Raw genomic sequence first — 71,751 nt, forward strand, 5'->3', positions numbered from 1 at the left:
TCAACAGACGGATCATACGGCAGAAGCTTCTATTGTCGCGTCAAGGATATGCATGTCCTGTTAAGGTATGATATCAGAAGTCCTTTCCTGATAAGGCCCTTTCATGGGACATATGAAAAAATGTGTCCATACCTTGAGAAGCGCGTATGCTGACCACCAGGATTCTATATAAAAGAGAGTCCTTCATCGGTATATGTACGCGTTATTCTTGAGTTCTATTGCACATAGTACTACTATTTCTCTGCTTCTCTAAGTTTTCAATGACTAACTTGAGCGTCGGAGAGCCAACACCAGGGATCTCTTTCCTAGCCTGACACTGATATTAATTGTTTTACAAAATGGAGAGCGAAGTCTACAGCTGATCAACAAAACCACCACCTCTTAAGCTTTCCAATTTCACGTTTTTAGACAGGATCAATGATAAACTTGAACCTTTCAATTATTTCAACATAGCTGTTACAGAACAACTACTAGTTCAAAGGTATCCGTATCACTTCTACAGTTAGTTACAGCGACTAATATCATGTCCCTAGAACTAAGGGATGTAGAGCATCGGTTTGTTCAGTACAAAGAAAAACAGTTCCCGACCTCCATTCTTTTGGTTACAATTGCAGCTCTGCAGCAAGCCCGCGCATGAAATCATCACTACACCTGTTGAGGGATGGCCAGCAAGATCAAGCTACAAACTTCAAACACCGAGTGTCATTATGTATCACTTGGCAACGGCAAGAGCAAAATCGGACTCCGCATCTGACACAGGTGTAGCTGGCAGCATCGCCGCAAACAGTGCAAAAATGCCGACGGGACCTTATGCTTGGAGGACCAACTGCAGCTCGCAAATAGGTAGGGACATGTGGAGGCAAGGACTCTATGTTCGACTGTTGCAAACGAACATAAATTTGTGGAAAAAAAAATAGATGTAGGAGCATAATATAACAAACGGATGCACATGTCCTTACTTCCTGTAAGAGCTCCATAAATGTCCTTGGTGCTTTCTTTGCATTTTCAATTGCTTTTGCTTGTCTAGTCTTGCGCTTATTCTTAGAATGTTTCTTTTGAAAATAAGCTGAACAGACAGGAAGAATTTGTTAAACACCATAACAAGACAGAACAGGCTTAGGAACTAAGATTAAAAAGGTTTCAAATACTTTCCTTCACCAAGGCTTATGCTGAGGCCTTTAAAAATAGTAGAAAGTCGCACTTAGCAGTAACTAAACATGTAATCCTGTAATTCACTCATAAAGAAAAACAAGCAGGGAGTTTGACTAACTAATAAAAAATCATTCCATTTCCGAATGATATCGTTTCATTTCTTTGCTTAATTGAGCAACTTGTTACTCTTACAACAATGATATCCTTGAGCATCTTTAGGTTTCTAAAATCAAAACTTCCTCACCCAAACAATGTTTACCCTTCAAGCATCATAAACCAGATTTGGTATTTGATTTCAGTTGGCACTGATCAGAACTAAGATGAGAAACATCAGGCTAAGCTGGGTAGAAACCATCAATGTTTCTAGGCCTCTCTCGGGTGTAAATGAACACAGCCAAGTCTCTTCATCTAGACAAAATAAAACTGCAAAGTGCATGCCAATAGCATATCATATACAATAAATTGTAGAATCCACTAACCAACCAATCTGCTCTATACGATTTTGCGCTTGAGCCATCCAAATCATAGTTGTTAAGATTGTGATGCATACCTTAACATTTTAAAATCCCAAGGACCAAAATATCAACCAAGAGCATACGAAAAATAGAAAGATAATTCCATTAGATACAATCAGATAATAAGCATCTTCTAGGTCTAAAGTGTCATATGAAAGAAAACTACCCAATCTTATTCCCTTTGGATCAGTTGAAACTTAAGAATTTAGGCATGGCATCTATAGGCCAACCTCTCTTAGCTTTAGTGTCCTTTCTAGTTTTGACTTTCCATGTTAAACATAGTGCATATAACCCTTAAGCTCCTATCGGTCGCCCTATATCAAGGAATGTAGTCACAAAATAATGCAGCTCAAGCTGGCATTTGTACATCATCGTTTAAAAAAAAAGAAGGAACATATAAGTTGTTTGGTAGAAGACTGCAATTAGACAACAGTGAAAGATGCATAAAGGAATGAAACTTGCGAATTTTAAAAAAAAATGTATTTTTTTTTATCTACTATGAGTAGCGAGCAAGTAGTAGACCGACCTTGATCGTCATCATCCAAAGAAGCATCATCATCATCATTAAATTCCATGACCTCCGGCACCGCATTATCATTTTCTAAAGATTCAAGGCGAGCAATCGCTGCCTTCAACAATAGAACGCCAAACAAAACAGTTATTAGCAGATGAACAGAGAGTGTTTATGCAAGAACAAAGCACCGAGTGAATGGACACAGAGCCGATACGTTATCCATTGTGTTTTCAAGAACTCCATAACAGGAAGAAGGGGAAAAAAAAGTCGAAGAGAATCCGACATTTAAAACAACAGACAAAATGTATTCACATCTTTGGCAGAGGGAATTAGGCCATCAGAAAAGGTCAATACTAGTAGAAAATTAGATATCGCAGAAGGCGAGGCGAAGAAACCCACCTGCATCCGGTTATCGGTGCTGGCGAGAGCGGCAGCCATCTTGGCGGCTATCTTCTTGGTCCGGCTTGAAGTCCGGCGAAAAGGCCCCGTGTTCTCTTCTTCCATCGCGGTGGGAGTCCTCCAGTCCAGTGCGCGGATCGTCGGAACTAGGGTTTGGGTTTCGTGACAATCGGAAGCGGGGAACGAGAGTCCGCGGACACCGTGGAGGCGTGGAGAAATGACGGGAAATTTTATTCTTGCCCTTTTTCCAAAAATATAAACAGACAGAAAAAGGTCAAGAGATTAGACAAAACTAATACGAAGGGTTTTTATTTCGTGTAAATGATAATTACTATTTTAAGCTCATAGAAAAAAATTAAACAATATCAAATTCCGATAAAAACGATAAAAAAGGCCAGAAATTCCAGGCGTTCAAGTGTCGACATCGAGAACAGCGAAACCGATCACGCAGTCGGCGACGCCTGGAAGGAGCACGAATCGGACTACGCCGCTGCCCTGCCCCTCCCAAGTATGAGAGCGTCACCCTCGTCATCGGCGCTAGTACCGGCATCGTCGGCTCCTCCCTCCTCGACATTTTTCCCCTCCCCGACACTCCCGGCGGCCCTTGGAAGGTCTACGGCATCTCCCGCCGCCCTCCTAATCCATCCTCCTTCTCCTACGCCGACGATGCCGACTCTCTCCCTGTCCGTTGCATTCAGTGCGATGTCCTCGACCCTGTCGACGCCACCGCCAAGCTCTCTCTCCTCACCGACGTCACTCACGTCTTCTACGTCGCTGCCCGCGATCCGCCCTTCCGTGAGGATCTCCCCCGGCTCGACGACCCTAATTTCTATTACGACCAGGAAGACGTCCTGGTCAATACACCGCCCAACTGCCATCTTCGGCTTCTCGCCCAACTGCCTGATGAATTTGGTCGGCACGCTCTGCGTCTACGCGGCCATCTGCCGGAAAGAAGGAACCCCTCTGCGATGATTCGGCAGCCGGACGAAGTGGGAAGGGTTCAGCTACGCGTCCGAGTCATCCGACGCCGACCTCATCTCCGAGCAGCAGATTTGGGAAGCCGTCGATCCTTATTAGTAAAAAAAATTTTAAAAACTTTTTTTTTAAATTAAAAAAATTTGAAAATTCCATTCATATCAATAGTAATTTTGTTAATAATTAATAAAATTTAAGGCCAGACCAATTGAATTCAACGGAGGAAAGAAAAATCGTATCGAATAATATTAAATAATAGAGGTATACAGGCAACGTAACGATTTCGGCCCTTTATTTATTTTTAATTTTAACCTATGTATTATTAACCTCCCCAGAACGGAAGCCATTGTCTTTTTTTTCCTTTCCTTTCTTCTTCCTTGCCATCAGTTCAATTGCTTGCTGCTAGAGCGCGATTAATGCGCCAGCCATTTGCCTCTCGCTTCGCGGTTGCGCTCTCTCTCTCTCTCTCTGCCCCTCGCACCGTACGACTCTAATACTCCGTCTTCGGCCGCGGTTGGATCTCCCCGGCAGCGGTTTTTTTTTTTCTTTCTTCTTTTCGCTATCGAGATCCAGATTTGTTCCTTAGGGTTTGGAGGAGATGGGCTCCGGGGAGGCGATGGCGTCTCCATTTACGGAGGATTTGCATCCGTCGATTAAAGGTGAGATTTTTTTTCTTGTTCTTTTGATACTTTTGTCGTCGTCAGGTTAACAAAACTCCTCCTTTTTTATTCATTTGGCCTCGGGTTGCTCGGGGAGCGTTAGTTTAGTTTATGGATTCTTTTTGTTTGGCTTATTTATCAAAAATGTATCTTAATGTTCCCCTGCCGTGAATAGGGATTTCATGCCAAGGGTGTGGAAGCATAATTCGTTGAGCTCTGGCATGGTAAAAATAATCCATTGAACCTGCATTATGAATTTCAGGGAACTGTCGTGAGAGTTGGAAAGGTGGATAGAGAGGATCCATTATTCTAGTATCCCTAGTCCTCACAAATCTGTCGCCATTCTTTACCAATTTCCTAGCCAAATTGTCTTCTTTCTTTTCTTATAACACTGTTTGGAGTTCCAAATCTAATTTACTATTTCAAGATTTAAATATGAACCATTTTGGATATTTCATTAGAAAACCTGAAGACATTTTTTATTTACGCTTGTATCCTTTTTAACAACGGGTGGAAAGAAGGCTTTCTAAGTCTAACTAAAAGACTATTTAAATTATCTTCATTCATTTTTCTGGTTAGACTATTGAGACTGATATAGCATGCTGAACTGTGTATATATTTTTTATGCAATTATTCAACTACTGAACTACCTAGAGTAAATATTTATTCCTCTTTGAAAATGCACCAGATGCTTTTGCAAATTAAGGGCAAAGACAATCGTTTTCAAAAAAAAAAAAAATCATATGATACAAAAGGTGATAACGCTCACCCCAGACACTCCTCCATTGCCCACAGGCCTTATGGAAGGGAGGTAAATCACGGTTCCTAGGTGGGAGGAACTTATTCCCTATGAGAATGAATCCAAGGGATTCAAATCTTACTCCTATGATGCAAATCTGCCATCCTAGTACTGACTTAACCGTGGAGGCATTTTAAAAAAAAAATCATGAACATTAAGGAAGAGGGTATGCTAGCTTCATGCATTTGTGAAAGTGATCAATTTTGGAATTAAGGAAGAAATTCTTAGATTTTAGCATCTTGTCAATTTTGAATTGTCTTCTAGATGGAGCACTGAGTACAAACACTTAATAGATTGAGTAGTGTTACATTCTTAGTATGAAGTCTCAGTGCGGGAACTAGTTTCTGTTCAGTTTCAGAACTGTTCTAGTCTGGTGCATGGACAAGTTATAAGCATATTTATATTTGAGGTTGAGACAAATAGGTACCTACAGAATGGATTTGAGACTAATTTTATCTTTGGAGTTCGGTATTGAAGTAATGTATATTGCAAACAAGAACGCGGAGTGTAGTTTCTTGTTTTATTAATCTTTTTATTTATTATTTATTCGTCTTTCCCTAAAATTATTTAAATTTTTTGAAATTAATTCACAAACTACTTGAGCAGCTAATAAGTACAACTATTTTGTGGTCAGCTACATGGATCTTATCCTTTGAAATTTACAGCAATCAACAATCAAACTACTGAAATGTTACCTCCTAATTTAACAACAATAGTTTTTTGTTCCTAAAGTATATTAGTATTCTGTTAGATTTTAGTTTTTATCTATCTCAGACATGATTTTCTTGTGCAGAACTGAAGGAGAAACATCAAAAGGATTTGCAGAACTTGACTTTGGCAACTCAACCTTTCAAGACGTTCTATTTGTTTTTGTTTGCTACACTACAACATTTAAGGCAATCACTTATATACATTTTAAGGAAGAGCGGCTGGATCATGCCTTTAACTATTCCTTTTGCTGCTCTGGGTTTCTTTCTTGTTAGTGATTATGGCTCCTATGAGAAGGTATCTTACTATTGAATTGATCAGTCACTCATTTGTAAACACCAGACCTAAGATGTCAAACAATTCCGATTTTATTGTAGTTGGGAAATTGATAAGCTAAGTTTATCACTGCTGAAGTAGATTGTAACTCTTAGGTTTTATAATTATTATAACCACTTGGTGTTTTGTTCCTTCAATTTCACCTAGCTATCATCTCTAATTTTCTTTTTTCTTGAAACTTGATCCTTTACTCTATTTTTGTTTAACGGCGTTCGTGTTATTGGTTACAGCATCTTCTGGAATTGCTTCACTACACAAACTATGTTGTATGGTGGGTGACACTTGGTGTGGCATCATCAATCGGGCTAGGTAGGTGAATATTGCATTCGAGTACCATCTAAACTCAGTTTGGTACCTGTTCTGTTACATCGGTTGAAAATAATCTGCTAGGAACTTTCTTATAAAAGCATGTTATGGTCATATCATTTCACTATAACTTCTTTAACTGTCATTCTATATAGGGCTGTAAATGAACCAAACGTTCATGAACAAGCTTAGTGTTCGGCTTGGTAAGATCTTGTTTATGTTCGTTCAATTTACACAAGATCAATTCAATAAACAAGCTTGAACAACTCGTTAAACTAAACAAACAAACTTGAACACATATATGTGCAACTCGTTAATGTTCGTGAACAACGTTTGTGAATAATGTTCATAAACAATATTCACGAACCATGTTCATTAATAAAACTCTTAGCAATATGCTAAATAAACAAAAAACATAAAATAAAATAAACAAATAAGTTTGAATTATCAAATTCAATAACTAAGCAAACAAGTAAAAGTTTCAAACAATCAAACAAGCTTGTATTGAGAGCTCGATAACATCTAAATGAACTAAGTTTGAACCAAGTTCAAGCCAAGCTTGAATTGAGAGTTCGATAACATCTAAACGAACCAAGCTTGAACCAATCTTAAGCCAAATTTGAATTGAGAGTTCGATAACATCTAAACGAACTAAGCTCAAGCTCATAAAAAATAAACTAAGCCAAACTTGAACAATCATTTCGAAGGCTTGATTTATTTTAAGCTCGGCTTAGCTTGACTCGGTTATCTTATCAAACAAACTTGAACACCTGAAAGCTTGGCTCGGCTTGTTTACATCCCTAATTCCATATACATCATGTTGAGAATAACTTTATCTATGTATATGTTGAGGAAAGTTTTATGTGTAATATGCAGCTACTAGGTCAATACTAAATTTTGATATGATTTAGGAATTCCAAATGACTCAAATTACATCAACATCCATCATACAAATACTTTTTAGTTCTTTTCTTCTTCTAGAACAGATCTTGTTCTCCAATGAGCTCATTTAAGTTTTATTTTGATTTGCTAGTTCCTAAAATTTGCGCTTGCATATTTCTTCTATTTCGACGGATACATTTCATAGGTTGCTAACAACATTGGGTTTTTGCAGGATCTGGTTTGCACACATTTGTGCTGTATTTGGGCCCCCATATTGCCTTTTTCACTATCAAGGCGATCAAGTGTGGTCGAGTGGATCTCAAAACTGCTCCATATGATACCATACAGTTAAAAAGAAGACCTTTATGGCTTGAAAAGAAGTGTTCAGAGTTTGGACCACCCATATACCATTCATCACCTGAAAGTTTAGTTAAGGTTCCACTCCGCAGTATTCTCCCTCAGGTTCAGCTGGAGGCTATTCTTTGGGGATTGGGTACTGCCTTTGGTGAGCTTCCTCCTTATTTCATCTCAAGAGCAGGTAAATTTTCATATTCTTGACCATAAATCAAGATTCAGGTTCTTGTCACATAGCATCATTATGGCTGCATATTGAGTCATGATTTATTGAGCTGAAATATTAACATTTAGTTTAACTGGTTTTTGACATTTTAGCCTAGTGCTTCCTTGACTTCCTGGTTTTTTTTTTTTTTTTTTTGTATTCTGTACATACTTTCCTTTACATCCATGTATTTCTTTATATCATCCTTGGAGGTCTTTCATTTAATTATTAAACTATTTTTTGGATTATACTCTAATGATTCGGATGGTATTGATAGAGGAAACTTTATTTAGTTTATTCATTAGTTTGCTATATTGTCATGATTGTAAATGCTATAGCAATTTATGTTACTCTGCCTTACGAAACAAATTGATGTTGTTACCAGTTTTATTGTATTAGTGCTTGCTGTGAATGCAATTTCAATCACATTAGTTCGTAGTAGTTTTCTTTTGGTTTAAAGAATCAAGCGTGGAAGTCTGCAAGTTCTTTGTCTAATTGGCATTTGTAAAACTTCTAAACATGTGAATGAAGCAAAGATCTGTTGGGACCTTGACATCACCTAGAAAGTAGGTGAATAGCGTCTTACCCAAATCGTTCGCTTCCTATAATGTTAGTGCACAGCGGAATACAAAACAAACTAACAAATAGAAAGCTAAACTAAAACAAGAAGAATGAAGACAAGCAAACCACAAAGACACGTTCATTTACGTGGTTCGGAGATAAAACTCCTACTCCATAGATGTCCGTAAGGTGGACGATCCTGATCTGTCAGTGGATGATTCCCCGGAGAACTTCTGGGTAGCTCGCGTAACTCCTTGTGGGTGGAGAAACCTCACCACAACTTGTGTAAGACCACACTATATCACTTGAGAACTTGGAGACTCTAATTAGGGTTAACCACCACTAATGTCGTCAACTTGCTTAAGCATCCCAAGCTCTATTAAATAGATCTCGGGAGGAAAACACCAAGTTGTTTCCTCGTCACCAGTCGACTGGTACAACCACCAGTTGACTGTTCCTAAGTGAAATTTGACCGTTATAAGCCAACGGTCGGCTATTAGTCTACTAATGAAAACACCAGTTGACTACTACAGTAACACTATAGTACCGTTACAGTAACATGAAATTTTAACCTGAGTACAGTTTCTCATGCACTCGTCCTTGCCCGCACAACCTAGACCTAGCCTTTTAGCCTCCTCCATCAGCCTCGCGTCCCTCGGTTGCCTCCCCATCCTTCACGCCTTGCCTTCTGGAGCTTCCATTGGCCTTGTCATTGTTGTCGGGTCTTCCTTTGCCAAGAGGCCACGCCTTCGGGATTTCATCAATTGTCAAGTCACACTTGTACTTATGTTGCCAAGACTACATGCTTGGACTTACAATGCTAAAACTCACCCTTGGACTTACACCACCAAGACTCATCCTTGGATTTTTCTCCTTTGCTAAGATCACACTTGGACTCTCCTTGTTGTACTTGTATCCTGTATACTCACAATGCATATCAAATACAACAATAAACCTAATTTAAACCTTTGCCCAAACATCAAAACCTAGGGCATCTAGATTGCTCCAACAATCTCCCCCTTTTTGATGTTTGACAATCCGTTTAAGTTAGGGAAACATAAATGTAATAACAATACAAATAAACATGCATATCTACTCATGCATAAGTCATAGAACCTAACCCTAGGCTCCCCCTTCACCTAAGCTCCCTTTTGAGCTAGGATTTCGTACAAAGTTAAACTTCTCCCCCTTTGCCAACAAGTGAGCAATTGCTCCCCTTTCACCTAAGCTCCCCCTTCACCTAAGCTCCCCCTTGAGCTAGGTTTTCTTGCAAGGGTGTGTAGGTTTCCCACTTAAACCCAACACTTCTCCCCCTTTGTCATACATCAAAAAGAGCTCCAACAATATCCCAATTATTAGACTCTTTAATCTCTAATGACCATAAATATCATGTATTAATCTCTCATAAGATTACATACATGTTCACTATCCTTTTGGTCATTTCCTAATGCTAAAACACATTTTTAGACTGTATCAGTGGACTGCCATTAACTCCAATCAACTGCCCTCTTCAAAACGAGCTTACAGAGACATTATGTGCTTACCAGTTGACTGGTAACTGTATCAGTCGGCTGGTACGCTATTTCAGCCAAAAATAACATTTTTGACCCAACTTCAGAAATGCATTAGAAATTTCAGACCTCCAAAAATTTTCAAATTTTGTGGAGATGTCTATTTTACCAATGTCTACTTAGGAAAAATATATTTATCACAGATCCTAAGATTGACACAAAATTCAAAACTAGATAAATGATTCAATTGAACCTTGACCTAAAGTCCTTGTTTTGGCTTCCTCTTGATGTATCTGCCCACACTAAACCATAATGCATCCCTAACATTAGTTTATATGACATCTATACATCAAAAACTAATTTTCATGCACTATGACCCCAATGTCATATTTTCATGCATGATATCATCCCAATTGTGTCAACCCACTAGGTTAGAGACTTAAATCCGTCTCCTAACTACTTGGCACATTTGATAGCCCATCTACCATGGGTCCCAGAGGCTCTTCTTAATTTTAGGAATCTTAATCTTAATCACCTCCCTAGGTGACTCATCTACCATGACTACACCCACATGGTGTACCTTATTAGACTTCTTATTCTTAACTTTGGGCACCTCATCCTTTCCATAATCATATGCGACCCTTGCATATTTCTTATCATGGACCTTGGATGATTCTCCCTTGCCTTTAGTCACTCCTTCCTTGCCATTGTCATGTGTCATCCTAGCACTTGACCTCCTCTTGGCCTTGGAGGGACCCAATTTGACATTTTTGGGTCTTTGGCCACCCAAACACATGTCAAGTTCTTTAGGTCCAATAATGAACCTATCTAGGATTTTTTCCATTTCCTCAAGCCTTAACTTTAAGGCTTGATTTTCCAACTCTAGGGTTCTAACCCTAGAGTCAACTTGTCCACCTTGAGCATTCCTAGATCTACCCACCATCCTAGGCATATGTCTCTCTTTTTTGCGATTAATGCCTAGGTTTTCAACCACCTTCCTCTCCTTAGGCAAGATTGGTTGTTTCTTGTTAGGTCTAACCTTACATAATTTCCTAGAGTTATCAACAGTGTTAACCCTATTCCTATCATTGTACCTAATCCATAATTATGCATGAGTATATAATTTTCAATATTCCTAACAAGCATGAAGAAATTTGAACTTGGATTAAACTTCAAAATAGGGATTATCATCCCTTTTACCTTTAAAGCTCCTACTTGATTTGAGCTCCTCTTCTTTCCCATTTCTTCAAATGCGCCAATTTTTTGAGCTCTCCTCTCCTTAGGCACTTCATGTGGTAGCGTCTCCACTCACCACATGTGAAACATCTAATGTTCTTCTTCTCCTTGACTCCATCCCTACAATCCACGTTAGTTCTTAAAGCAAGTTTACTGGGTTTAGGGATTACCTCCTTTACCTTTTTGAGAGAAGGATGCCTACTCTTATAGTGCCCTATCTTACCACACTCAAAGCATTTGATGTGGTCCTTTGTGCTCTTCTTGGTAGTTGAGGTGGAGGGTTGAGTTTCCAAGATCTCCTCTTCCTTGGATTGCTCTTCTTCCTCTTCACTTGAAGATGTTGTCGGTTCTACTTCTTCCTCCCTTGAAGATGTGTATTCTCGTCCTTGGATGTTAGTGTACATCGGAATACCAAGAACAAACTATAAGAAGAATGTGTATTATCTTCCTCTTGTTGTATTCTCGTCCTTGAAGATGTGTATTATCGTCCTTGAATAGCGTATCACCCAAATCGTTCGCTTCCTATAATGTTAGTGTACATCGGAATACAAAACAAACTAACAATAGAAAGCTAAATTAAAACAAGAAGAATGAAGACAAGCAAACCATAAAGACACGCTCGTTTACGTGATTCGGAGATAAAACTCCTACTCCACGAATATCCGTAAGATGAACGATCCCGATCTATCGGTGGATGATACCCCGGAGAACTTCTGGCTAGCTCGTGTAACTTCTTGTGGGTGGAGAAACCTCACCACAACTCGCACAAGACCACACTAGATCACTTTAGCACTTGGAGACTCTAATTAGGGTTAACCACTATTAATTTTGTCAACTTGCTCAAGCATCCCGAGCTCTATTAAGTAGAGCTCAGGAGGAAAACACCAAGCTATTTTCCCGTCACCAGTCGATTGATACAACCATCAATCGACTGGTCCTAAGTGAAATTTGACCGTTATAAGCCAACGGTTGGCTACAAGTCGACTGCTACAATAACGCTACAAAGTAATGTTACAGTACCTAGAATTTAAGCCTGAGTACAGTCTCTCATGTACTCATTCTTGCCCGCACAACCTAGACCTAGCCTTTTAGCCTCCTCCATCAGCTTCGCGTCCCTCGAATACCTCCCCATCCTTTACGCCTTGCCTTCTGGAGCTTCCATCGGCTTTGTCATTCTCGTCAGATCTTCCTTTGCCAAGAGGCCGCGCCTCCGGGACTTCATCTATTTCCAAGTCGCACTTGGACTTACGTTGTCAAGACTACATGCTTGAACTTACACCGCCAAGACTCACCTTGGACTTTCTTTTTCTGCCAAGATCACACTTGGACTCGCTTTGTTGTACCTGTATCCTGCACACTCACAATGCATATCAAATAAAACAATAAACCTAACTTAAACATTTGCCCAATTATCAAAACCTAGGGCACCTAGATTGCTCCAACAAGAACCATGTCTATGAATGAGACAACATAAACAAAGAGACATGATACTTCATTCAAATTGTTTGCAAGAGGGAGACTGTTGTGTGAGAGAAAGGAGTTAACTATATACCTTTTGTAATCATGATTGAAAACGGTTGACAGGGTCTAAAAGATGGATTTGCGAATCTGGATTGAAGATAACTTAAGATACAGATACCTTATTAATTACAATTTTATGGTAACTATGTGTTACTTTGATAATCTCTTAGGATAATTTCCAAGTAACTAATCTGCACCTGCTGTTTTCTAATTACAGCATTGCTTTTCTGAATTTCCTTTTTCAAAATAATGAGTTATATACTGATGATCTTCCTTTCTCGATGTTAGATTAATTAGTTTGATTTTTTCCTTGACAAAATACAAATGCAATGCAGCAAGGTCCTCTGGAAACAAAATGGAGTTGGAGGAACTGGATGCGGTGTCAACAAAAGAAGATGGCTTCATAACTGCTTCTGTGAAGAAAATTAAATGCTGGTTCTACACTCACTCCCAGCATCTTAACTTCCTAACAATTTTAATGCTTGCTTCAGTAAGTTGTCTATATTCCTTGTACCTATAGTCAGTCAGATGCAACATATTCACTGGTGATGGCAGAATAATCTTAGTTTCTTTTAGATCTTGAGTGCATAATTAGTTTCTAGCCACTGCTTGTTCATGTCTTAATTGTGCTAGGAAAAGTTCATTTGGCAGAACTTTTTTTATTCTAACATTCTTACGTCAAGCTGCTAGATTTACATAGAGGATTTGTACTTGGAATTTGTCCAATGAGTTTGTGATTGATCATGCAATTTAGGTACCAAACCCACTTTTTGATCTTGCTGGTATTATGTGTGGGCAACTTGGGATCCCATTTTGGAAGTTCTTCCTGGCAACCTTGATTGGAAAGGCACTGATAAAGACGCATATTCAGGTAAGTAGTAGAAATTTCCTTCGAATGTTTAGGATTTTTTAATCTTTTTTTGTGGTAATATTATATCCTCCGATAAAATAAATAGGAATGCTAATGTTATGTTGCATTCTTTATTTATCATATTAATATGCAAAATAGCTATAAAAAAATAGAGGAATTGCATTCTTTTAGAAGTTCTAAAGGAGTACTTCTTCGATCAAATTATTTTGTAACTTTACGAGATTGAAATACGCCCAAAGGAAAACTATGCTTAGGTCTGTAGCATGGCTCTACACAGTATCTGTGGGAAGAGAGAAGAGACTTTGGTTGGGTAAGGCAGTCGTAGAAAGGAGACAAGAAGAGGTGTAGTATAGTTAATGATTGGGCCACGTTAGAGCATACGATAGAAGAACAATGAAGATGAATAGCTGTGTTTTCTCTCTGATATCAAGGCACATGGTTTTGGAAATATGGACAATGCGACCTTTGAGTATTGTTAAATGGGAATAAAAGAGAAATCACAGGACTGTTTTATGGAAAATTATAGATTATCCAACTGGTCCCCCAGGTGAAAGGATCAATCCCTCCCCATGTAGCTCTAAAAAAAATATTATCCAACTGATTTTTAATTGCTGAAACACGCAGTGTATGAAACTATGAATATTTGTGTTTATAGTGGATGCACTACTGCATTATATCTTAGTTTTTCTAGTTATATATCAGTTATTTGCTCTTAATACGCGCAAATTGTTGATGATTTTATAGGTAAAGTCTAGATTCATTTAGTGTTTTCCTAAACTTTAATGTTCTTTTACAGACAGTTTTCATTATTTCTGTGTGTAATAATCAACTCTTGGAGTGGCTGGAGAATGAGTTAATATGGGTGCTTCGTCTCATCCCTGGTCTCTCGTCTGCACTGCCTAACATGATTGCTAAATTACGAACAGTCCAGGACAAGTATTTATCTGCCCCAGTTCCAGAACCTGCCCTGCCAGAGAGAACGGTTGGTCATTAAAAAAATGAGAATTTTCACTGCCACTGGTTTAGGTAGGCTAGAAATTTCTCAGGGCAGTGTTTTGATCTCTGTGTTTCTGGTTCTGCAGGCTCAGCAGTGGAACCTATCTATTACTATGATATGGAACGCTGTGCTATGGTTCGTGCTTATGAACTTCTTTGTGAAAATAGTGACAGCTACAGCCAAAGGATACCTCAAGGAGCAGCAAGAATTGGAGTTGACGAATCAGGAAACGAAGTTGAAGTCCTCTTGAGCATGGAGTTATCTCCCTAATATTCGCCCGTCAAATCTACATTCGATTCATTCAGAAGGCTCCCTCCCTTTTCTGCAATCTGTGAAAGCACACTTTTCCACAGCGAAATCATACTCTTGTACAGGTCAGTATTTGATGGCAGGCCCTATTTGTTCACCTGCTCCGAAGGGACCAAGTTATGCATTCGATTCTACAGTCATTTGTTGTTCATACAATAGATCGACCAAAGAATGTTTTAACAAGTTATCGGATAACTTGTGCATGTTCTTGCATACAAATCGAAAAATGGTATGCCAAATCACTTGATAACGCACTACTACGATTGGGTTGAGATGGCACATATATATAATTCTTGCTGAAAGATCTTATTCAACTGCACCATACGGCAATCAATACATAGAATGAACGACTTCTGATCGAAGTCTTACCACATCAATCGTATCGTTCGGATGCAAATTTCAGCTTATTGATCAGAGAAATACAACGCTTTATTCCAATCCTGTTTGTCAACTCACTTCTTGACCCACACAGAGTAGTCCTTCCCCGACGTAACGACCTGAAAGTTGGTAGGAACCAGATTGCCAACGTCGAATCGAGGGCCAATCTTGGTGATCAGTTTTCCATCGATCATGGCGACGTAGCAATCTGCATCCGAAGCCAGAATGGCGAGCGTGCTTCCCGGGTGAATCTCGTTTTGCAGCCTTACCGCAGCCAGCTCAGATATCTGCTCCTTCAGTCCCCAGTCGAACAAATGATCGTAGAACTGCAGGATATGTAACGAGTTAATTTTGTGTATATTTGTGGAAAGATTAGAGATGGATCGCTTATATATACGATGGAAGGGATTCCAGGGTGGGTGAGGATGTAGGCGTAGCCCTGCATGATCTTGTCGGAAGGGAACGGCCAGAGCTTCTGCGTGGATCCGGTGTCGTGGTTGTCGATGAAGGTCACCGCCTTCTCCGGCCACCACCCCATCATCCCCGGCGCCTTCCCCTGCTGGTCCTTCATCCTCCACAGCTCGCCCTGCACCGCCGCCTGCAGCACCCCTTTGGTGGTGAAGTCGAACGCCGCGGCGCTGCCGCCCACCTGCTGCACCCAGTTCACCAGCTCCTGCCGGCTCCCGTCCTGGTCGTAGTCCGGCTTCCCGTCGTTGTCGTAGGCCAACGAGCTCCAGAACTCCGCCACCGCGATGTCCGGCCGCGTCCCCTGCACGTAAACTTTCGCCACGCTCGACGAGTAGCCCTTGGCGAAGTCCAGCCGCCAGCCGTCGAATCCGAGGTCCGCCTTCAGCCAATTCAGCCAGTCCGTCAGCTCCTGCTGGACCTGCGCGTTGAGGTGGTCGATGTCGGGCGCGGCGCCGAAGTCGGCGCCGGTGTCGGGGTTCCCGGTGCCGTCGGAGTACTGGGTGTCGTCGCGGCAGATCATGTGGGGGCCCCAGTCGAGGCGGCCGTCGTCGGTGCCGCCTTCGAAGATGCACCACACTCCCCGCCCGTCCTGCCTCTCCGCGCACCGGTGGTTGATCACGATGTCCGCCACGCACTTGATGCCCTTCTCGTGGAGCGCGCCGATCAGCGACTTGAGCTCGCTCTCGGTACCGTACTTGGAAGAGTTCAGGTCGTACAATCTCCCCGGCATGTATCCTTACCGAATCAGGACCTTCGATCAGACTATACGACGACCCTTAATTTTACCATATTTGGAAGAAACTAAACTACCTTGCGGGCCGACGGATTGCGACGGCGGAGGAAGCCACACATGAGTAACTCCGGCACCGGCGATGTCGGTGATTTTGTCCTTCAAGAAGTTGTACCAACCGCCTTGCTGCCTCCACGACTCCCAGTTGAACCCCTGCAACATATTTTTTTTAATACACTAGCATACAACTTAATGATCATCATCGATTCTCAGGAATTGACAACCTATGATTTATTCCATCATATATTTATGATATATGTATATATTTAAACTTCTCTCTATATCCGTGAGACGAGCATCGATCTATTTTTTTTTTTATAATACACCGAACTCAACTGCATAAAATGCGTGTCAATTCACCTGGAAGAGGATCTGAGCCCGAGCTTTGTGCGGCGCAAGAGAAAGCTGCGACAGAAGTAGAAGGAATGCGAAGACCGCGAGATGGCTCCTCATCTCTCCCTTGCTGAAAATGGATGTGTAGGCGAGCAACGAAGAGCTAGGGATCGACGGAGAGCTGCTGCGATGAGAGAAAAAAGAGCGTCGCAGAGTGTTTATATAGGCGAGCAAGGGACGCGAGAGCATGCGGGTGAGGGTTTGTTTGACGGTGATGAGGTGTGAAATCTACAAGTTGTTTGGGAGTAGGCGAGGAAAGAGTCAATAAAGGAGGGAGTAAATATCTTCAAATATAAAAATTATATTTTTTAAATATTAAAATATTATTTAATTTGGAAGAGAAGAAATAAAATGAATGAATTAGATAATAAAAAATAGATATTACATAGGAAAAAGAAAAGAAAATTAAATAAATTGGATAATAAAATTTTTAATATAGTTAATGTAGTGTGTAGTGAACAATAATTATTTATTTTAAATTTTAAAGATATTATAGAGAAATTGATGTAATTGAACTCAAATATTTTTTATTTTAATTTAATCCCTATTTTAATAAATAAATAAATTTCTAATTTAAGTGGTGGATCTTTATTTCTCTCCTTTCAGTCTCAAATAACTACCTTAATTAACATTTTCTCCTTCCCAAATAAAAAATATAAAAATACTTTCCCACTCTGTTCGTTCCTTTCTTCCCCTTCTTTCCCCTTTCTTTAATAAATCTTATCCTCAGCCTATCCAAAACAGAGCCCTAAGGTCGATTCGTTAGTAACTGAAAGATGGGGCCAGGGCCAATTGCATGGCCTCACTTATCCTTTTCCTTTCCCTTTTGGTCAAAATTGACCAACCAATTTTTCTTTTTCTTTTTTTTTTACTGGGCAAACAAAATCTAAAAAAAAAAAAAAATCTACTATAAAAGATCCTGAACAGGGCTTCGAACTTAGCCTACTCAACTGGGCCACCAACCCAGCCTCACTCACTGACAAGCCATTTATCAACTGCAACTTCTATGGAGAGGTTTATGCTATAATAAATTGGTAATCGCATGATTTTAATTAAGGATGTAAATAAATCAAACAGTTCGTGAGTTATTCGGAGCTCGATTCAATAAAAAACTTGATCGAATTCGTTCGTTTATCTTATTGAACCGAGCTCGTGCTCGATTTCAAGCTCGACAATTTTATCGAGCTGAGCTCGAGCTTAAGGATATTCGACTTGTGAGCTCGCGAACATGTTCGTTTATAGACTCACGAGTCAAAAAAATGAATCTTAAAACGAGTCTTAAACCGAGCCAAAAAATGAGCTCTAAAATAAGCAAAAAAAAAATGAGCCTTAAAATGAACTTTAAAATGAGCCAAAAACGAGTTCTAAAATGAGTCAAAAAACGAGCTCTAAAAAAAAAAACGAATTCTAAAACGAGCCTTAAAATGAACTTTAAAATGAGCCAAAAAACGAATTCTAAAATGAACCAAAAACGAGCTCTAAACGAACTTGAAAACGAGTCCGAGCTCGCTTAACGAGTTAGGAGCCGAGCTCGAACTGTTCGCGAGCTTGATAATTCTAAAACGAGCCAAGCTCAAGCCTTGTGATAAAAACTCGATTCAAACTCGAGCCAAGCTCGAGTCCGAATATAACTTAAACGAGTCGAGCTCGAGCCTAATATTATTCGACTTGGTTTGACTCATTTACATCTCTACATGATATTGAGAAATTGACCTTTTTCTTAACAAAAGCAGAGAAATAAGTGGCTTATTGTATAAATTTGTGGGTAAGAGACTATTTTTATTTTATTTTTTTGTATTTTGCTTTTATTTACAGAGAGACAGTTTGAATTAGTCTTGTGCACAACTACATTAAATTGAACTTATTCATGTTTCTGACTGTGTCCAAGTAACTTGTTTTGGAGAGGACAAATCGTAACAGACGATGCAAGAGTAGTCTCCATTCTCCAGTTCCAATTAATGGTATCAGAAGCGTTCGTGTCTATGCTCCCAGCAGGCAGCAGACATTCATATAATATCTCTATCCATTGCATCAGCCCTACAGTAAAAAGGAGAGGGGAGTCGAAGAAAAAGGTGAAACTAACCGTACATATGCCCGCATCAGATTCGGCATTAAATTACACTACTGACCGCTGGCGTTGTCTCAGTGCCAGTGGCTGTGATCTGCTGCCGCTGCCGCTGGTACAGTGTCGGTGAGAGTCGCTGCTCACCAAGAGGAGATGACCTTTTGAGATTCCAAATCTCTTTAATCATCGGCTTTCGGCCGCTTGAGGTTTGGGCACCCATTTTAGGAGGAGGTCGATCCATGGATTGCAGGAAAGGGCGACGAGAATATACGTCTGCGGCAGCAATGGCAGCGCTCCTGTGCTGCTTTCTCATCGCCTTTTTCTCTGTTTCTTCTCTTTCGAGCAGTGCTCGTGCAGGTGAGCAACGTTTCACGTTCATGGCACTCTCCTTTGGCACTTCGGTTCTGTTCAATCATGCATCTCCTCTCCTTCCCATCGAACTACACTACCATTTCAGCTAACTGATGTGTGCTTGTTAAAAGTACTCGTGAACTCAGAATCAATTTGTTATTCTCTGCCACAGATCTTGGAAATCCAACTAGAATTCCTCGAGTCCAGGTTCTGTTCAGAATCCCACTCTGTTTTTTTTTCTTGGTAGCTTTTGTAGACGAAGGCGCAATTTAGCCCACATGTGCCGTGAATGCTAACATGAGCCGGACGGGTGCAGGGAGATGCGGAACGAGGTCGTGAGCTGAGTGAAATCTGCGGTAGGCCGGGATCGTACCCTCCGCTGTGCGCGGCCAAGTGCGGAGAGTGCACGCCGTGCAACCCGGTGCACGAGGCGGTGCGGCCGGGGCAGCCGGCGGTCGAGGAGTATTACCCGGAGGCATGGCGGTGCAAGTGCGGCAACAAACTTTACATGCCCTGACCGGCGCCGCCACCGCCCAATCCAATTATTCCAGAAATCCTTTTCACTATGTTAACTTGAGCAGTCGTCGGTCGGTGCGATGGCTGAGGCAGACTACGCCAAGTCAGTCGTATTGGGCGGTGGAACTAACCATGCACACTTGTCTGGATTACGGGAGACTCGCCTCGGGGTCTGTCTCCTTTCATCCCATGTCTTGTCAAAGGCGCTTCTTAGACAAAATGTTCTCCTAAACACGCAAACAGCGAATCCAATCTTGCTTGTACTGTACATGCTGAGCCCTGTTTTCTCCCAAGTTTGGCTCGATCATAAAACCGTTTGCATGGATGACGGTTGAAGGCAGCTGCTTTTGGTGACATTAAATGAGTCTCCTTTTGACCCATTGACGAATGTGACTGCATCTTCAGACAAATCTCCATTATTTGCTTTGACAAACACTTAGTTTTCTGACTCCCAACAGTATGAGGTCTTCCATTATTACAGTGCATGTTACGTGAAGAAAAGGATATCAATTACATGCTACTGCACAATCCAGCAAATACATTACATAAAATGGTCAAGAAAAATGTGCATAATCTCTTACATTCCGTTTGGTATGTATAATAAGATAATATTGAATTGATTAAGATAAGATAAATAATCGTTTTTGAAATCAAGATATTATGAATCTTACTCTTAATCATCCATAATCTTATCTTTAATCAATTTTACCAAATGCTTGATTAATTTTTTTTTAAAAAATATAATCCTATCTTAATTTTTTTAAAAAAAATATAATTCTATCTTAATCTTTAATATCTTAACAGATAACTACTGTATATGTGGCTTTTGGTGAGCTAATGATAATATCATTCTGTTGGTAGAGGTGAGCATTTGATCAAAACCGAATCGACTAAACCGAATAGATCAAAAATTGAATAAACTAAATTTCTTTTCAACCAACTGAACCGACCGAATTTTACTATGAAACCAAACCGACCGAACCGATAAAATATCGATTAATTTAATTTTTGACCGAATTAACCAAATTTTAAAATCATATTCGGTTTTACCTTTAAAAAAATTTATTTAATTAATTATATTTTAAAATAAAAATTAATTAAAATAATATTCTTATTCGATTTAACCGAATTACAAAATTCAAAACCGAAACTGAACCGAATTAATCGAAAACCGAATCAAATTTAAAAAAAAATGAAAATCAAATTAACCGAACCGAATTTCTAAATTCGATTGATTTGATTTGATTAATTCAATTTTTCCGAATTTTTGCTCACCCTTATCTGTTGGTACTTCAAGTTGATATAATTTACAAAGCACCGGACTTTAGAATAAAAAAAAAATCATTTATCAGATGATCTAATTGTAATAACAATTCGATCTAAAGATTTTAAACGGTCAGAAGCACCATGTGTGTATATATATCATATAAACAGATAAATCAACTATATTCGGACTTTTAAAAAAAAATTAATAATCCTAATTAGTCTTATTAATTATTCCTGGAATAATCAATCCGATCCCACAAAAATTTTCCACCGACCACTAGAATAAATCAAGAAGTATACGCGACGATCAATCCAAAAACCCAACATTCTTTGATTGTACCTCCTATTTAGAGAAAAAATTCCTACAAATACATCATAACTAGGGATCGAATCACGAATACCTGGATGATAATCTGAATATCCTACCGCAACACTATAATTCCGACTTTTACAATCAGACCTTTGCAGCACTTGCCCTTGGACGTTGAGCCACCAGATAATTTATCTTTACATACTACCACCTTGAAATATTCTGATGGCATTTCTTATCAGAAAATACTGCATGTAATAAGAGTTACCTACTTACCTGGATGAGACCATCTTCGCACCGAGTAAAAAAAATGACAATAATCAGATCTAAAGAAAATTACAGCGACAGAATAAAATGCTTCCTGATAAAATCTCAAATAATTGGGGCTATGAATTTTCTGTATCCAACAAACTAATATTTAGCATGCCAGTGAGCTGAGCCAGTTGTTTAGTGATTCGGTTTATAGCATTAAAGGAACAGACTTTGTAAAAAAGGTCAAGGTTAGTAAAACACTCAATCCAGCATTTTTTTATTTTTCATTTTAGCTTCTTCATGTTTTTTACAGAAACAATATAAACTGAATAATAGAGTTTAAACTTTCAAAACTCCAGTTGGTTGAGAAGTATAACTTGTTCTACATGTATTTGTAATGTCTAGTTTTGATTGAGAATAGCTTGTGCATCATGGTAGGATGCAGAAAAAGGTACAAATTATGAAATCAATAAAAAGGGATGGTCAATTGAGAATAATAGCTTGCGCATCATAGCAGGTTGCAGACAAGATACAAAATTAAGAACAATATAAAATGGGATAGCCATCTACCATATAAAGTTTAAATGTACACCAAATGACTAGTTTTGCTTGTTTAGAGGGGGTTGCAATGAGTATTATATCTAAAGAATGCGATAGCCAAACACAAGGATATTCATAGCCAAAGAAAACAATAAAAGATTTGTTCCACCTTTTTTTTAAAAAAAATTAAAGGAATTAAATTAGTTGCCTTCTGGAATGATGGATTAACCTAGCATATCAATCCTGATAAGGTTGTAAAGTCCTTCAAAATAAAAGTTGCAAAGCCAACTTTAATATTGGGATTAGCACGTCACAAAACTTAGTATAAGCCATCTAAGCTGTATCATATTAGTAAACTTGAAATCACAAAAGAAACTAGTAGAAACAATTTTTTTAAAAAAAAAGGAAAAGAGAAAATAGGAAAAACACAGCAGATGTATAATTTGGTTCAAATATATAAAACAATATAAGTGTAGGCACGGGTCTATATTGGTTTGTAGTTTAGTTTGGAAAACTACAATTGTTTTAAGAATACATTGCTAGAAATGTTCATTACATGGGTCTATAACTAAGTTCCTTTGATTGCTGCAACAAGGTATTCCCTTCCCTTCGTTTCTACTTTATATTATTCATGAAATCTGGTATTTCGGGGTTAGAGTTAATGGTCATTTTTTTATTTCATCTCTGATGGAGACTTGGACGCAGTGTTCTAAAAATCGGTCTAGGCGTTTGTCTAGACGCTAGGCGCCAGCCAACTGCACCGAAAACATGCTAGTCAGCCAACTTAGACAGCCTTGGCGCCTAGGCGGTATTAGGTGACCCTAGGCGCTGACTAATCGGTTGAATCGTCGATATTCATGATTTTTTTTAGTTTGAGGTTTTAAATTTAAACCCCAATTAAAAAAAACTGAAATTGAATTTTTTTTTTATAAGCCCTAAATTTTAGTCCATCAAGGAAATCGATTTATTGGCTTGCCCTAGCGGTTAGTATCAAACTTCATATTCATCGTACTGAGTAACCAGAGTCGGAGAAATTAGAACGAATGAAGAAGTCCGCATTTCTAAGAAAACAGAGAGTTAAAAGACTGGAGAAATCAATTTGAAAAAAAAATTATTGTCTGATCTTTCCTAGCGACTTGGACACGATTGAATTGAAGGTTGACCAAAGTCTCATCCTTTAGAAACATCATTTTATCAAATAACCCCGAAGAATCTCTAGAGTGAGAGAACTTCGTGAGGATTATATTGCATCCGAAGAAGAGGATCACAATGATACTATGGAGTTTGTGTCTGATGAAGAACAAGTTGTTGAAAATTATAGAAAAGTAGAATAAATTTATAATATTTTATTAGTTGTGTAATTTTATACTCATTTTAAATTTGATGTTATTGTGTTGGAGTTATAGAATATGATTTATTATGTAATTTATGTTGATACTATGGAATCCGACTAGTGGCGCCTAGTCCATGCCTAAGCGGTCTGGCGCCGACTAGTGTCTAGCGAATTTTAGAACCTTGTTGGACGTCAAAGTTTCCTTACATCCCCACGAATGGAAATATTCGCTAGTATAACATATTGTATACAACAACCACCAAGTCTTTTCTCACTAGGTGGGGTCGGCTGTATGAATCATTTTACGCCATTGAGCTTTATCTCCTATTATATCATGATGTATATTTAAATAAATTTTATCTTGTTTTATTGTTGCTAACCAAATCTTTTTTGATCTTCCTCTTCCTCGTTTGATATACATGTTTATCATGGTTTCACATCGCCTAACTAGAACATTTATTGGTCGTCTAAATACATGTTTGTACCATATTAAACGCGTCTTTCAGAGTTTTTCCTCAATAGATGCAACTCCGACTTTCTCTCTAATGCTCTCATTTCTTATTTTGTCCATCCTCGTATGTCCACACATCCACCTTAACATTCTCATCTCTGCAACTCTCATCTTCTACTCATGTGCTCGAGTTATAGCCCAACATTCAGCTTCATATAGCATAGCAGGTCTAACTGCAATTTTATATAACTTATCTTTAAGTTTAAGAGGTACTTTACGATCACATAAAACACTCGACGCTCCCCTCCATTTTAACTATCCTGTTTGTATTCTATGTAAGACATCTCTCTCAATCCCTCCATTGTTTTGTAAAAATGATCCTAAATATTTAAATCTCTCGGTTCCGGACAACTCGTCCTCTCCTATCTTAACAATTGTCTCATTACTTCCAATATTGTTAAACTTAAATTTCATATATTCTATCTTTAATCTACTAAGCTTAAAACATTTCCCTTCTAGTGTTTCCCGCCAAGATTCTAGTTTAGCATTTACTCCTTCACGTATTTCATCTACCAAAATAATATCATCTGTAAACAACATGCACCACGGTACTGTATTTTGAATGTGCGCAGTGAGTTCGTTCATAATTAATATAAAAAGATAGGGACTTAGAGCTGATCCTTGATGTAACCCTATCTTTACTAAAAATGCTTCAGTTACTCCGTCTGAAGTCTTTACTTTGGTCGTTACATCCTCGTACATATCCTTAATTAGTTCAATATATGTTACGCTAACATCTCTCTTTTCTAGAATTCTTCATATAATTTCTCTTAGGACGTGTTTGGTTCGGGGTTATCGCTGATAACCTTAGTTGGTTATCAATAATAACCTTGTTTGGTTTAAGTAATTGGTGATTCTTGGTAATGCAACATTCCCGCCACATCAGCAATTAGGGAATAGAACCAGGAATCAAAAAACCTTGGAAATCTTAGGTTTTCTACGATTCCTGGGTTATCAATATTTTTTTCCAAAACTATCCTTCGAAGAGGAGATGAGCAGGGATGTCATCCGAGCTTTGTACCCGTTCGTTCTTCGTGGAGATGGCGCACCAGCGGGGAAGGGTCGGCCGTAGGGAAGGATAGCGGCTGCTTGACGATGTTGTGGAGGGTCTGCAGGTTGGAGGGTCGGGCGAAGGGAGTGCGTCCCTAGAGGAGCTCGTAGAGGAGGATGCCGTAGGCCCACCAGTCGACGGCGCTGTCGTGGGGCTGGCCTACGACGACCTCTGGCGCGACGTACTCGTGGGTACCCACAAAGGAGCACGACCGAGTTCGACAGGCTTCGCGACGAAGCGCCAAGGGTCGGCCTTCGTGGCCATGTGGGGCGACGGCCGGCGAGTGAGGAAGGGGAGGCAAGAGGGATCGGCAAGGAAGCGCTCGCCGTTTTCAGCGGCAGAGTGGCCCTTGTCCGCGGCGGTGGAGGTGGCGATGGGCTCGAGGGTGGGCGAGGAGGTGGATTCCAGGGAGAGGTCGAAGTCAGAGAGCATGATGTGGCCGTCGGAGCGGATGACGATGTTCTCCGGGTTTAGGTCGCGGTAGACGATACCGAGCATGTGAAGATACTCTAGGGCGAGTAGCACCTCCGTCGCGTAGAAACTACGACATTTCAATCAACAACGTCAAAGCCAGAACAGAGCCAAAGGGAAGCATCTTTCAGTTACAGCTACAACAAGGTCAAATAGTTGGAAAGAAGGAATCTTTCAGTTATGATTGAGAAGCGTTGGCGGGGCTGGCGAAGAAAAGAGGTTCAATGGAGCACCTGGTGGCGGCGATGGAGAAGCGTTGGCGGGGTTGGCGGTGGCGGAGCGTGTGAAGGTCTACGCCGCTGCAGTATTCCATCACGATGCAAGAGTAGTGCGGCGAAGCATCGAAGTCGACGTAGAGAGTGGGGAAAAAGGTTTTCATTCAATTAAATTAATTCAAAAAGTTAAAGGATAAATTAGTAAATGTAAAACTAAGTAATTGCATAATCTTAATTGAATCAAACACCTAATAAGTTATATTGTATTCCCTATAACCTTGGTTATGTGATTACCTGGTAATCACATAACCAAGGTTATAGATGATGACTTGAACCAAACGCACCCTTAGGACTTTATCATAAGTTTTTTCTAAGTCAATAAATACCATGTGCAGATCTTGTTTTTGCTCCCGATATTTTTCAATTAATTATCTAAGAAGATGTATAGCCTCTATTGTCGACCTTCCAAACATGAACCCAAATTAATTTTCGATCACTGTGGTCTCCTTCCTTAATCTTTTTTCTATTATTTTTTTTCAAAGTTTCATAATATGACTTATTAATTTAGTACCCCTATAGTTTGCACAATTTTGTACGTCTCTCTTGTTCTTATATAAGGGAACTAGAGTACTTATTCTCCATTGATCAGACATTTTTTTTCGTTTTCAATATCATGTTAAATACTTTTGTAAGTTATTTAATACCTTGTTTTCCTAGGCATTTCCATATCTCTATCGGAATATCATCTGGTCCAATGACTTTTCCATTGTGCATCTCCTTTAAATTTGAATTCTATGAAAACAATTAAAATTTCAATGCTCATTTGACTTACTTAAATTACCTAAGTTAAGTTGGTCACCTAAATCTTCATTAAAAAGTTGATGAAAATACCTCTTCCACTGTTCTTTTATTTCTCCATCGTTTATTAATACCCTATTACATTCATTTTTACTACATTTTATTTGGCTAAGATCTCTTGTTTTCCTTTCTCTCACTTTAGCTATTCTATAAATGTCTATTTCCCCTTCTTTTATATCCAATTTTGATATAATCATTCAAAAATTTCATTTTTTGCTTTACTCTACTTTCTTAGCTTTTTTCATGGCTATTGTATATTTTTTTAAGTTTTTCTCATTCTTACAAATATATAATTCCTTATAAGTTATTCGTTTTTCCATCACTTTCTCTTGTACTTTCTCATTCTACCACCAAGATTTCTTACTTAGTGGTGCATGTCCCTTTGACTCACCGAGTGCACTCTTAGCTACCATTTTCAACTTTGATACCATCTTATCTCATGTTGTATTAGAGTCATCGTATATTTCACCTAAAACTTGTACTTCTATCTTCTTCTTAAATATATTTTGCTTCCCATCTTTTAACTTCCACCACTTAATTCTAGGAATCATATATATTTTCTTTCTATTGATATTATGTTTGAGGCATATATCCAACACTACTAACCTATGACTTTACAATCTTTACAAATCTTTCTATCCTTCTTCCTAACCATAAGAAAGTCAATTTGCGATTTATTATTCCCACTTTTGAATGTGACTAAGTGTTCTTCTCTTTTCTTAAAAAATGTATTAGCTAATATAAAGTCATATGCTATCGCAAAATCTAATATAGTTTTCCCTTTCTCATTTCACGTTCCAAACCCATAACTCCCATGTACCCTTTAATATTCCTCATTTTTCACTTCGACATGCCCATTTAGATCATCTCCTATTAAAATCATTTCATTTTGTGAAATATTTTGTAATATTTCATCTAAGTCATCCCAAAACTTTGATTTCGTAGCTTCATCTAATCCTACTTGTGGTGCATATACGCTAATTATGTTCATTGTTTCTTTCGCCACTATTATCTTAAGGACTATAATTCTATCCCCTTTTCTAATTACTCCTACAACTTCATCCTTTAACAAACTATCTACAATAATACCCACTCAATTCCTTGCTTTACTCTTTCCAGTGTACCATAACTTAAAACCCGAGTTCTCTATCATCATTGCCTTCTTGCTTACCCATTTTGTCTCTTATACCACAAAATACTAATTCTTCTCATAATCATCATATCTATAAGAGTTCCTATGTTCCATGTTCCAAATTTTAGATTATTAGTTTTCCTATCATATTTATTCTTATCCAACCTATGGTGTGAGAACTCTTGCCTATTTAATACTACACTCAAGTTCTGAGATGTAGCGGTCCTTGTTGAGACATTACAGTCGGACCTTGTAATGTGAACTCTTGCATATTTAACACTACACCTGAGTTCTGAAGATGTAGCGGTTGCCGAGACGTTACAGTCGGACTCTGCAACGCATTCCTTCGGGGAACAACATAGCATTAGCACAATAATTTAATTGATCCATTTATTGAATATTTACCATAATTTTAACGCTGGCTGACAAGGTTGCCCTCCATCTTTATCCGGACTTTGGACCGGCCATGACCGATCATCATGGGCATATTTATATGGCATATTGTATATAAAAAATAATCCACTAAGACATTCAACAATATTAAATTTGTTATATAGAAAGATGTATATACAAGATATACAAATAGAATGTTTCAATATGCATATTTATAGATTATAGATAATGTTTAATAATGTTTTTTTTATAGTAATCCTTATTTTTCTCAAATGGTGCCAAAATATTGTATTCTCAACTTTTGTTGGCGAATATTGACATTTTTTTTATGTTATTCCTAGGTTACTCCATGACTTCTCAAAATAAATTAAGTTTTTCTCAGTTTGTTCCACCATACCACCCAAAAGAAAATATTCGCATAATGTTTCAAAAGAAGGAAGCTTAATTCACCTAAATATTTGAGAATTATGAGCCATGAAACATTCATTGTTCCAGACTCCTCCCATGAAAATGGCTCCAGAGTCCAAACTCCTGACATAACAAAAAATTACAACTAAGAATTGTATATTCAAATTGCATGCGGAACAGGAAAATGATGATCCACCCTTATTTTATTGTGATATGTAGACTTTAATTAGTTTGAGGATGCAAAGTTTATAACTTGGACAAAACACTTGAATCGAAGTGATAAAATAGATCATGAGATCACTGGATAGAATCATCATTTGCAAGCAAACAGGCATAATATGTGACTATCTCCCAACAAAAAAAAAAAACTAAATTAATCATAATTCCAAGAAATGTAACTCATTTTCAGCAATTCGTCAGGCAGTCAGTACACACAGAAGCACAATGTCAAAATGTTCAAAGAGATTCAAATTTTTTAGTGAAGATAAACAGTATAAATATATATTTCCAATACAGAAAAACTAGATTATGCAAGGAACCATTGTTACGCATATTAAATACTTACCTCAGCCAACTAATAGGAGATACAATAGAGAAATCAGGTTTTGACTTGTTTGGACTAATTACCATTGCAGCATTTTGTTGCACTTTATCTGTGAGACACAAGGGAAGGAAATGGTTTTCTCCATCAAAAGCTAATGATCACAAAGGTGGTGTCTGCATCCAAGGATTATTGCAGCACTATATGCACCATGTGTGACTCCATTCTGCGGAAAACCACCAAGAACATATTGTGGAGACTTGGTACTCAAAACTGCAGTGCTTCCCTTATGCTTTGTGATACCAAAGAGTTGTTCGAGAAAAGATTTAATACTTCTTCTTGTTGTGAATGCTGATGTCCTATGGTTGAAAGCCATCTGGAAGACCCTCCTAATAATCCCATGTTCTGATCCAATGGAGGTTCCCACATCTGCCATGTACCTTGTGACCCATCAACATTCGTCGTATGTAAATCCTGAGACTTTAAGTTACATGAAACTTGGCCAAAAGTAGTCTGCTTTTCTTCTGAATTTTGCAATCTGGAAATAGGACACTCGATTGGAGAAGGCTTAGATATGATTCCAGGAGCAGAAGGATACATTAATGCTTGAGATTCCACCACCTTATCATTGCAAAGAAAATCAGACCCTGTATCTAATGGAAAATTGTCAAGTTCCTCAGAAACTGGACCAAGCAAGGATATCATGTCCGGCACATAGCACGGATCTTCAAAAATTTCTGGTTCTTCTGATATAACACTTGGTGTTGAATCCTTAATGGAAGAAAATAAAGATTCATCTGACAAGCTTTTGGGCGAAGAGCTACTAAATAAGACATTGGATGAGGTCATAGAAGTTAAAGAAAATGGTTGTGTGAAATTAGTTTGACTATCACAGAAATTGTCCGGAAGCAACTTCTGATTATTTAGGCCTGTAACCTGAGCTTCTATTTGACTGTTATTGTTTTGACTAGTTGGAGTAGCTGAATCAGGGTGGTTCGTAGTATCTGGATTAGTAAACAGTTGGTGCCATGGTTTCATTAGAATAGCTTGGCGTGGTTGTACATATGAATTCATCTAGGAAATGCAAAAAATCCAACAATCAATGCACATTTATCAGAAACAAGAATACTAAAGAGCTTGATTTATGGCAACTTACAGGCTGATGAAGGTTGCTTTTGAGAATTTTATTATCTCCACTTGACGGGATATTAACACTTGCAGCTTCAGCCACTTGGGAATTTCTTACATTTTTCAAAGTATGATTCATGAAGATTGTAACTGGTTTAATTGATTTCTTTACAGCACCAGTTGGGTTCTGGGTATTTCTCCCAAAAAGTATGGAGCCACCAAAACCTCTTGATGGACAGTTGCTAGTTATATGACTAGAGTATCTTGTTTTACCTGGAATCACTTTATTTCCAAGTGATGTCTCCAAGGCAAGTGGCTTTGATATCACTGCTGTGTTTCTCACTACATTATGTCTCTCATTGTGATTCTTATTGTAAAACCCATGCTTTCTCTCATTCATGCTGCTTGCCATCTTCTCTAAATCTTCAACATCCGAGTTGCTTTTACCGGATCCCCTATCCCTGACATTTCTTCGATCTTTCCTTCTTTTCTCCGCTTGCTTAGCTTGCTTATAACTGTTCCTTTCCACATCAGCAATGGAACCCTTAGTAGTTTCTCCCTCAGCTTTCAATTTCTCATCTCTCATCTTTCTCCTTTCATCTACCATCCTTGCAACTTCCTCTCTTTGTTTTCTCTCTTCCTCTTCCAGCATTTCTTTTTCCAACTTTGCCTGACGTTTCTCTTCAGCTTTCCTCCTCGTTTTCTCCCATCCGCTTTCATGAAGGTTTCCTCCATCCCCTCTCTTATAAAACACCCTTCTGTGGTCTGTGTCGGAATCATCTTCTGTTGAACTATGTTTGAACGCTACTTTACAGAACCATCTCATATGGACAAATAAGTAGAAAATCAGATTTGAAGGAAAGAAAAAGAGAAATGATGAAAATTTTGCCACTGTAGAACAACCCCTGTTGATATTTCTCAGGGCTTCCTGATCTTGACTCCATATCCATCCAAAATTCCTCATAAGTTTACTGAACGTGGAGCTCCTAACAGAACGTGGAAGATCCAAGATGGGCCTTTTAGAAAATTGGCCGCAGTATGAGCACTTGAAGCGGACTCCAGTCGGATTCTGGTCCCTGTACGGAGTGTGACAGTTCCGGCAACAGCGGATGGCAGTCTTCAAAAGCGTCTGCATCTCGATTGCAAGTGTCCGCTGCCGCTCGTGCTCGCGAGCGGCCCTACAAGCCTGTAAATAATTCAATAGAGGCACCAAAGCCTTGTACCATACGAGGATCAGGACGAGGACGCTCAGACAAGCGATCCTAGGCGAGGTGATCTCAAAGCGGAGCTGCCATCTTTCGCAACCACCTCGGAACTGCACAAAATATACATATCATTCAACAACCAGTGCCTAGCCAGACGAGCCTCTACCGAAATATCTAAAAGAGAAGGAACAGACTGCGAGCTTAGAAGTCGAATCTTCTGCTATAGCGTTTCCTCCTCAACCTCCGTTCTACCTGAGAGTGGTCGACCTCCCGAAAAAACGTAGAGTCCGAGAACCCCCAAATCCCAATCCAGCAAGCCAGCCAACGATAGCGAGAAGACCCCTAGAATCGCCCAATGCCTGAAGGAACCTGATGCAGGGAAGAAATCTCCGGCTGCGACGATGTTCCTGCATCAGAGCCGCAATCGGATCGAGACCTCGATGAAGCAAGCGATCGAGAGGGAGAGCTCGCTTGGGCAGTGCAGTCAGGAACAAGCAAAGCGAGGACGCGAATGGAAATGGAGACGAAGGAACGAGGAATGATGCAGTCGAGGTAGCTCACCAAGAAAACCCTAATTCAGGCGAACGCGGAAAAAGAGTCGAGACGCGATTAAATTGTTAAAACTTTTTCCGTGGGCTTGTTATCCCAATCTGGTTATGTCCTATTCATTCATACTAAAAGTGTCTTTTTTATTTATTTATTTTTCAAATAGTCCCTCTGTCCGTGTTGAAAAATTTCCAAAAATATCGTTTCGAAGGTTCGACTCAATATTTTTTTTTTTTAAAAAAACAGATATTCAAAATCGATTAATTCGTTCACTGATCCGACCGGGGCTCATTGTCAATTTTTTTTTTAAATTTATCGTCCTATTAAAAAAAATTATATTGATAAAGAGGATAAAATTCAATGGGCAAGATGTTTGCATTACAATTTATTATATGGATCTAAGTAAAAATGACACTACATCTTTGAGGTAACATATTCCTAAATATCCAAATAATCCTCTTAATAGAAAGGACTTAAAGGTAATATAAAGTCAATTAATTTTCGTTGGAAGACAAGTTGATGATGTGCCTGGTAAAGTAAAATCTAATTTACAAACTTAGAAATTCGATCAAACCATAATTAGAAATGTTGTTTCTTATATGATCATAGTAGATGAGCTACCTTTTAGATTTGTGAAGGGTAAGAATTTTCAATACTTAATGAGTATGGCTTGTCCTTCATTTTCTGTTCCATCTCAGTCTACTGTTACTAGGTATTGTTGTAAGTTATATATGGAAGAAAAGGATAATTTGAAGTCATTTATTAAAAATGAAAGTGGTAGGATTTGTTTGACAACTAATACTTGGACTTCAAAACCAAAGGAATATTATATGTGCCTAACTATCCATTTTATTGATACTGACTTTAAGATGCATAAGCAAATTTTGAATTTTTGTCCTGTCTCTAATCATAAAGGCAATGATATTGGTGAATTGATTTATAAATCCTTGCTAGATTTGGGCATTAATAATGTATTCACCATGACCGTTGATAATGCAAGTTCAAATGACACAACAATTCTGTATTTGAAAAGAAAATTTATGAATTGGCTTAATTGCATATTAGGTGGGCAAATGTCTCATGTTAGGTATTTAGCACATATTCTAAATTTGATTGTCAAAGATGGGTTAAAAATAACAGATGAATCAGTGGAGAATGTAAGGCCAGCCATAAAGTATATTAGAATGTCTCCTGCTAGGATTGGAAAATTCAAAGAAACAACTTTACTTGAAAACATTGAGTACAAGAAACACCTTGCTTTGGATGTTCCAACTAGATGGAACTCCACATACATTATGTTTTCCTCATCTTTAAATTATATTCGAGTTTTTCAATCTTATGCTGAGAAGTATGGTGATATGGTAGTAGCTCTAAAAGAAGATGATCATAATGTGCCTTCTAATGAGGATGGTGTAGGATCGTAAGAGTGCGATAGGGGGGTGTGAATATCGCGCTTTTAAAAACTTTTCTTTTACTGGTTTAAATCAAAGTTGTGTAGCGAAAAAGTAGAGAACAGGTTCAGTTACTTGGTTCGGAGTCTAGGTCAACTCCTACTCCAAGGCTCGTGATCCTTGATCGCACTAATAGGCAATCCACTAAGATTCTTCTTTCTAAAAATCTCGGAAAAAAGCAGTGCGTACAATATGCAGGAATATAAGATAGTAACAACCTACTATCTTATGTGAGTTTAAGTATAATGCAAGGTTTTTAAAAATAAAATATACCGACACTTATATAGAAGATGATGCTCGGTCGGCGCTTGAACTAAGTAGTTGCTTGCGTGAATTGTAGAGCAGAAGCACGAATAGCCGCAGCTAGCACATAGATGAACTTCGAACCAAAACATATTTTCTTTTCATTACAGCCTCGGATCTCGAGCTCACTTTTATAAGAGTCGTCGACGTTCAATCAACCGATCCCTAGGTTCAATCGACCGAACCAACTCCCTTCCATCTTCGCTGAGATCTGATGCTGATTCGATCTTCGACATTTAATGACATTAAAGTGTTTGGTCGACCGATCCTCTTGTTCGGTAGACCAAACAGAGATTCTTCTCTGTTCACCGAGATCTGGAATTAATGCGCCATTAAGTGATGATTGTTCGGTTGACCGATCCCATGGTTTGATCGACTGATCCGTCGCTCTTCCTTCTTTACTTTTGCTCGATCTGAACTGTGCTAACTCATCAGGGTTCGGTCGACTGATCAAGCTTTGATCATACCCTGCTATGTTATGGTCTGAACTGATATCTGCTCTGAGTTGGCCTTGTTCGGTCGACTGATCATCTGGTTTGTTGGTGCGGGAAGCATCCGATGATCGAACACAAGTTTTGATAATGGCAAAGGGATTCAAAGTTAAGGTTAATTGTTATCTGACATGTATGAATGAGTTTGCAGGAAAGTCCTAACTACAGTTAGGCAGGTGGAAAATCCTAAGGGGCGGTAACCTTAGATCTTAGGGGGTGGTAACCCTAGGTGAAGGAAAATCCTAAGGGGTGGTAACCTTAGGTCCTAGGAGGAGATAACCTTAGGTGGCGGAAAACCCTAGGGGGTGGTAACTCTATGCAGAAAGTCTAGTCGGTCTGGAGGACCGGACTGACATCAGGTATGCTCTCCTGAGTGGAGTAGGTGAGGACGTGCTCCCCGCGGAGGAAACAGTAGGTGTCGGTTCGACCTAGAATTTTCGGTCGAAAATCTGAAGTCAGAATCGGACAGTCCGGTGACTGTCATATATTCTTGTTTATGTTATTTATGTGCTAACTTTGTTTTGTAGGATATATGGTTATTTTGTGGACTAGCCTATCTTACAGAGACAAAAGAGCACATTATTCCTCGGATGAATAGTACCCGAGGCACCCTCATGGAGCTTAGAGGCGCCTCGGGTGCAAAGGTTGCGCACAGTAAGGCTGGAGGCGCCTTAGACAGACTTGAAGGCGCCCTCAAGGAGTATGGAGGCGCCTTCAAAAGGATTAGCGAGGACTTCTTTAAAGCCCATCCGCGCGACAGATTTGGCGCGAATGAGGGTGCCCTCAAGGGGATTGAGGGCACTTGTACTCAACGAATTTCAAGACATCTTTGAGCTGCATACTGCTAACAAAACGATCCGGCTAAGCTACGACAAGACCCCGACGACCTGAAGCTTAAAGATTACTATTTTCCTCGTTGGTATAATTGTTATTTCAGTTTTGATATTGTACTCTAAAGTTGTAACCTTTTGCGCGATATAGTTGTTGCCCAAAGTAAACGCTCAACGAGAGTGGACCTTGGAGTAGGAGTCATCCTAGGCTCCGAACCAAGTAAATACTTGGTGTCTTTTGTGTTTGTTTTCTTATTTCACTGCTTAACTCTCGTCGAATTTCTGAATACGATAAGTGAAAGCTACGAGCGCTATTCACCCCCCCTCTAGCGCTTTTCGATCCAACAATTGGTATCAGAGTGGGGTCGCTTCGATTTGGTGCAGCCACCAGTCAAGCATTCTTTCGTGGTGATTTTTAGTTTTTCGAAGACGATATTTTTGCCGCTTTCCGGTCCGATTTTTCGTAATCGAATTTTTCTCGAAGTTGGTGCAACACCACTCGAGAATGCGTGCTAGTTTTTCTTTTATCCCGCACTACTAATTCAGGATAAAGTCCTGGGATAAGTTTTTCTATTTTTTTGTGCTAGATCTTCAATGATTCTCCAAGAAGGCTATAGCACCGCTCGCCCACCGCTCTTCACCGGAGATGACTTCGGTTACTGGAAGGGTCGGATGGAGGCATACCTTCAGACTCACTTTGAAGTTTGGATGATAAACAAATCGGGCTCGAACTACCAACTGACGACGCCGACAAACTGATACCGTACAAGAACTGGGACACGATTCTGATCAAGAAAGTAGAAGCCAATGCCAAAGCGACCTGCACCCTCCAATGTGGACTAACAAAGGAGGAGTTGAACCGCGTCGACCCATTCTCGAGCGCCAAAGAACTGCGAGAGAAGCTGATCGAGTTGCACGAGGGCACATCTGATACCAAGGTAAGTAAGAGGGATCTTATTCTTAATTAACTGTTTAATATTAAGTTGTAGGAAGGAGAAACAACGAGCCAATTGCATGCACGCATCCAAGACCTCCTCAATGGTCTCCACGCAATTGGACAAAAGGTAGAAAATAGAGATAAATTCAGGTATTCCCTAAATGCTTTTCTGAGGAATATCTTGTGGGCGTCCATGGTAGATGCTTATAAGGTATCTAAGGATCTCTCTTCAATTAAACTGGATGAGTTGTTTTCAGAATTCGAATTGCATGAACAGATTAACTCACGTGTGGCCGAGAAGGGTATATCTTTGGTTGTAGGTACAGGCAGAGCACGCGAGTCAAAACCAAGACGCAGAACCGAACCGGAGTCAGAAGAAGAACCATATTCAGATGACGACGACGACGAGCTCACGACCGAACTCATCAACCTGGTGAGTGTTGGATGATACTCGGAATATCGTACCGGTTCCCCTGTACAAAAATTTTATACAAGTCCTGAACCATTCATAACAACCTATTGTGTTCTTTAGAAATTAAATTAGGAATCGCAAACGAAACTTAACATTATTGATTCCAAATTTAACTTATTTGTTCTTAGAGATTTAGACTTGGATCGTAAACGATACTTAACATTATTAATCCAAGTCCACCCATGTTACAAAGTTGATTAAATATTTATTTCTAAAATTGGCTTCCAGGTTAAACATGGCGAGACACTAGGTCTTCTTGGTTATGGGATCATCCACCACTTTTTGAAAAAGCCTTTTAAAGAAATTCAATATTCAATTTCCTTATAGTAACCCTAGGTTTAACCAATAAGAACAATCGAATCACAGGATCGAAAAAGAAAAGAAAAGAACACAAACTCGAATCACAAATTTGAAACCTAGAATCATATGCCTCTTGTGTTAGGTATTTCAAAATTCTTACAAAGGAAAAACTAGTATGATGTGGAATAAAATTACTAGTTATACCTTTCTTTGTAAGCAACAATCTCCTGATCTTCTACCGTATTTCTCTTCTTATCTTGGACGTTGTGTGGGCAACGATCTACCGAGATGAGAACCACCAAGACTCCTTCCTTCTTGCAAGTTTCAGCCACCAACCTTCAAGCTCCAAGGGATGCAAGAGCAAAGCCTCCTTTCTCTCCTTCTTCTCCTAGCAAGAACCGGCCACCAACAAGAACTCCAAGAGAGGGATGCACCGGCCACTAAAGAAGAAGAGAAGAGGAGAAGAATAGGGCCGGCCACACCAAGGAAGAGAGGAGGGGAATACTAGAAGATATGTTATGAGGTGAAGCACCTCTACCCCCTCTTTTATATTCCTTGGTCTTGGCATATAAGGAAATTTAATTATAATTAAAATTCCCTTATTCTCCTTACCATTGGTTAATAAGGAAAATTTAATTAAAAATTCCTTTTAACCCTTTACATGGCCGACCACCTCATGTGCTCCAAATAAGGCAAGTTTTAAACACAAAATTAAAACTTCCTTATTTGTTTCCGGAAATTTTTAAAATAAAAATTTCACTAATAATTTTCCCTTCATGGTTGGTTATAAAAGGGAATTTTATAAATTAAAATTTCTATTAAAACATGTGGATGATTTCCAAAAATGAAAGCTTTCTTTAAAATTAAAATCTTCCTTTTAACTACAAATAAGGAAAGATATCTAATCTTTCTCTTAATCTTTTGTAGAAAGTTATAATAGGAAAGATTTAAATTTTAAACTCTCTTTTAAAATCATGGCTTCCACATATGGAAAGATTTTAAATAAAATCCCTTTTATTTTTATATGACCGGCCACACCAAGCTTGGGCTCCAAGCTAGGGCCGACCACCTTTACTTGGCTCAACCTTTGGCTTGGCCGGCCCAAGCTTAGACTCCAAGCTTGTTTGGCTGGCCACCTAAGGTTGGGTAGGAAGGTGGATATAACACTTTATAAATAAGATGCTACGATAGAGACCGTAAGAAGGTGGATATAACACTTTATAAATAAGATGCTACGATAGGGACCGAGAGGAGGAATTGGTTTTGGTCTCCCGATGAAATTAAGCTTCCCGTGTTCGCCCCGAACACCCAACTTAATTTCATCAATAATAATTCATACCACTAAAGAATTATTATTGAACTACCGCACCAATCCTAAATTACATTTTGGGCTCCTTCTTATCATGAGTGTGTTAATCTCCCTGTGTTTAAGATGTCGAATGTCCGCTAATTAAATGAGTTACTGACAACTCTCTTTAATTAACATCTTAGTCCAAGAGTAGTACCACTCAACCTTATCGTCATGTTGGACTAAGTCCACCTGCAGGATTTACATGACAATCCTTATGAGCTCCCCTTGGGGACATTATCAACCTAGATTACTAGGATACAGTTTCCTTCTATAATCAACAAACACACACTATAAATAATATCATTTCCCAACTTATCGGGCCTCTTGATTTATCGAGCTAAATCTCACCCTTTGATAAGTCAAAGAAATAAATACTAAGTATGCGTGCTTGTTATTATATCAGGATTAAGAGCACGCACTTCCATAATAACAAAGGTCTTGTTCTTTTATTAAGTCAATATAAAAAGAACTTACCTTAAATGGTCCTGCTCAATACACTAAGAGTGTACTAGTGTAATTTATCAGTCAAGATAAACTAATACCTAATTACACTACGACTATTTCAATAGTTTATTCCTTTCCATTTCAGTCGTGAGCTACTGTTTATAATTTATAAGGAATTGATAACATGATCTTTTGTGTGTGACACCACACACTATGTTATCTACAATATAAATTAATTGAACAACTACACTTAGCATAAATGTAGACATTTGACCAATGTGATTCTTTATTTCAAAAATAAATATTTACAAAAAGCTAGGCTTTTAGTGTACACTCTAACAATCTTCCACTTATACTAAAAGACTATGCTGTCATAAGCACTGTCATACATCTGATTCTCATTCCTTCAACATGCCGATCAAAAGCTTTCGCCGGAAGGACCTTAGTGAAAGGATCTGCCAGGTTATCTGCTGATGCAATCTTGGCGACAACAACTTCTCCTCACATTACGATGTCTCGTATCAGGTGGTACTTGCGCTCTATATGTTTACTCGTCTTATGGGCTCGTGGTTCCTTCGAGTTTGCTACTGCACCGCTATTATCACAATAAATTATAATGATTTTGGGTAAACCAGGAATCACATCTAAGTCCATTAGGAAGTTCCCGAGCCACACTGCTTCCTTTGCTGCCTCAGAGGCTGCCACATACTTGTTGGTGCAATCTTAGGTCAAGGTTGACCTGGTTGACCAGACTCGAGTTGACTTGACTCGAGTTGTGTTTTGATGTTTGACGAGTTATGTTTGACGATGTTTGACGAGAAGAGAAGTTCTATTCTTGATATGGGACAAGAATAGATGTTTGGGAGATTATTGGTGCAACCGTAGGTCAAGGTTGACCTGGTTGACCTGATTCGGGAAAAAGTCCAAGCAGGGAGCTTGGCACGCGAAAAGTCCAAGTGTGGAGACTTGGCACGGGAAAAGTCCAAGTATGGAGACTTGGCAACTGGAAAAGTCCAAGTATGGAGACTTGGCGGAGAAGTCAAGCGGGAGCTTGGCGAGGAAAGTCCTAGCGGGATGTTAGGCGGTTGGAAAGTCCTGGTGAGTGAAGTCGAGGCAATGGGAAAGTCCTAACTGGGATGTTAGGCGGTTGGAAAGTCTGGTGAGTGAAGCCAGAGGGAAAGTCCTAACGGGATGTTAGGCGGTGTGGAAATCCTGGTGAGTAAAGTCGGTGAAAACCCTAGTGAGTGAAGCTAGGTGAAAGTCACGGTGAGTGAAGCCGGCAGGGAAAATCCGGATGGATCAAGGGTGATCGGACATCCGGTGTTGGAAAGTCAAGTAGATCAAGGGAGTGATCGGATACTTGGCACGAAGAGGAAAATCCAGATGGATCGAGATGATCGGACATCGGTGTGGAAAAAGTCTAAGTGGGTCAAAGGATTGGCCGGACACTTAGCGAGGAGTGCTAGCAGGTCAAGGGTGACCGGATGCTAGACATGATATACCAACAGGTCAAGGTTGACCGGATGTTGGTGTGGAAGCCTTAGGTTTAGGGTGAGAAGTTTGGATCGGTGCCCGATCAATGATCATGCTCATCGATCGGTGCGGTGACCGATCGGTGACCGATCGATATGCTGCGATGGTTATCGATCGATGCAGGCCGATCGGAAGAGATCGATGGCAAACTAGCGAGAGAAGCTGATCGGTCTACGGACCGATCGAAGGATTCCTGATCGATGCGTGGACCGATCGGGATGTTCTGATCGATGCGTGGACCGATCAAGGACGAAACGAGCGAGCTTCTTCACGATCGGTCTGCAGACCGATCAGGGTTCTAGCCGTTGTGACGCAACGGCTAGTTTCTTCGCTGTTTCTTCTTCGCAGGTATAAGGAGACGAGGGCATCTTCTGTGCAGATCTCTGGTTCTTTTTTCCTCCTTAGAACTTCTGTTCTGCTGCTGAAGTTTCAGCTTCGACTGAGCTTTGTTGAGCTCACTTCCGAAGCCCCGTGTGAGCTTCTTTTGGCTGAGCTGCTTGTTGGCATTCGTCCGTGAAGTTGTTGCTTCCAGGACTTCAGTCGACGACAAGAAGGCAAGCTTGTATTGTTACATTCATTGTATTTACTTCTTGTATTCCTTGTATTCTATCTTGCTGTTGCGAGTTATTGTGGCGAGGTTTCTCCACCCACAAGGAGTATCTATTAGCCGGGATTCCGGGGACTCATCCACCGACGGATTGACTGGACTCGTCCACCTTACGGACACGCCGAGGAGTAGGAGCCCTAATCTCCGAACCTCGTTACATCCTTGTGTTAAGGTTTGGTTTTCTTCTCTTTCATTTCTTTGTATTTTCCGCTGCGCTAACACGTTTTGTAGAAAGAAACGACGAATTGGGGTCGGCTATTCACACCCCCCTCTCTAGCCGAGTACGAACGATCCTAATAAGTGGTATCAGAGCGAGGTCGCTCTTCATCGGATCAACACCCGTGGGAGCAAAGCTAGAGAATGGATCTCTATGGAGAAGACATCACCATTCCACCCTTCTACGAATGCGGCGACTTCGCGTATTGGAAGGTAAGGATGAAGTACTTTCTTATGACTAACATAATGAATTGGTTTTGTGTACAAGAAGGTTTTATTCCTCCGGTGGATAAGGAAGGAAAACCACTTGAGAAGAAGGAGTGGACAAGAGAACAAATTCACAAATCCGAAATCAACGAAGAGGTAACGAGAATAATTGAATTTTCATTGCCTACTAACATCTTGTGTAAGATAGGTTACAACAATGCCAAGGAATTATGGGATAACTTGGCCAAGTACCATGAGGAGAGCTCCACTTCAAGCCATGAAGAGGAGCCTAGTGAGCCAAGTAGCTCACATCATGGAGGGAGCGAATTGGGAGTTGAGGGCTACTCAACATCCAAGGAAGAAGAGGAGGAGAGTTCCTCTTGTTCAAGATCGGAGCAAGAAGAAGATTCTACCTCCGGAAGGGATGAAGAAGAAAGCTCATCTCCATCCACAAACCTAGGTAACTCAAACACTTTAATTTCGAGCAAATTACATATATTATGCTTTGAGTGTAGGGAGTATGGACATTACAAGAGCAAATGTCCAAAGAGAGTTAGGAAGACTCCACCGGCGCCTAAGGTCAAGGAAGCCGGAGGCCCGATACGCAAAGGCAAGGAGCACGTGGTGTGCTTCCAATGCAAGCGAAGGGGACACTATAGGAGCCAATGTCCGAGGGGGAGGCAACCTCACAAGGACAAGAAACCAAGCACATCAATAGGGGGGCTAAGGCAAACCCTAAGGTAATCTCTAAGGTTCATTATTGCAATTCTAATAAAACTCATGCTAGTAGTTTTGTTGTAATTGTTAATAATGATAAGCATGTTAACCTTAGGAACCAATACATGTGCTTAGGAGCTAAACATGTTAGCCTAGGTAAGGATAACACTAGAAATACCAACCCTAGGATTAACGCTTCTAAAGTTAAGGAAAACCTAGGTAGAAATCCCAAGAAGACTAGACACATGCCTAGGAATATCTCAAGAGAAAATGACAAATTAACACTTGAGGTATTAGAGAGGGAAAATCAAGTCTTGAGGTCAAGACTTGATAATTTAGAAAAGGCTTTTAAAAACATGGAGAAGTCATCTCTAGGGTTTAAGAGTCAAAAACCCAAGTCCAAGGACAAGAAAGGTTTGGGTCACAAACCTAAGTCCCAAGTGGTCAAGCCCACTTATCATAATGTTTCATTCGATTATGGAACAAAACCTAGGGCTAGGAAGACCATTACCAAGGTCACAAGGGGAGTCACCCCCATAGTTGACCTTGATGAGACCCAAATGACCAAGGCTTTAAAGCCTAAGAGGGTCATTAGGAGGGTTGCTAGGGAAGTTATCCCTAGTGAATATTTAGTGAACCCAATGAGCTCTAATAGGTATTGGGTTCCTAGGAGCATCTTCTCTACCCCATAAATGGGTTAGAGAGTGTCAACTCCAATAAGAAGGGTAGTTAACCCAACTTTGAGGAAATTGACACTCAAGGAGCATTTTCAAGGTTTTGTGAACCTTTGAAAATGAAATGGAATTATCATTTACTCCTTGGAAGAGTAAAATGGAAAAGAATGATTTTAATTGGCACAATTTGGGAAAATCTAGAGAACTCTCGAGGAAAAATGAAACATGCCAAGTTTTGAGGATAAATTTGATCTTTAAGTGGCATGAATTAATCTAGAGTTCAAGAAGTGTCAAAATTAGGATTTTGGCATTTTAGGGCAATCAAGGGTTAAATTTTAGGTTAGCAAAGTGGTTAAGGATACTTAGATAGGTAATCTAGGTATATTTATTAATGCTAAATCTTGCCATGATTGATTGCCCTCACATGTCATGACATCATGTTTAGTTTTATTATCATTTGAAATGTCATGATAATGCTTAGGCTAGTTTATATGTCATGCTTTATTTAAGTTTTCAAACTTTATGCCATGACATCATGACATTGGCACATGTTTTTACTTATGATATCATTATATGCCATGTCATCATCTCTTGCATTAATAATCAATTGAATTGATTTAAGGATGAAAAACACATTTTGATATTGAGATCAAATTTGTGTTTAGAAAATGCATGAGACCTTAGTCTAAGATACCTAAACCCATATCTCACATCAAAATTGCCATGGATGTGTTTGATACACTTTAGATGTGTGTGAGATATTAGGATCATGAATTAGGATCAAGGTGCATAGTTCTTGTACCTAGATGAGCCTAATTCAAGAAATGGAGGATCATAGGGAAAACTTGTGTACAAGTCATGTACATATAGTCCTAAGATTATGATCCTAAATTAAAGGGTTTAAAATCATTTCAAAATTGATTTGAAAAACCTTGATGAAGCTTTCCTAGTGATTGCATTCATCATTGAACATTGTGATACAAAGTTGAGTTAAACTTGAACTATTTCAAAGTTTTTGAACTTTGTATCAAGATTGAAAAATGAAAGTTATTTTCATAGAAAACTATTTTTCCATGATAGTATATGATATGAGGAATGTATCCTCAAAGTTTCGTAATTTTTGGAATTTTCCTGAATTTATTAGGAGTTTCTGATTTTCCGGAAGGGGAAATCAGAAGTTCTGATTTCAGTGTCTGGATCGGTCCGGGGACCGATCCAGGGAAGATCTGATCGGTCTGCGGACCGATCCAGAGTATTGTGGATCGGTCTGCAGACCGATCCAGTGAGTTCCAGTAGCACGAGTGCGATCTGGTGAAGGGCTGATCGGTCTGGGGACCGATCAGGGCATGCCGAATTTCTGATTTTTTAGCTGTTGTCTGAAATTTCAGTTATGGAAGTGGTGTTTTTGGATTTCTAAAGGTTTGAAATTCTCCAAGACATTGTTGGTGTAATGGTCAAGGGGGAGTTGACCTTTAGGGAGAGTTTTACCTAATTGTCAAGGGGGAGTTGACTTTTAGGGGGAGTTTTACTCCTTAAGACTTTTGAGGATTAGTGATATGGGATATCACTAAGTTGATTGTTGAGTTTAGTATCAAGGGGGAAATTAAGAGTTTCAATGAAAGGTATGGGACTTTCATTAGGAAGAAACTCTTGACCTCGATACCCTCCTTTTTCTTTTTTGATGTGTGTCAAAAAGGGGAGAGTGTTCATTGGAGAATTATTGGAGAACCCAAGCTAGGGGAAGAATGTCAAGGAATGTTCGAGGAAGAACATTGGAATTCTTTTTGATGTGTGTCAAAAAGGGGGAGAATTATTGGAGAACCCAAGTTAGGTTATCGGGTTAACCTAAGGGGAGAATGTCCAGAGAATGTTTAAGGAAAGAACATTAGACATTGGAAGATGGTTGGAAAACCTAAGTTAGGTTATCAGGTTAACCTAACTTGATTTTGGATTTTGTCAAACATCAAAAAGGGGGAGATTGTTGGTGCAATCTTAGGTCAAGGTTGACCTGGTTGACCAGACTCGAGTTGACTTGACTCGAGTTGTGTTTTGATGTTTGACGAGTTATGTTTGACTTCGAGAAGAGAAGTTCTATTCTTGATATGGGACAAGAATAGATGTTTGGGAGATTATTGGTGCAGTAGGTCAAGGTTGACTGGTTGACTGATTCAGGAAAAAGTCCAAGCAGGGAGCTTGGCACGCGAAAAGTCAAGTGTGGAGACTTGGCAGGAAAAGTCCAAGTATGGAGACTTGGCTGGAAAAGTCCAAGTATGGAGACTTGGCGGAGAAGTCAAGCGGGGAGCTTGGAGCGAGGAAAGCCTAAGCGGGATGTTAGGCGGTTGGAAAGTCCGGTGAGTGAAGTCGAGCAATGGGAAAGTCCTAGTGGGATGTTAGGCGGTTGGAAAGTCCGGTGAGTGAAGCGAGGCGGTGGCAAAGTCCTAACGGGGATGTTAGGCGGTGTGGAAATCCTGGTGAGTAAAGTCGGTGAAAACCCTAGTGAGTGAAGCTAGGTGAAAGTCACAGTGAGTGAAGCCGGGCAGGAAAATCCAGATGGATCAAGGATGATCGGACATCGGTGTTGGAAAGTCCAAGTAGATCAAGGGAGTGATCGGATACTTGGCACGAAGAGGAAAATCCGGATGGATCGAGATGATCGGACATCTGGTGTGGAAAAGTCTAAGTGGGTCAAAGGTTGGCCGGACACTTGGAGTGCGAGAGTCAAGGGTGACGGATGCTAGGCATGATACACCCACAGTCAAGGTTGACCGGATGTTGGTGTGGAAGCCTTAGGTTTAGGGTGAGAAGTTTGGATCGGTGAGACCGATCCAATGATCATAGCTCATCGATCGGTGCGGTGACCGTCGGTGACCGATCGATATGCTATTGATGGTTATCGATCGGTGCAGACCGTCGAAGGAGATCGGTGGCAAACTAGCGAGAAGAAGCTGATCGGTCTACGGACGATCGAAGGTTCCGATCGATGCGTGGACCGATCGAGATGTTCCTGATCGATGCGTGGACCGATCGGATGTTCTGATCGGTCCATGGACCGATCGGGACGGAACAAGCGAGCTTCTTCCTGATCGACGGTGTGACGCATCGATCAGAGGCGACGCAACGGCTAGTTTCTTCATTGTTTCTTCTTCGCAGGTATAAGAGACGAGGCATCTTCCGTGCGGATCTCTGGTTCTTTTTCCTCCTTAGAACTTCTATTCTTGAAGTTTCAGCTTGAGCTTTGTTGAGCTCACTTCCGAAGCCCCGCGTGAGCTTCTTTCTACCGAGCTGCTTGTTGGCATTCGTGAAGTTGTTGCTTCAACTCAATCGACAAGAAGGCAAGCTTGTATTGTTACATTCATTGTATTTACTTCTTGTATTCCTTGTATTCTATCTTGCTGTTGCGAGTTATTGTGGCGAGGTTTCTCCACCCACAAGGAGTATCTATTAGCCGAGTTTCCGGGGACTCATCCACCGACGGATTGACTGGACTCGTCCACCTTACGGACACGCCGAGGAGTAGGAGCCCTAATCTCCGAACCTCGTTACATCCTTGTGTTAAGGTTTGGTTTTCTTCTCTTTCGTTTCTTTGTATTTTCCGCTGCGCTAACACGTTTTGTAGAAAGAAACGACGAATTGGGGTCGGCTATTCACACCCCCCCTCTCTAGCCGAGTACGAACGATCCTAACAATACTCAACTTCCATGGTTGAGTCAGAAACGCATTTCTGCTTAACACTCCTCCATGTAATGGCTCCACCTCCTAAAGTAAACACATAGCCTAATGTAGACTTACTATTGCCCCTATCTGATTGGAAGTCGGAATCCATGTAACCCACAGGGAGCAAATCATCTGCTTGGCAAACCAGCATATAATCTCTAGTCCTTCTTAGGTACTTTAATATATGCTTTACAGCAGTCCAATGTCCTTGTCCAGGGTTACTTTGATATATACTAACCATGCCCACAGTAAAACAGATATCCGATCTCATGCACAACATAGCATACATTAGGCTTCCTACAGTCGAAGCATAAGGAACTACCTTCATGCTCTCTATCTCCTTTGATGTCTTCGGAGACATCTCTTTAAATAAAGCTACTCCATGCCTAAAAGGTAAGAAACCTTTCTTGGAGTCTTGCATGCTAAAACGAGCAAGGATTATATCGATATACGAAGCTTGGGACAAGCACAACATCCTTTTCTTGCGATCCCTTATTACTTTGATCCCAAGAATATGTGCGCATTCTCCTAAGTCCTTCATATAGAATTGTTTGGACAACCATACCCTTACTTCCGACAACACTTTAATATTGATTCCAACTAACAAAATGTCATCTGCATATAGTACAAGAAATATCACCACGTTTTCATCACACTTCTTGTATACACAAGACTCATCCGGACACTGAATAACTCCATATGATTGGATTACTTCATTAAACCGGATGTTTTAAGATCTTGAAGATTGCTTCAGTCCATAAATCGACCGATTTAGCTTACACACTAGATGCTCTTTGTCTTTTTCAATGAACCCCTCTGGTTGCTTCATATGGATGTTTTCTTCAAGAATTTCGTTGAGGAAAACTGTCTTGACATCCATTTGCCAAACCTCATAATCCATATGAGCGGCAATGGATAAGAGTATCCGGATAGACTTAAGCATGGCCACCGACGAAAAAGTTTCCTCATAATCGATTCCCTCTTACTGAGTGTACCCTTTCGCAACAAGCCTTGCTTTGAAAGTTTCCACCTTCCCGTCTGCCCCTCTTTTCCTTTTGTAGATCCATTTACATCCAACGGCTTTTACACTATTTGGTGGTTCTACAAGCTCCCAGATCTTATTAGAATACATAGATTCTATTTCAGAATTCATCGCTCTTTGCCAAGATGCTGCGTCTATATCTTGGAGTGCTTCGTCATATGTTCTGGGTCAGGTTCATGTTTATCTGGGACCAAGTCCGACGACTCTCCCAAAAACATGAATCTTTCAGGTTGCCTAACAACCCTCCCACTACGATGAGACACTATTTGTTGTTGTGTATCATTTATGATACGTGTTGCAGTTTCTTGTGATATTTCATCTTGCACTGTTGGTACTAAATTAGGTGTGTCCTCTCTAATTTCTACTAGAACAATTTCACTCACGGGCTTATGGTTCATTACATAATCTTCTTCTAAAAATCGAGCATTGGTGTTTACAATGATCTTCTGATTTTTAGGATTATAAAACAAATCACCTTTTGTTCCCTTAGGATATCCTACAAAAACAGACAAACTTCTGTACATGATTCCAACTTGTCAGTATCTCCCTTTAGCACATGTGCTGGACTACTCCATATCTGGATATGACTCAGACTAGGCTATGCCCATTCCACAATTCCATGGGAGTAGAGGGTACTATTTTAGAAGGTATCATATTCAGAATGTATACTGCTGTTTCCAGAGCATATCCCCAAAATGAATTTGGTAATTCTGAATAACTCATCATCGATCTAACCATTTCCATAAGAGTCCTATCCTTCGTTCTGTCACACCATTCTGTTGGGGTGTACCAGGTGCAGACAATTGGGATTGAATCTCAGCCTCTGATAAGTAATTCCTAAATTCTCTAAAGAGGTATTCACCACCACGATCAGACCGTAGTGTCTTGATACTTTTACCATGGTATTTCTCCACATCAACCCTGTACTCTTTGAACTTATCAAAGCACTCGGACTTACGGAGCATCAAGTAAATGTATCCGTATCTCGAATAATCGTCTATAAAAGAGACAAAATACTCGAAACCTCTGCTTGCCTGGATAGACATAGGACCACACAAATCAGAATAAACCAGTTCCAACACATCTTTGGCTCTATACCCCTTGGCCTTAAAAGGTCTCTTGGTCATTTTACCTTCCAAGCAAGATTCGTAAGTTGGAAAGTTTTCCAACACTAATGAACCCAAGAGTCCATCGGCTATAAGCCTTTGAATTCTACTCAAGTTAATATGACCAAGCCTTAGATGCCAAAGATATGTTTGGTTCATTTCCGAAGGTTCCTTTCTCTTATTAGAATTAGAAGATGTGCTATTAATTTCCATTTGTTGCTTTATGAGAGTTATTGGATTTAGAGTATACAAATTACCTACTAATATACTAGAACAGATAATAACTCTATTCTTCTTGATAACTACTTTATCATCAAAAGAAACAGAATATCCATCCACAAATAATTTAGAAACTAAAATTAAATTCTTTCTAAAAGTTGGTACATAAAGACAATTTCTCAAAACCAAACTTCTATTCCTATCAAATGATAAGTAGACGTCTCCCACTGCAACAACTGTCACTTTTGTAGCATTGCCCATATAGACTGTTATCTCTCCCTCATATAGTCGTCGGGTTTCCTGGAACCCCTGCAATGTATTGCAGACATGATCAGTGGCTCCTGTATCTACACACCAGGTATTGGTAGATAACACCGCTAAACATGTTTCAACTATAAGAGAATAAGATATACCTCTATTGTTCTGATTCCTACGAGGACAGTCTGCCTTCCAATGTCCAGTCTGCTTGCAGATGAAGCACTTTCCCTTTGGCTTCTTCACTCCAGTTTTAGGTTCAGTACCTAGAGATCTTTTCACCTTCTTTGCTGAGCCAGCCTATTTCTTCTTCTTCTTGCCTTTCGACTTAAAAGTAGAAATATTTTCAGCAAAGTGTATCTGAGAATTATGACGAAATATACCTTCTGCTGCCTGAAGTTCTGTCAGAAGTTCTGCTAATGTATAAGCCCTTTTGTTCATGTTATAGTTCAGGCAGAACTGCTCAAAACTTCTGGGTAGCATTTGGAAAATAATATCGATCTGGGTTTCCCCATCGATTTCAGCTCCAAGGATCTATATTTCGTTCAAATAAGTCACCATCTTGAGGATATGATCCCTTACGGGTGTCCCCTCTGACATGGTGACTATCATTAACTTTCTCATTGCCTCTTGCCTAACATCCCGATTCTGGTGTTCGAAGAGTTCTTTGAGATTGTTCATCATATCATAAGCAGTTGGTAAATCCTGATGCTGATGTTGCAGCACATTTGACATTGAAGCCAAAATGTAACACCGCGCTATCTCATCTGCTTTTACCCATTTCTTATGATACTCAATCTCCTCTTCACTAGAATCGCTATTAGGTGCATCAGGGCATGTCTCTAACAGTACAAACTTATAGCCTTCAGTAGTTAGGACAATGTCCAGGTTTCTTTTTCAATATATATAGTTGGGACCAGTAAGTTTGTTCTCTTTTAGAATAATAGCCAGTGGGTTGAAAGTCATCCTAAGAATCACAAAATAAACTTTTGGTCAAGACTCTAAATTTAGAATAATGTTGATTCCTCAAACAATACTATTTAAATTTACCAACACCTCAAAACACCGTGAATTTTGCATGCCACGTTAGTGTGGACGTATACAAATTCAACATTTGTAAGAGGAGGGGCTTACCCATTAATTTTATTATCTTGTCATCCTAACTTTATGACAAATAAAATTAATAGTTGATATTTCTTTGGTCACACAAATAATAGCAGTGACTCCGTTGGGGAGGATACTATTAAATGTGTCTAAGTGTATATCATTACTTGACATTTAGTCCATTAAATAGAATTGTGCCCCTTCAGTTGGAGAAGATCACACACATCCTAAATAATTTCCTATAACCATCCATAAAGAAAGTTTGATCTAGTGATCCGCAAACAAACTCATCCATTGTGGAGGGAGGCACTCAAAGCCAACACGTAAGTTTGTCACATCACTTACAAACCTGTAATGGAGACCGTGGAATTTATTTACTAATCCCTCTCCCACTTAGTTATTTAAGGTGAGGAATTTTAACTATGCAAGCACACATCACAGCAAATAAAGCAACAAATATGGAAAAAATAATTTTCCAACTATTATGGCCTTTTCCATCACTGTCCTCCGTGTGCTGCCAACCTTAGCTGCTACCATCTTTAGCCATCGCAATCGGGTCTAGTCGCCGCATCTATCTTGCTTCTTTTTCCGTTACGCCTCTGGTCCACAAAAAGTACCACGCCTCGCAAGGATACGATCCGCGACAAAAATAGAATTTTACATATATCGATCCTATATTCTACAAAGCAATGTACATGTAATCTAGATCGAAACAAAAATATAAAATCCTAAAACTAATACAACTCCTGCTGTATTTAATACATACAATCATGCACACACATAAAATGCCCTTGACATGCCCAAGGGTCCAATCACACACAATATCTATAAGTCATAATAGTTAGAGCCTGCAACCGCAGAGTTAACACATTATACTATTATCCTGCCTAAATTATGTATGACATGTGCATAATTAAATTGAACACCAAACACACAGAGGCAAACCCTAGCTCTGATACCAATTGTTGGTTGATACTCGGAATATCGTACCGGTTCCCTTGTACAAAAATTTTGTACAAGTCCTGAACCATTCCTAACAACCTATTGTGTTCTTTAGAAATTAAATTAGGAATCACAAACGGAACTTAACATTATTGATTCTAAATTTAACTTATCTGTTCTTAGAGATTTAGACTTGGATCGCAAACGATGCTTAACATTATTAATCCAAGTCCACCCATGTTATAAAGTTGATTAAATATTTATTTCTAAAATTGTCTTCCAGGTTAAACATGGCGAGGCACTAGGCCTTCTTGGTTATGAGATCATCCACCACTTCCTTGACAAAGCCTTTTAAAGAAATTCAATATTCAATCTCCTTATAGTAACCCAGGTTTAACCAATAAGAATAATCGAATCACAAGATCGAAAAAGAAAAGAACACAAACTCGAATCATAAATTCGAAACCTAGAATCATAAGCCTCTTATGTTTGGTATTTCAAAATTCTTACAAAGGAAAAACTAGTATGATGCGGAATAGAATTACTAGTTATACCTTTCTTTGTAAGCAACAACCTCTTGATCTTCTACCATATTCCTCTTCTTATCTTGGACGTTGTATGAGCAACGATCTACTGAGATGAGAACCACCAAGACTCCTTCCTTCTTGCAAGTTTCGGCCACCAACCTTCAAGCTCCAAGGGATGCAAGAGCAAAGCCTCCTTTCTCTCCTTCTCCTAGCAAGAACCGACCACCAACAAGAACTCCAAGAGAGGGATGCACCGGCCACTAAAGAAGAAGAGAAGAGGAGAAGAATAGGGTCGGCCACACCAAGGAAGAGAGGAGGGGAATACTAGAAGATATGTTATGAGGTGAAGCACCTATACCCCCTCTTTTATATTCCTTGATCTTGGCATATAAGGAAATTTAATTATAATTAAAATTCCCTTATTCTCCTTGCCATTGGTTAATAAGGAAAATTTAATTAAAAATTCCTTTTAACCCTTTACATGGTCGGCCACCTCATATGCTCCAAATAAGGCAAGTTTTAAACACAAAATTAAAACTTCCTTATTTGTTTCCGGAAATTTTTAAAATAAAAATTTCTCTAATAATTTTCCTTCCATGGTTAGTTATAAAAGGAAATTTTATAAATTAAAATCTCTCTATTAAAACATGTAGATGATTTCCAAAAAGAAAAGTTTTCTTTAAAATTAAAATCTTCCTTTTAACTACAAATAAGGAAAGATATCTAATCTTTCTCTTAATCTTTTGTAGAAAGCTATAAAAGAAATTATTTAAATTTTAAACTCTCTTTTAAAATCATGGCTTCCACATATGGAAAGATTTTAAATAAAATCCCTTTTATTTTTATATGGCCGACCACACCAAGCTTGGGATCCAAGCTAGGGTTGGCCACCTTTACTTGGCTCAACCTTTGGCTTGGCCGGCCTAAGCTTGGACTCCAAGCTTGCTTGGCCAACTACCTAAGGTTGGGTAGGAAGGTGGGTATAAGTGGGTATAACACTTTATAAATAAGAGGCTACGATAGGGACCGAGAGGAGGAATTGGTTTTGGTCTCCCGATGAAATTAAGCTTCCCGTGTTCGCCCCGAACACCCAACTTAATTTCATCAATAATAATTCATACCACTAAAGAATTATTATTGAACTATCGCATCAATCCTAAATTACATTTTGGGCTCCTTTTTATCATGAGTATGTTAATCTCCCTGTGTTTAAGATGTCGAATGTCCGCTAATTAAATGAGTTACTGACAACTCTCTTTAATTAACATCTTAGTCCAAGAGTAGTACCACTCAACCTTATCGTCATGTCGGACTAAGTCCACCTGCAGGATTTACATGACAATCCTTATGAGCTCCCCTTGGGGACATTATCAACCTAGATTACTAGGACACAGTTTCATTCTATAATCAACAACACACACTATAAATAATATCATTTCCCAACTTATCGGGTCTCTTGATTTATCGAGCTAAATCTCACCCTTTGATAAGTCAAAGAAATAAATACTAAGTACACATGCTTGTTATTATATCGGGATTAAGAGCACACATTTCCATAATAACAAAGGTCTTATTCTTTTATTAAGTCAGTATAAAAAGAACTTACCTTAAATGGTCATGCTCAATACGCTCAGAGTGTACTTGTGTAATTTATCAGTCAAGATAAACTAATACCTAATTACACTACGACTATTCCAATAGTTTATTCCTTTCCATTTCAGTCGTGAGCTACTGTTTATAATTTATAAGAAATTGATAACATGATCTTCTGTGGGTGACACCACACACTATGTTATCTACAATATAAATTAATTGAACAACTACACTTAGCATAAATGTAGATATTTGACCAATGTGATTCTTTATTTCAAAAACAAATGTTTACAAAAAGTTAGACTTTTAGTATACACTCTAACAGTGAGGAAGCTCTACATAAAGAAGAAAGGTTTCAACAAGAAGGATGTCAAAAAGGTAATTCAGTCCAAGGAGGCCCAACCAAACTCAAAGATGAAAGTCGAAGTCACCTGCTACGGATTTAACCAGAAGGGACACATCAAGGCAAACTGTCCGAACTAGAAAGACGCGAAGAAACTAAGAAAGAAGAAGGTTCTGAAGGCGACCTGGGACGAGTCTTCCTCAGAAAAGTCCGACCATGAAGAACTCGAACAGACGAGTTTCCTTGCAATGACGACCCGAGACCAAATCAACGAATCCGGAAGCGAGGACGAATCGGAAGCTGAGTCCGAGAGAAGCTACAGATCAGTATCCGTTTCTGAAGGGCCTAACCCCTCTGTAAGTATCTCTCGCTTATACAATTTAATTAATTATTTAATGCATAAATTAGCTAAATCCAACATTCGGATCATATCACTTCTAAAGGAGGTAACATCCCTTAAAGAAGTGACCAACTCTGAATCCTTGACTGACCCGATTCAGACTGGAACTTCAACTCAAGTTCAAAAGCTTGAGGAAGAGAATTCCAGCCTGAAAATGCAAGTCAAGGATTTGAAGATAGCATTGGAACGGTTCACACTGGGTTCTAAGAATCTTCACTTGATTCTTAGAAAATAAAAAGTCGTATACAATCGATCTGGACTAGGGTTTAAAGCTAGAAGAAAGTACCGATCTTATCTATCGCTTGTTAACAGATCGAATAGAAAGGTAGTCCAAGCATGAGTACCTAAGTCCAACTTGGTCAATCAAGTTGGACTTGGTCAATATTGGGTCCCCAAAGATCAAATACATTACCTCGATAAACCATATCGAGGCTATAATCCAGGGGAAGCCTATAGAAAAACTATCTTGATAATTAGATAAAATTGCTTGATGATTGTTTATTTCTTTTTCTTTACAATATGCATACTTAGATTAGGCTAGATTAAGGACCTAGGCGTGATTTACACTTGATTAGTTATACCTAGGGATTATAAAAAGAAAATTAAATACATAATTTCTTTGAAAGGCTCTGTCTAGAAGTGGTGGATGATCTCATACCCAAGAAGGTCTAGTGCCTCGCCACAACCTGGGAGCTAATATTAGAAATGTGTATTTAATTGACTAATTGGAAAACCTAAGTCTAACTCAAATGTAAATTAATCCTTAGAAATAATCTAAATTAAAGATAACTGATCCTGTCTGAGAAGCTTGACAAAACGGAGAGCTTGGAGAAAAAACCTACCGCTGATGAAGAATAATACCTATAGAACGTCGATCCGAGAAACCCAAAGCGGATCCAAGAAGATGAAATCCCGGAGTGTCCTCCCGATGCAAAGTATCAATGGTGATAAAGAGATCCGATCGAAGAAAATCCAGATCCGGAGCTTCCAAGGCTTCCTGCGCACAAGAGACCAACCAACACTATCGTCAGCGACCTAAGACCGGGGTGGGAATCCCTGGCTAGGCCCTCTGACGCTCAAGTCAGTGATCTCTCTTGGTGTGGAAGAAGGAAGAAGAAGAAGATGAACAGTAGCTTAGAATTAGGGTTATGAATGTGCGCAATGATGTGAACTTACCTTGCCAACGAAGAGGATTCCCCTTTTTATACCACTTCATATAACCTCCGTAGTCATGAAGTGGACCCCGGTTTGTTAGAGTTTGTTATGAGATGACGTAAGTTACGTACTTGTGGTAAATGACTTTTAAGGAATCTTTTTTGTACCCCAGATGTACCTTCTTTGTCGTCTAGTACCTGCAGAAAAGTCTAAAAATACATTTTTCGCTAAATATATGACACCTGTTATACAATCACATACTGCAAATATCTTCATTAACTACTTTATTTGAAATATTTACTTCTATCCTGTCTCACAAGTCCTTTTAAAGTGTCTCTATCGTTCCTACTCGCCCCTCCTGCTTTTGCTATATCATAGATAGCTTAATATAACAATGTTTTTTGTATCGGTCGAAGCTGAACTTAACTAGGTTTGGTTAATTATTACCTTTCATGAGGCTCCTTGGGCGATGCCTGTTCGTGCCCCTCTATGTTTATTATCCCAACTAGCACCGGGCTATATTTTATCAAGTATGTAATTTTTATCAAGTATCTTTTCAATGTATTATTCAGCCCGACCGATATTGACCTTCCTCCCTGAAGGTATATCTCGATTGATACTGGCCTGCTTACTTGGGAGTATATCCCGGCCGATATTGGTCTTCCTTCCTGAAGGCATGTCTCGATCGATACTGGTCTGCTTATTCGGAAGTATATCCCGGCCGATCTTAGCCAACCTCCTTGGAGGTATATCTTGATCGATACTAGTCTGCTTACTTGGGAGTATATCCCGGCTGATATTGGCTTTCCTTCCTGAAAGTATGTCTCGATCGATATTGACCTGCTTACTTGGAAGTATATCCCGGCCGATATTGGCCTTTCTCCTTTGAGGTATATCCCGGCTGATCTTAGCTCACCTCCTTGGAAGTATATCTTGATCGATATGGGTCTGCCTCCCTGGAGGCATATCCTAGCCGATATTGGCATTCCTTCCTGAAGGTATGTCTCGATCGATATTGTCCTGCCTCCCTGGAGGTATATCTCGGCCGATATTAGCCTACCTCCTTGGAGGCATATCTTGATCGATATGGGTCTGCCTCCCTGGAGGCATATCTCGGTCGATATTGGCCTTCCTTCCTGAAGGTATATCTCGATCGATATTGGCTGCCTCCCTGGAGACATATCCCGGCCGATATTAGCCTACCTCCTTGGAGGCATGTCTCGATCGATACTGGTATGCTTACTTGGAAGTATATCCCGGTCGATATTAGCCTACCTCCTTGGAGGCATATCCTGGCCGATATTGGCCTTCCTTCCTGAAGGTATGTCTCGATCGATATTGGACTGCCTCCCTGGAGGCATATCCCGACCGATATTAGCCTACCTCCTTGGAGGCATGTCTCGATCGATACTGGTCTGCTTACTCGGAAGTATATCCCGACCGATATTATCCTACCTCCTTGGAGACATATCCTGATCAATATTGGCCCATCTACTTGGAAACATATCCCGGTCGATGTTGGTCTATCTTCTCAACTCGGCTATCTTCTTTTCCTTCCTCACCGGGGATCCATGAAACCTAACCCATATCAATAACTATCTCACAAAACTACTTAAGATTTTCTAATTGATAACTTAGAATCGGATGAGATGGATCTAAGATTAATTTAGTCAAAATTTAACCAATTTAATTTAACCTAATCAAAATTGATCAACTTATTAATAAATTACTTAACTATTTAATTAACTTAACTATTTAATTAACTTAATTAATTAACTTAACTAATTAATTAACTTAATCAAAATTAACACAAATTAAACTTAATTAGTTTAATTAAATCTATCTAATAAATTAAGCATAACTTAATTTCTTAATAAACTAAAACTAATAATTAAATCTTATGCTAATTTTAAACTCGGCAAGGCACCTCTTGAAGGCGCTGCAAAACGCCTCTCGAAGGCGCCTCCAACACAAGAGCCCTCGAGAGAGGCAGGAAACTTCCCGCCAAACGCGTTTGAGGCGCCTCTGACCACATCAAGGCGCCTCCAACACAGCCTTCAGGGCGCCTTCAAGTGCTTTGAAGGCACCCTCAACACAAAAGTTACAACGAACAGAGGCCTCTCTGTTCGCTTTCCTCACGCATTTCTTCGTCATTTTCTCCTCAAATCAACACGCCGAGGCGCCTTCAACCCAAAATTGACTAAGTCAAAGTCTCTTCCCTTTAAACCTCACAATGGCACCTAGGTATACCCCAATCCATCCTAAATATTTCTATATACTTTTATTATGTGTTTTTGTTGTTATATCCATGTTTGATTAAAAACTAGGAAATGATGCAATGTTGAGTTCACTTCTGGTAGTGCCCCCTCTGCCGATGCTAGATTCCCCACTGAGCAACATAGGCTTGATTTCATTGAGCATACATATTCTGTAATCAAATGTAGATATTTGAATAAACAGTTTTTTTCTAGTTATTGTCAGCTTGTGGTCCAAATGATTGAGCATTTTCAGCTTTATAAGCTGGTTTACTGTAGTAATGCAGTAAATCAGACCTTATGTGCTCAATTGTATAACAACCTAGAAAGAGTTGATGACTTGACCTATTCCACCAAAGTTGGTGGAAAGGATTTTCAGCTTACCCCCTCCTTATTACGGACCAGTCTAGATCTTAGACCTTCTACATGCCCATTTTTGTGTTACCCTAGTAGGGATTTGACATTGGATGAGCCCTACTCCCATATTACATTGGATACACTCCATATGTATTTTTTTTTGGGAGGAGAGACCACTTGGAGTTTCCGACTTCAGGTCACTCTCTCTTAGGGTTCAGGACTACATCATGTATAGAGTCCTGATAGCATGCATTTTACCTATCTCATCTCGGGATGTCCCGAAGATGCATCCATTGCATTCCTTCTTTTTGTATGCATTGTGTCAGCACTTAGACATAGACATCGCATTACATATTTTTTATAACATTATTCATGTGACTAGTCTCGTTACGTCCTGTGTAGTCCATATGCCCTACTGTCATATCTTGATATATATCTTCTCGACTATAGATGGTATAGATATGACTCATGGGACAGTTACCCACCTTACACCTTATGATGAGTTTGGCCAGCGTCATCTTAGATTAGCACATATAGATATCACTGCTTAGGGGGTCCTTGCATGGAGAGGTAGGCCGCCACCATCCGATCTAGTTGGGGATGAGCTTGCTGCTCCAGCCGAGGAGTTCGGCCTAGCCCCAGACGAGTACTTTCAACCAGCCGAGGGACAGGAGGTGTTATTTGAGTTCACTGATGCTCAGCTATTTGAGGAGCCTCTCGATCCATCACAGTCTTCGACGTCAGCTCAGTCTTCCACTTCCTTATCCATTGAGGATAGACTCGCTCGTCTTGAGCGGTCTTCTGTGCAGACACGACAACTCGTCTTAAATGGTTTCTGTACACTATGGGTCGAGATGATCACTTTCCGAGAGGAGGTTCTTCGTGCACTACATGCACCCGAGTGATCACCTCCTCCAGCTGACGATCCTCCTAGTTGATCATACTTTGGACATGCATTGTATCTATTAGACATACATTTACTTCTTGTATTGATAATTTAGTATGGGGTTGTTTAGTCTTGTGCTTAGTAGAATAGACCTTATATTTTGCTTAATAGACTTTTAATTCAGTTTGTTTTTAAAATTCTTTTAAAATTCTAGGAAAAATCATTTTTCAAAATTCCAACTTTTGTTAGTTTTTGAAAAGTCTAGGTTAGCCTAGGAAATTACCCTTAGAAATCATGTACCCCTAGAAAAAACTAGAGCATCTCACAAGCACACTAGGTTTAACTTGCTTGTATTTGAAAATACTTAGAATGATGTGAAATGCATAGGGTACTGCCTAGACTTAAGAATGCTTATGTCTGTGCATCGACATAAGTCTGGGCGTTAAATACCAAATTATATTAATCAAGTTAAGCTATCCTGTCTTAGTCAAAACTAACTGGATCACTAACTTAACTTGACTAACCAAGTGAAAACTGTTACCCTCTAGGTAAATAGCTAGTAGCTAATGGTTAGACATGCAGCTAAAGAAATTAAGTTACTCATGCTTGGACTTTAAGACTTCTTGGAAAGAGAACTAACTTTTCTGGTTCTAAGTGAAAATGACCTTAGTTAAAATTTTACAAATGGATACTATTTTCAAGTTAAGTATTTTTCAAATTTAACTAAATTTTGAATCTCTAAAAATTCCTTTTTTGCTCTTTAAACTAATTTTTTTTTCTAACTCCAAAATTGGCTAAGTGATCTTTTCAAAGATAAATCATTTTCTTAGCTAAAATTTCCTTCCAAACCTTTTTGAGTAATTTATTAAGGAAAAGTTTTTTTTGATTATTTTAAAATTACTTATCTCAAATTAAGGATTTAACAGAGTGTCTTTGTAAAAGTTTCTTTAACTCAAAACTAGCTAAGTCACTTTTCACATCAAAAACTTTTCTGTAGCTAAAAATATCTTTATAAACTTAGTTTCTGAAATTTATTTTAAAGAAAAGGTTTTTCTTTAAAACTAAGCTCCATACCTGACCTTTGATAAAAGTTTTTACTTAGCTAAAAAGTCTTCAAGAAACTTTATTTCTAAAAGCTAAGTGTTTTATCAAAATATTTTACGTATTTGTCTTCTATTAATTTTTTAAAGTTAGTTTTAGCTAAAGGATTTTGTAAAAAGCTAAAGTTTTCTAAGGCTAAATCCTTAAAACTATGTTTTTGAAAGCTAAGTTTTTCAAAATCTTTTGAAAAGCTAATATCTTTTTTGAATTTATTAGCTAAATTTTTAGCTAAGGTCGATGATCACTTTAGTAGCTTTCTTTTTGTTGATTTTGATATATGGCAAAGGAGGAGAGTATAATAAAAAAATTCAAAGAAATTTTTTAAAGCTTAAAGAGGAGCTTTTATCAAGGGGGAGTCTTTATACTTTAGCTTTGACTAAAGGGGAGCTTGGACTAAAGGGGAGCTTTGACTAAGGGGGAGCTATGTACATAATTTTATGTCTGTACTATCATGCTTATGCTTGTACTATCATCTTTTATGGCATTATTTTTTCTTAACTTTGAATTTTTGTTGTCATAATCAAAAAGGGGGAGATTGTTGGTGCGGTAAGCATCCGACGATCGAACCCAATTTTTGATAATGGCAAAGAGATTCAAAGTTAAGGTTAATTGTTATCTAACATGTATGAATGAGTTTGCAGGAAAGTCCTAACTGCGGTTAGGCAGGTGGAAAACTCTAAGGGGCGGTAACCTTAGGTCCTAGGGGGGGTAACCCTAGGTAGTGGAAAACCCTAAGGGGCGGTAACCTTAGGTTTTAGAGGGTGGTAACCCTAGGTGGAGGAAAACCCTAAGGGGTGGTAACCTTAGGTCTTAGAGGGTGGTAACCCTAGGTGGAGGAAAACTCTAAGGGACGACAACCTTAGGTCATAGGGGGAGATAACTCCAGGTGGCGGAAAACCCTAGGGGTGGCAACCCTAGGTCCTACGGGGTGGTAACCCTAGGATGAAAGTCCAATCGGTCTGGAGGACCAAACTGACATCAGGTATTCTCTCTTGAGTGGAGTAGGTGAGGGCGCGTTCCCAGCGGAGGGAACAATATGCATCGGTTCGACCTGTTGGGTTTTTCGGGCCGCGAAAACCCCGAATCACCCATGCCAACGGATCCGTGCAAAGGAAAAATTCGAAAAATTTTGAGTACGAGTTAGAAAACTTCGATTTACACTAAATCTACAAAGGCTAAGATGTATATACCCTTGATGCGCGCCCTACGCGAATCCCGCTCGTCCAAAATGTTGGATCTCTAGACCGTCAAGCGTACGGTCCTCTAGAAGTATCCACACGGACAACTTAGGTGGAGAAGACTTAAACAAAGGTGTGCTAGCACCTTGATAGGTCACGGCAAGAAGAGGAGAGGGAGAGAGCAAGAAGAACTCTAGGAAGAAGAAGGAGTGAATGTGAATAACTCACCAAATGAAAAACTCCTCATCATGCCATCAAGTGGCCGGCCACCATCATTTGTGTAACTCCCCTCATTAATGCATTAAGTGGCCATCAAAGAGGGAATATGTAACCTCCATGAGGTGGCACCCTTGATGATGTGGAGTAACATCATTGGTCCACATCAATGCCAACTCACCAATGAAGTGGCATAAAGTCAAGTCAAACTTGACTTTTTATCTTCCTCTCAAATCAAGTCAAACTTGACCAAATCTCTTCCATGGTTGATCGAATCCAACCATTTAATTCAAGCCAACTTAATATAATGAATCTAATTCATTTAATTAAATTGATTCAATGAGTCATAATCTAAATTAGACTCATTGAACACATGAATCAACTTGAGTCGAACTCAAGTTATCCCAATTAGGATTACTCTTAATCCAATTTGATTCATCAAATGAATCTAATCCTCTTGGTTCATCATATGAACTTAATCTCCATCTAATTGTCCTTAGTGTGTGACCCTATAGGTTCTTGTAACGTTGGCAATGTCCCTAAACCCATTTAGGAACATAAGTAATGAGCGGTATCTAGCAACACATCATTACTACCCAATGTTACAAGAATGTTGAGATCCAACATCACCTTGTGACTACTAATTGTGACGCCTCACAATATATGACAAGTGTCCTTCTATCCTAGACATCTAGATTGGTCAATGTGAGGCATAGACCGTCTCATCCTCTGACCAATCTAAATCTTGAACTCCAAGTAGACTCACTAAATCAAATGAGCTCAATATCCTATATTGACTCATTTGGGCATGGCCATGCACTTCGTGGTCTCACTCTATCAAGAATACCGATGTCTCTCCCGTCATATAGGAGGGATAGATCCCATCTACATCACTCACATCCCTCTGAATAATTTGTTATATACCCGGTAATCGCCTTTATAGTCCACCTAGTTACGGGTGACGTTTGACGAAACCAAAGTACATAACTCCTTATATAGGAATTTATGGTGACTTCAGGTCTAAGGACTAGTAGTCATACTAATAGCCACATGAGAAAGTATATGACACTCATATAACGATCCATGATACTTTCTCATGGCGGGTCATTCAGTATACATTTCCTAATGTATACCCATGTGTCAACTTGATATCTCTATATCCATGACTTGTGAGATCAAGTCATCGAGTTGACCTACATGCTAGTCTTATTGCATTAACATTGCCCCTGAATGTTAATACTCGACTAGGAATGATTAAGAGTAGTGTTCCCTATATCATCTCACTATCGGTTCAACTAACCGATTGATATAGGTGAGAACCGTCTACTCAGGGACATTATTATACTTAGTTTATTTGGCACCAATACAAGTAAGTATAATAACCAAAATCCAAATACCTTTATTTATATAGAATATGATACAATAAGTCCAATATACAATCATCAAATGATTGGCTCTAGGGCTCTAGCTAACAATCTCCCACTAGCACTAGTGCCAATCAGTATAGGCTCTAAGCCCAAATGACTTAGTGTGACCATCATGCTTCCTCTGTGCCAAAGCCTTGGTCAAGGGATCTGCGATGTTAGCCTTTGTAGGTACTCTGCAAATCTTCACATATCCTCTCTCGATAATCTCTCGAATGAGATGGAAGCGCTGTAGTATGTGTTTGGTCCGCTGGTGTGAGCGAGGTTCCTTCGCCTGTGCTATAACTTCATTGTTGTCACAATAGAGCTCAATGGGGTCAGCAATGCTAGGAACCACCCCAAGTTCAGTAATGAACTTGCGGATCCAAACTGCCTCCTTTGCTGCCTCTGATGCAGCAATGTACTCGGCTTCTGTTGTAGAATCAGCTACTGTATCCTGCTTCGAACTCTTCCAGCTAACATCACCACCATTAATGCAAAATACGAACCCCGACTGCGATCTATAGTAATCCTGGTCGGTCTGGAAGCTAGCATCACTGTAACCCTTTACAGCTAGCTCATCATCGCCTCCATATATCAAGAAATATTCTTTAGTTCTTCTTAAGTACTTAAGAATATTCTTGACCGCTATCCAGTGACTTTCACCTGGATCTGACTGGTATCTGCTCGTCATGCTCAAAGCATACGAGACATCAGGTCGAGTACATAGCATAGCGTACATGATCGATCCTATGGCTGAGGCATAAGGGATCTGATCCATGCGGTCTCTCTCCTATCTAGAAGAGGGACCTTGAGTCTTCGAAAGACTCACGCCATGTGACATCGGCAGAAATCCCTTCTTGGAGTTCTGCATGGCAAACCGAAGGAGTACCTTGTCAATGTATGTACTCTGACTTAGGCCAAGCAATCTCTTAGATCTATCTCTATAGATCTGTATCCCTAGAATGCGGGATGCCTTACCTAAGTCCTTCATTGAGAAGCAACTCCCTAGCCAGGTCTTGACAGACTGAAGCATAGGGATGTCCTTCCCAATGAGTAGTATGTCATCCACATACAATATGAGGAAGACAATTATGTCCCCTACAACCTTCTTGTAGACACAAGGTTCATCTTCATTCTTGATGAAACCAAAATGTTTGATTGCATCATCGAAACGAAGATTCCAACTCCGAGAAGCTTGCTTTAGTCCATAAATGGACCTATGCAGCTTGCATACTCTGCTAGTATGCTGTGGATCTACAAAACCCTCAGGTTGTGTCATGTACACATCCTCGAGTAGGTTTCCATTCAGAAACCCAGTTTTGACATCCATCTGCCATATCTCATAGTCATGGTAGGCTGCAATAGCAAGCATGATCCGAATGGACTTAAACATCGCTACTGGAGAAAAGGTTTCATCATAGTCAATACCATGAATCTGCTTGAAACCTTTAGCTACCAAGCGACCCTTATAAATAAGTCCATCCATGTCAGTTTTTCTCTTAAAGACCCACTTACACCCAATGGGTTTTACCCCTTCAGGTGGATTAACCAAAGTCCATACTTGGTTGGTGTACATGGATTCCATTTCGGATTTCATGGCTTCTAGCCATTTCTCGGAATCTGGTCTCATCACAGCTTCCTGATAGGTGGTAGGCTCATCCTCTATGAGCACAATGTCATCATGGTCAGACAAGAGAAATGAATATCTCTCAGGCTGACCTATCAGACCTGCGAAGAGGTATGTCTACTTGAACTGGTTGTTGTTCCTCAACTCCTTGTGGAACATCATCCACAACACTTTGTGGTTCCAGTTCAATTTCCATCGAGGCATCAGTGCTATTGTTCGTATCTTGAACTTCTTCAAGATCGAACGCGCTCCCACTAGTCTTTCTAGAAACAAAGTCCCTTTCTAGAAAGACCCCAGTCTTTGCCACAACTACCTTGTACTGACTGGGAATGTAGAAGTAATATCCCTTAGTTTCCTTGGGATATCCAATAAAGTAGCACTTGTCGGATTTGGGTCCTAACTTGTCTGAGACTTGACGTCGAATGTAAGCCTCACAACCCCAAATCCTCATGAAAGACACCTGGGCATCTCTCCCAGTCCATATCCTATATGGTGTCTTTATCACGGCCTTGGATGGAACTCGGTTGAGTATAAAAGCTACCATGTCTAGAGCATAGCCCCATAGGTATGTCGGAAGATCTGTGTGACTCATCATCGATCGTACCATATCTAATAGGGTACGATTCCTCCTTTCGGATACACCATTCCACTATGGTGTTCCAGGAGGAGTGAGTTGGGATAGAATCCCACACTCAGCTAGATAGTCACGGAACTCATGGCTAAGGTATTCTCCACCTCGATCGGATCGAAGTATCTTAATACTCTTGCCAAGCTGGTTCTGTACTTCATTCTTGAATTCTTTGAACTTTTCAAAGGATTCAGACTTGTGTGTCATCAAGTACACATAACCATATCTACTGAAATCATCAGTAAATGTGATGAAGTACCTATAACCGCTTCTAGCAGCAACATTGAAAGGGCCACATACATCACTATGTATGAGTCCTAACAAATCAGTTGCTCTCTCGCTGTGCCCACTAAAGGGAGTCTTGGTCATCTTGCCTCGTAGGCATGACTCGCATACCTCATTTGATTCAAAATCAAATGAGTCCAGCATACCATCCTTATGGAGTTGGGATAAGCACTTGTCATTTATATGACCTAAGCGACAGTGCCAGAGGTAGGTTTGGTTCAGGTCATTTGACTTGAACCTCTTGGTATTTATGTTATAGATAGGGCTTTCAAGATCTAGAATGTAGAGTCCGTTAATCAGAGGTGCACTACAATAGAACATATCGTTTAAATAGACGGAACAACATTTGTTCTTTATAGTAAACGAGAAACCATTCTTGTCCAAACAAGAAACTGATATAATGTTCTTAGTTAATGCAGGCACATAACAACAATCGACTAACTCTAGTACAAGCCCAGAGGGCAGAGATAGAAAGTAAGTCCCTACAACAACAGCAGCAACCCGTGCTCCATTGCCTACTCGTAGGTCCACCTCGCCCTTTGTCAATGTCCTGCTATTTCTCAGCGCCTGCACATCAGTACAAATGTGAGAAGCACATCCAGTATATAATACCCATGATGTAGAAATAGATAGATTGACTTCTATAACATATATACCTGAAGTGGAAGTCTCACTTCGCTTCTTCTTAAGATCCTCCAAGTATACCTTGTAGTTCATCTTCCAGTGCCCGGTCTGACCGCAGTGACCCCCCCTTTAGGCTTCAGTGCCTTGCCTTTGCCCTTGGCTTGGGACTTTCCCTTGCCTTTGGGCTTGCCCTTGCCCTTATGTTTCTGAACCATCAGAACAGTGTTGAGCTTAGCCTTCTTAAGGTTTAGCTCAGCAGTTCTTAACATGCTAAGCAGCTCGGGCAATGGCTTGTCAATCTCGTTCATATTGTAGTTTAGAACGAATTGACTGTAGCTATCCGGCAAGGATTGCAAGATCGGTCGGTGGCCCTTGGCCAGTGGGAACCCCAACCTTTGTAGGTTCTCTATGTACCCAATCATTTTGAGTACATATGGGCCTCCGGGAGTCCCATCGCACTGAAATAGTGCCCTTGAGATCTCAAATCTCTCATGCCTCGCTTGACCTTGATACAGTTGACGAAGATGTTCAACCATATCGTAAGCGCCCATTAACTCGTGTTGCTTCTGAAGCTCAGAGTTCATGGTCGCGAGCATTAGACATGACACATCTAATGCGTTATCTTGATGCTTCTTGTAAGCATCTTTGTCAGCTCGCGGGGCATTGGCAGGAGGAGCCTCCGGAATGGGCTGCTCCAGAACATACAGTTTACGTTCCTGAGTGAGAACTATTCTCAGGTTCCTGTACCAGTCCAGGAAGTTTGCTCCATTGAGCTTGTCCTTCTCAAGGATAGATCGCAGAGAGAAAGTGTTCGTATTCGACGTCATGGTAATCTACAACAGAAATAAAAGCAGAAATAAATACCATATTCTAAATCATTTAATTAGGCCTTTAACTAAATGATGCTCCCACTGAATTCTATAATTCATGTGGGACAAGATCCACATCATACTAACCCTTGAGTTAGCTTTGGCTAATACGCCCAAGACTTAGTATGATCGGTAGGTAACGATTACCAATTACATCTCTATACAACTCTTGTTTATAGGATAAAATCCGCATTTATATTAAAACTCGAGTTAGCTTTGGCTAATACGCCCGAGAATTAATATAAACGTGATTTTGTCCTACCTTTCCAACCATTGGAAGAATGCCTATAGTTGTACTCGATCCAACCGAGTAAATTAGGAATACTCAATCTAATTAAGTTTGTATTCACCCATGCGTTGATAGGCGGGACCAAGATTGTCCCTCCGTACCCTACCAAGATAGTATGTGTTGCTCTGCTTTGGCAGATTCAACAACAGCATGCGATCGAGGTAGTGGTAGGTATCACGGCATGGTAGGCATTAGAGTTGACGTAATTTAGATCTAATCTAAACGTCGATGTGTATCAAATACACGATAGATCTAATCTATTCGATAGAGTACATCTTGTACACGATGTAGATCTAATCTAATCGTAAGGGTGCATCTTGTGCACGATTTAGATCTAATCTAATCGTAAGGCACTAATTAATTACTAAATTGTGCATCACATACACAAAATCAATTAATTAAATAATTTTTGTGATTTAGTCATGACCCTACTACGATCTTCTCAAGCCAATGAGAAGATCGGATGGTCAACCTAGGGTCAACAGCTTCTTAAGCGCTTTCCTTTTGACCACCTTGTGTTGCTCGCGCCCTCCTCGTAACTCCGTCTCGAGTGGACCTTCCACCGCTCCAATTTTGTACATTACAATTTTGAAACTCGAGTTACATTCGAGTCTAAATCTAATTTACAACAAGAATATATAAAAGAGAGGCACGACGCGCAGGTCGCAAATGATATACAGCACACGCAAACACAAATGACGGCGCGCAGGCCGTATTATAAATTATAACACAAATTTCCAATCCAATTGGGTCTATTGGGCCATGACTATCACAAAATCAATATATAATTCTAAATTATATATTTTTCATAATTTTCTGTAATTTTTTCATAATTTTACAATTTTATGGGTAAATTTTTCCCGGCGGTCCCGATTAGCGATTTCGGGCGCAATCGCGGAGCAAATCCCCTTGCGGGGTTAGGGGAAGTACCCCTACCCGCGATCTAACCATCGCGAGTTGCTCCTAAGCGATCCAATAGCGCCTAAGCCCGCTGTCCCAAAACGTTTTGGGGTCGAAACTTCACCTTTTCGTGAAAAACTTCTCGGTAGTCGAAGCCTACAAGTGTCTAAACACTTGTGCTTCGTTACTACAAGAAAATAACCTATTAAAACTATAAAAACATCAATTTACAGAAAGTTTACAGATTTATATTTTTCATAAAAATATGAAACGAAACTCATACTCGCTTTGCACGTGGCTCTGATACCACTGTTGGGTTTTTCGAGCCGCGAAAACCGCTTTTCGCATCGCGGAAACCCTGAATCACCCATACCACCGGATCCGTGCAAAGGAAAAATTCGAAAAATTTCGAGTACGAGTTAGAAAACTTCGATTTACACTAAATCTACAAAGGCTAAGATGTATATACCCTTGATGCGCGCCCTACGCGAATCCCGCTCGTCCAAAATGTCGGATCTCTAGACCGTCAAGCGTACGGTCCTCTAGAAGTATCCACACGGACAACTTAGGTGGAGAAGACCTAAACAAAGGTGTGCTAGCACCTTGATAGGTCACGGCAAGAAGAGGAGAGGGAGAGAGCAAGAAGAACTCTAGGAAGAAGAAGGAGTGAATGTGAATAACTCACCAAATGAAAAACTCCTCATCATGCCATCAAGTGGTCGGCCACCATCATTTGTGTAACTCCCCTCATTAATGCATTAAGTGGCCATCAAAGAGGGAATATGTAACCTCCATGAGGTGGCACCCTTGATGATGTGGAGTAACATCATTGGTCCACATCAATGCCAACTCACCAATGAGGTGGCATAAAGTCAAGTCAAACTTGACTTTTTATCTTCCTCTCAAATCAAGTCAAACTTGACCAAATCTCTTCCATGGTTGATCGAATCCAACCATTTCATTCAAGCCAACTTAATATAATGAATCTAATTCATTTAATTAAATTGATTCAATGAGTCATAATCTAAATTAGACTCATTGAACACATGAATCAACTTGAGTCGAACTCAAGTTATCCCAATTAGGATTACTCTTAATCCAATTTGATTCATCAAATGAATCTAATCCTCTTGGTTCATCATATGAACTTAATCTCCATCTAATTGTCCTTAGTGTGTGACCCTATAGGTTCTTGTAACGTTGGCAATGTCCCTAAACCCATTTAGGAACATAAGTAATGAGCGGTATCTAGCAACACATCATTACTACCCAATGTTACAAGAATGTTGAGATCCAACATCACCTTGTGACTACTAATTGTGACGCCTCACAATATATGACAAGTGTCCTTCTATCCTAGACATCTAGATTGGTCAATGTGAGGCATAGACCGTGTCATCCTCTGACCAATCTAAATCTTGAACTCCAAGTAGACTCACTAAATCAAATGAGCTCAATATCCTATATTGACTCATTTGGGCATGGCCATGCACTTCGTGGTCTCACTCTATCAAGAATACCGATGTCTCTCCCGTCATATAGGAGGGATAGATCCCATCTACATCACTCACATCCCTCTGCATAATTTGTTATATACCCAGTAATCGCCTTTATAGTCCACCCAGTTACGGGTGACGTTTGACGAAACCAAAGTACATAACTCCTTATGTAGGGATCTATGGTGACTTCAGGTCTAAGGACTAGTAGTCATACTAATAGCCACATGAGAAAGTATATAACACTCATATAACGATCCATGATACTTTCTCATGGCGGGTCATTCAGTATACATTCTCTAATGTATACCCATGTGTCAACTTGATATCTCTATATCCATGACTTGTGAGATCAAGTCATCGAGTTGACCTACATGCTAGTCTTATTGCATTAACATTGTCCCTGAATGTTAATACTCGACTAGGAATGATTAAGAGTAGTGTTCCCTATATCATCTCACTATCGGTTCAACTAACCGATTGATATAGGTGAGAACCGTCTACTCAGGGACATTATTATACTTAGTTTATTTGACACCAATACAAGTAAGTATAATAACCAAAATCCAAATACCTTTATTTATATAGAATATGATACAATAAGTCCAATATACAATCATCAAATGATTGACTCTAGGGCTCTAGCTAACAATTAGGATTTTCGGTCGGAAATCCGAAGTTAGAACCAGACAGTCCAGTGATTGCCATATATTCTTATTTATGTTATTTATGTGCTAACTTTGTTTTGCAGGGCATATGGTTGTTTTGTGGACTAACCTATCTTGCAGGGATAAAAGAGCATATTATGCCTCGGATGAACAGTACCCGAGGCGCCCTCATGGAGCTTGGAGGTGCCTCGGGTGCAGAGGAGAAGAAGTGCGCGCAGTAGGGCTGGAGGTGCCCTCATGGAGACTTGAGGCGCCTCGGACAGACTTGAAGGCGCCCTCAAGGAGTATGGAGGCGCCTTCAAGAGGATCAACAAGGACTTCTTCAAAGCCCATCCGCGCGGCGGATTTGGCGCGGATGAGGGCACCCTCAGCAGGCTATACAAGGAGGTCTCGACCAGCACTTGTACTCAACGAATTTCAAGACATCTTTGAGCTGCGTACTGCTAACAAAACTATCCGGCTGAGCTACGACAAGACCCCGACAACACGAAGCTTTAAGATTGCTATTTTCCTTATCGGTATAATTGTTATTTTAGTTTTGATATTGTACTATAAAGTTGTAACCTTTTGTGTGATATAGTTGTTGCTCAAAGTAAACGCTCAACGAGCGTGTGCCTTGGAGTAGGAGTTGTCCTAGGCTCCGAACTAAGTAAATACTTGGTGTCTTTTGTGTTTGTTTTCTTATTCCATTGATTAACTCTCGTCGAATTTCTGAATACGATAAGTGAAAGCCACGAGCGCTATTCACCCCCCTCTAGCGCTTTTCGATCCAACAGTTCGGTCGATCGATCGGGCCGAACCTGCAAAACAGTGTTAGATAATAATCTTGTAAAATAGATATTAACACGGTAATAATATATTTAATGCATGAGCAGTAATAATAGACAGTTCAACTGTCTTGATCTCAACTTGGAAACCTTCCCGATTTCTTCAGTTGGATCAATGACCTTAGGTTGTTCCTTTCAGAACACGACTTCACTGTCGCTCCTCCAGTTGCTTACCTCAATCTACCTACCAAACATTGGTCATCTAGACTTGTTTGGATTTTGCCTGCTCAATGTCTAATCGCCTGATCCACTAAGACTTTTCATGTAATACTACATTAATCAACAACAATAATAGTAATACAGAATATTATGGTAAAACTAAACTTAGATTTACTGAGATCCACTGGTCCGGTCGACCGCGTACAGTCGACCGAAAACCATCCGATCAACCTTGCTTGGAGTTCACTCCTCCTACACTTCTCGTTACCTAAGGTTATCTCCTTCTAGGATTTTCTCCATCTGGCTTCACTCACCAGAACCTAAGGTTACCATCGCCTAGGTTTTTCTCCATCTGGCTTCACTCACCAAGACTCAGTATTCGGCTACCCAGGGATCATGTCCTCTAGACCTATCGAATCCACCTGACTTCCATGATCTACCGAGATTTCCCTTGCCTTAGTATTTGGCTACCCAAGAATCAGATCCTCCAGACCTATCAAATCCACCTGGCTTCCACGATCTACCGAGATTTCCCTTGCCCTAGCCTGCAACTAGAACTTCCCTTGCCTAACTGCAGTTAGGACTAGTCACTCGGTTGACTTCCCACCCTTGCCTAGCCACGACTAGGACTTCCCATAATCATGCTACATTAAACATACTTAAATATATTTGTCGAACATTAAAACCTTGGAGGTCGATTGCACCAACAAATTGGGATAATGCAAAGAACTTGGGTGATTATTTGAAATGTTTTTATCATGTCACTAATGAAGTTTCTGCCAGCAAGTATGCCACTTCAAATGATTTTGTATCTTATATTAGTGAAATTGATGGTTTGATAAAAGAGTTGAAGAAGAGTCTTGATCTTAACACAAGTGCAATGGCATATTCTATGGGTGAGAAATTTGACAACTATTGGGGGGATGTATCAAAGATGAACAAAATTATTTTTAGGACTGCTGTTATGGATCCAAGATGAAAGTTGGGATACCTTTCTTTCATGCTTACAAATATGTATGAGAAGGATATAGGTGGAACCTTATTTGATAGTGTAAAATGAGCCATGGAGGAGATGTATGATGATTACAAGAGATTGTATGGGTCGGGAGATTCTTC

At 39.7% G+C, this 71,751-nt stretch overlaps 5 protein-coding genes and 1 pseudogene across 5 annotated transcripts; 3 read left to right on the forward strand and 3 right to left on the reverse strand.

The window, feature by feature from the left end:
* Window positions 1-416: 416 nt before the first annotated feature.
* Window positions 417-2,941, reverse strand: LOC121976643 (SWR1 complex subunit 6-like). The gene is made up of 4 exons (XM_042528901.1): window positions 2,581-2,941; window positions 2,194-2,296; window positions 960-1,066; window positions 417-878 (listed from the first exon to the last, which is right to left on the reverse strand). Exons 1-4 carry the CDS (start codon window positions 2,683-2,685, stop codon window positions 675-677), a joined length of 519 nt encoding a protein of 172 aa, XP_042384835.1. The 5' UTR covers window positions 2,686-2,941; the 3' UTR covers window positions 417-674.
* LOC122041682 lies at window positions 2,940-3,657 on the forward strand (annotated as a pseudogene).
* A 57-nt stretch (window positions 3,658-3,714) lies between these two features.
* LOC121976627 (vacuole membrane protein KMS1-like) lies at window positions 3,715-15,060 on the forward strand. The gene is made up of 9 exons (XM_042528877.1): window positions 3,715-4,037; window positions 4,142-4,214; window positions 5,807-6,018; window positions 6,288-6,366; window positions 7,478-7,783; window positions 12,969-13,123; window positions 13,388-13,504; window positions 14,301-14,486; window positions 14,587-15,060. The coding sequence occupies exons 1-9, from the start codon at window positions 3,972-3,974 to the stop codon at window positions 14,749-14,751; spliced, it is 1,359 nt and encodes a 452-aa protein (XP_042384811.1). The 5' UTR covers window positions 3,715-3,971; the 3' UTR covers window positions 14,752-15,060.
* A 54-nt stretch (window positions 15,061-15,114) lies between these two features.
* Window positions 15,115-16,948, reverse strand: LOC121976635 (alpha-amylase isozyme 3B-like). The gene is made up of 4 exons (XM_042528888.1): window positions 16,807-16,948; window positions 16,467-16,599; window positions 15,586-16,391; window positions 15,115-15,514 (listed from the first exon to the last, which is right to left on the reverse strand). The coding sequence occupies exons 1-4, from the start codon at window positions 16,897-16,899 to the stop codon at window positions 15,263-15,265; spliced, it is 1,284 nt and encodes a 427-aa protein (XP_042384822.1). The 5' UTR covers window positions 16,900-16,948; the 3' UTR covers window positions 15,115-15,262.
* A 1,984-nt stretch (window positions 16,949-18,932) lies between these two features.
* On the forward strand, window positions 18,933-20,277 carry LOC121976651 (EPIDERMAL PATTERNING FACTOR-like protein 4). Its single transcript, XM_042528914.1, has 3 exons — window positions 18,933-19,261; window positions 19,428-19,462; window positions 19,572-20,277. The coding sequence occupies exons 1-3, from the start codon at window positions 19,144-19,146 to the stop codon at window positions 19,770-19,772; spliced, it is 354 nt and encodes a 117-aa protein (XP_042384848.1). The 5' UTR covers window positions 18,933-19,143; the 3' UTR covers window positions 19,773-20,277.
* An 8,617-nt stretch (window positions 20,278-28,894) lies between these two features.
* LOC122041689 lies at window positions 28,895-31,798 on the reverse strand. The gene is made up of 3 exons (XM_042601465.1): window positions 31,712-31,798; window positions 30,209-31,495; window positions 28,895-30,126 (listed from the first exon to the last, which is right to left on the reverse strand). The coding sequence occupies exons 1-3, from the start codon at window positions 31,796-31,798 to the stop codon at window positions 29,320-29,322; spliced, it is 2,181 nt and encodes a 726-aa protein (XP_042457399.1). The 3' UTR covers window positions 28,895-29,319.
* Window positions 31,799-71,751: the final 39,953 nt, after the last annotated feature.

Source organism: Zingiber officinale, chromosome 1B, assembly GCF_018446385.1.
Source record: "Zingiber officinale cultivar Zhangliang chromosome 1B, Zo_v1.1, whole genome shotgun sequence".
NCBI lineage: Eukaryota > Viridiplantae > Streptophyta > Magnoliopsida > Zingiberales > Zingiberaceae > Zingiber > Zingiber officinale.

Coding starts and splice junctions, on each gene's coding strand:
- LOC121976643 (XM_042528901.1), bottom strand. CDS start 2,685: ATGGAAGAAGAGAACACGGGGCCTTTTCGCCGGACTTCAAGCCGGACC. Junction 2,297..2,580: donor GCACCGATAACCGGATGCAG/GTGGGTTTCTTC, acceptor CTATTGTTGAAG/GCAGCGATTGCTCGCCTTGA. Junction 1,067..2,193: donor TTTGGATGATGACGATCAAG/GTCGGTCTACTA, acceptor CTGTCTGTTCAG/CTTATTTTCAAAAGAAACAT.
- LOC121976627 (XM_042528877.1), top strand. CDS start 3,972: ATGCGCCAGCCATTTGCCTCTCGCTTCGCGGTTGCGCTCTCTCTCTCT. Junction 6,019..6,287: donor ATTATGGCTCCTATGAGAAG/GTATCTTACTAT, acceptor TATTGGTTACAG/CATCTTCTGGAATTGCTTCA. Junction 14,487..14,586: donor CTGCCCTGCCAGAGAGAACG/GTTGGTCATTAA, acceptor CTGGTTCTGCAG/GCTCAGCAGTGGAACCTATC.
- LOC121976635 (XM_042528888.1), bottom strand. CDS start 16,899: ATGAGGAGCCATCTCGCGGTCTTCGCATTCCTTCTACTTCTGTCGCAG. Junction 16,600..16,806: donor GGGCTCAGATCCTCTTCCAG/GTGAATTGACAC, acceptor AATATGTTGCAG/GGGTTCAACTGGGAGTCGTG. Junction 15,515..15,585: donor ACCCTGGAATCCCTTCCATC/GTATATATAAGC, acceptor CATATCCTGCAG/TTCTACGATCATTTGTTCGA.
- LOC121976651 (XM_042528914.1), top strand. CDS start 19,144: ATGGATTGCAGGAAAGGGCGACGAGAATATACGTCTGCGGCAGCAATG. Junction 19,262..19,427: donor TTCGAGCAGTGCTCGTGCAG/GTGAGCAACGTT, acceptor TCTCTGCCACAG/ATCTTGGAAATCCAACTAGA. Junction 19,463..19,571: donor CTAGAATTCCTCGAGTCCAG/GTTCTGTTCAGA, acceptor GGACGGGTGCAG/GGAGATGCGGAACGAGGTCG.
- LOC122041689 (XM_042601465.1), bottom strand. CDS start 31,798: ATGCAGGAACATCGTCGCAGCCGGAGATTTCTTCCCTGCATCAGGTTC. Junction 31,496..31,711: donor CTAGGGGTCTTCTCGCTATC/GTTGGCTGGCTT, acceptor TATTTTGTGCAG/TTCCGAGGTGGTTGCGAAAG. Junction 30,127..30,208: donor AAAGCAACCTTCATCAGCCT/GTAAGTTGCCAT, acceptor TGCATTTCCTAG/ATGAATTCATATGTACAACC.